Source organism: Quercus lobata, chromosome 6 (assembly GCF_001633185.2).
Source record: "Quercus lobata isolate SW786 chromosome 6, ValleyOak3.0 Primary Assembly, whole genome shotgun sequence".
NCBI lineage: Eukaryota > Viridiplantae > Streptophyta > Magnoliopsida > Fagales > Fagaceae > Quercus > Quercus lobata.
The window spans coordinates 50,461,843-50,533,931 of NC_044909.1; the positions used below are offsets into that span (position 1 = coordinate 50,461,843).

Consider the following 72,089-nt stretch of genomic DNA (forward strand, 5'->3'; position numbering starts at 1 on the left):
CTTGGTGTTGGCAAGGTATATATGATGCTGTCTCATGTATTAAATTATCGGTATGATCCTGTCTTATTGTCAATAATTAGAGTGGACATGAAGCTTATCTCTTATCTTAATTTTATGACTTATGATGCTTGAGCAATACTACTTTGTCTTCATGAAAGTTAAAGCACATAGAGATGCTCTTTGGACATCTTACATATCCCTTAATCTGATTTATCTTCATTTGTCAGGTTACATTATCTGCATTCTATTCTCATATCTGTTCATGCTGCAGATTTATGTCTGTACATCATAAAAATCTAAATAGATATACATTTGGGGCTGTAGCCACTGAAAACTCTTGTTCTTATAGGCTGTTCTGATTTTGCCATATTTAATTAACAGATAAAATTATTCTTGTGCTCAAGACGATGTATATTTGTGTACTTTGGTATCCAAGAAACGTGTAGCATAAGGGCCTTTGTAGTTCATGGCATGTCACAGAAGCATTATGAGATTAACAAACTGCACATTGTTTTGCAAAGCACTTGAAATATTGTCCCTTCCCTTCAGGCATCTGGTAAAATTGGAAAAACACTTGAAATATTTCTATTCACCTCATTAATTTTGAGAGAGAGAAAGAGAGAGGTATTTTTCCTGGGACACATACATTGAGTACAATCTGTTTTACGAATTGAGTACATGGCCAAAACACAACCATTGGCCTATCAGCTAAGCTCAGTTGACATCTACACTGCATTCGTTACAATTTTATGTATTATAGTAGTTCCCATTTCTTCCTTTGAGAATAAAAGACCCACAATGGAGGTTGCAGATAATTCAAACCTTCTTTATCAAGGTTAATTCAAATTTATCTTATACTTAATTTTTCGTCCAGGTCACCAAGGGCTTGGACCAGGGAATTTTAGGTGGTGAAGGAGTACCTCCAATGCGAGTAGGTATGTCATTTGAACAATTTAAATAGACTTAAAGAGTTTTTTTTCTGTATGTTGTTTCTCATTTGCCCAAAATAATTGTCATTGTGCCTAACCTATAAAATAAATAATAAATAAAAAGTTGTCATTGTGCCTTACACAGGAGGAAAGCGTAAGCTTCAGATTCCCCCTGAATTGGCATATGGGCCAGAACCAGCAGGATGCTTTTCAGGTAAAGATCCATATAATGGAATTCCATGTCTTACCCTTACAATGATTAACAGTCTTGAAACTTGACATGTTCTATAATCATAAAATGCCTACAATTTGCTGAATAAATGAGGCTAAGAAACAAACAAAACGGAAAAAGATATGGTTGCTCTCTCTCCTGGTGAGTGAGGTTCCACCCCCCCCCCCCCCCTCTCCCTCCCCCAAGGCTGAGAGGGTGTATCAGAGAAAATTCCCTGATTTAGCCAGTTGCTAAAATTTTCTCTGGGCCTATCTATTGCTATTGTCCTTTGAAAAAAAATACCAATATTAAGGATCAGACTTGATAAGTTCCTTGCTAAGTGTGGTCATTTGTGAGGTTGACAAAATGCCAATAATGGATTAGATTTGATATTTCAAAAGCTTGTTGGTTGCATAAGTACTGTTGATTGTATCATGATTAGGATATGCTTTTGTTGGTATGGAGAGCAGGTCATACTGACACCCATCTTATTGTTTTTTTAGGTGACTGCAATATACCAGCCAATGCAACTCTTCTGTATGATCTTAATTTCGTTGATATCTACACTGGAAATAGAACTGAAGGAAGCCCAAAGCAATAACATATAGATGGGAAGCCCATGAAGATCAAGTGAGTTTCTTGTATCCCAGGAATTGAAATTTGTCATTGTAAGATAGAAGTTTAGATGGTAATCCAAGCATTCAGGACCCTGTTTGGACTTTATTTTCTGCACACTTTGCCTGTGAATCAGAGATCATAGACCTGCAATAAATTAGCCTTGCATTGGGATCTGCACTGTCAAAATGGTAGAGGGAATTGGGCAGCTGTCACTTATCTCCCTGAAACCCTAATAAATCATACTTCCCCGCTCTTATTGATTTGTTCAGTTAATGGCTTACCCAGTTTGAGTACTAAGCATCTAATAAAAGATCAGGGATGTGAAAGGTTGATCTGTGATGGAAGCTGGTTGGTGATGTATTAATCTCTATCAAACAAAGCATAGAAATCTTACTAAAATTCTAGAAACATCATGGGAGGTCAAACATAATTATAAAACAGAAAAATACATGAAAATCATGTGTCTAAGTGTCAAAAAGGCAGATTTTCACTCCAAATTTTCTGCCTTATGATGGCACTAAGTATGCCTTACTTAGTCTTAGCCAACAACCCAACACACTCGTAAAGGAATCAACCAATATTTTGGGTGAATATAATCATACACAACACAATTACCTATACAGGAGAACTCTCCCAACCTTTATTACTTTACTGCAAAGTACAAAGTACACAAAAGCTTCCTTTACACAAAATACTCACTTGGGATACCTTAGTCAAAACCTGCCACCAATGCTTACAAAACTCACACAAATATTCGAGTACACTTTATTATCTTACAGCACACTCAGTTTTTCCCATTACAAATGTTTTTAACACCCCAACAGCTTTAAGGAACACAAGCTGGAAATACTGTCAATCGAATTCTCCAAGTAATTGCCCTGAACTTGTTGCTCCAATCTGGGAGCTGCCTTTGGGACACAAGTGCTTGTTGTCCTGGAGCCTTTCCACCATGCTAGCACACCAAAAAGGCTGTACCATGATGTTACCACTTGTTTTACACGTGTACATGTTTCAGTCCATTACAAGCCATGCATGCACACTCCTGGCAGCCCAAGCACATGCCCATAAAATCAACCTTGCTCATTGCAAATCAAGTGGAGGGCTTGGCCTGTGCCAATGCCATTATGCCACCTCCCAAATCTGGCCTCACAGCACATTGCCACCCATATGCAATCCAGTCATACTTTGCCAAGCATGCCACAACCCAATTTCATTTCCCACATAAGCTGCATGTCACACTCTCAGGTGGCCCAACTTTACCTTGCACACAAGCAGCCCACCCACTGGTCATCATCTTGCCCATGGCCAAGCCCACTCAAGGCTACCATGGCTCACCACTGCACATGCTACTCATAGCGTACACATAGCTTGCAACCTGTCAGACCATGACCAAGGGCCCATCACATTAACAAGGCCACTAACATGCTGCCAACATAGCCCACTCATGTAGTTATGCACCATAACTAGGCAGAACAGCCCGCTGCTGCCTCAAAGCTTCTTGCTCAGCCCATGGCATGCCTCTTTCATGCCCATGGGTTCTTGTGGTGCATGGATGCAAGGTGTCACCACATGTAGCCACTCCATCTCAAGTTTCAAGGGTCTAACACCAAGTATGGTGCCAAGGAATATGTGCTTTGGTCTTAAGGCCAAACTGGAGTGACTCCTATAAGGAATATGGTGCACATGATGTAAACACATGCTGTAGGATGCAATGATACAATGTTCCCAACTGAGTGATCTCTAAGGTCATAATGTCCTGCTTAGGACTTCGTAGCCATCCATAATGCTAAGCCTCTTACTGCAGCATCGTGTAGGTATATGTTCACTGATTGGATAACTCTGGTTATATATTTGTTTTGGCTAAGTGGTAAATCACTGTGAATACCAACACACGATGCCCCCAAAATCTTAAGGACAAGATACTATTACACAATAAAAAATTATTAGTTAAATTTTATAGATTGCTTTACATTACTTGCTGACAGTGGCACTGAGATGCTTTCTCTCCTCTGAATTTACCTGAAATAGGCTTGGTTCACAAACTTCAGGGTGCTGAAGTGCATCTTCATTTTTTAGTATGGACCAAAATTGGGTGGAAGAATCCATGGCCGACAGTAGTCACCTCTCTCAAAGGACAAGTGCCTATACCTGCCTAACCCAGCTGCTTGCCAACTGTGTTCTTCCTGAAGACTACTACCTATCATTTCTGGCGGTAATTTATCATCCTGATTGATCTGAATAGGGTGTTTGTCTTTTGCACATGGCTTCTATGTGACCTCATATATAAGTTGGGTTAAAATGAATAAATAAAAGTATATATTACTATGAGTTTTTTTTCTTCAAATCCCACCCTCCCCCTCCCCCCAAACCCCACACACCCCCCCCCCTTCCAAAAAAAGAAAAGAAAAGATTGTTGTTTACAAAAAATTGATTTTTGTAGCTACTTTGACAAGTCTCTCTGTCTTGGCTTTGAATAGTCCCAATTTCATTGCTCTTTATTAATTGAATCCTACATGCTAACTGTAACTGCCGGATATATTGTGCACTTTCTTGATCATCTACTATTGCAAATGCTCTTCTAACAAATCAATCATTTAAAAAAAAATATTGTACTAAATGATGTGGAAACTCTATTATCAAGACACACATAGCATACTATCCAACGCCCCTTTCATCTTCTGGTGTGTGGTTTGGTTTTTCTAAAATTTGTTAGCATATATGGCATTGGTTTCTCTACTAACCTCAAAATCCACTTTAATTGCCAATAAACCAGCATATTATTGTATAATATAGATATTATCCAAATCAAATGGCTGATTAGCAAGCACTCTTGGGATGTCTTCTCATTTCTTTCAGCTTCCCTTCTGAAATTTGCATGTAATTGTTCCTTCCTTTTCATTCAATTACACAGGGGGGAAACAAGTGTTTTGTAGGTTATTGTAGGATCTACTTTACATATTTATGCACACCATTACTTAATATAATAAATATATTTAAAAGCATCTCTTTAATAAAGCTTGTCTTAATATATCAATGGATTTTTGTGTTTACTATCCCACCAAGTTAAGTTTATTTAAACAAGATTATGGATTAAAGAAGTTATGAATCAGAAATTGGCTTCAAAGTAGGAATGCACTAGATGGAGAGTGCTCCTTTCATTTTCTATATTAGGTGAATTTTATTTTTCATAGTTAGATACAGCGGAGATAGAGTGGATGTGCTTTTTGAGACTCCAGATGTTGCACGTGAATCTTTCTGTTCATGGGACTGATGTGTGCCTTTACGCTTCCTTCAGAGAAAGGTGAGGTAAAGAAAAAAGTTTAGAAGGAAAAAAAAAATGATTCTTTCCTCACGTTTGGCTGAGTGGGTAGAAAAGATATGCTTTTCTTAGCAATCACTTTTCTTTACCTTAGCTCTTTCAAGAAGCCAGATGTATTTGAAATAATTTGAACTCTGTATCATCTCTTTTGAATGGTATACCAAGACATTTTTCCAAATCTAGGGGTAGACCCACTTTCCAAGTTCGATTAGTGTTATAGCTGGAATTTCTTTTTTAAATCTAAAGCTTTGTTTACGAGAAATTTAGATGACCTTTTTAATTTTTTTGCTTACAATAAGTGGGGTAGGCCGGATGGGAGATTTGAACTCAAGTTCTCATTTATGGGAAAATTAGGAAATGTCACTGAATTACAAGACTCTTAACAAAATGCTATTCTTAAGATTACCCATCTGTTGTTCTTTTATAGGAATTTGAAATACATGATGTTGTTCTTTTATAGGTTTATTTGCAACTAAAAAGCTCTTTTTACTAATGAGTGGTATTTATTTCACACACACTATTGTACACAAAGTACACATGCACGATTTTGCACTGAACTCATGACTTGAAGTCACAACTTGATTTCAAATCACAATTTAAGTGCAAAATTGTGTGTATATTTTGTGTGCAATAACGTGTGTGCACTATTTGTTACCCTTTTACTACAGTTGTTTGTACGTTTTGATTTCCAACTTGTGACTTCAAGTCATGAGTTCAATGCAAAATTTTGTGTATATTTTGTGTGCACTATTTGTTACCCTTTTACTAACATTGTTTGTACGCTTTTTGCATTCTACCCAATGGTTGTGTTTATTTCGTGTTTATTTCACACGTAATATTACACACAAAGTACATGCACGATTTTGCACTGAACTCTTTGGAAATCGTGACTTCCAAGTCACGGGTTCAGTGCAAAATCGTGTGTTTGTATGCAATAGCGCGGGTACACTAGTTATTATTACCCTTTTACTAATATTGTTTCGTAACCTTTCTGCAATCTACCCAATACGATTTGAACTTTAGTGACTTTCAGAATCTTTACTAATCCTCAGTTTTGTCATATTGTAGATGTAATTTATATCTTAAACGTCATCAAAGACCTTTGTGGATGGAACGTTGCCGGGGCAAAACTTTTGACATGTGAGTTAGGTCCGATTTAATGTAGCATGTAACATCTTGTGGGTCATATACAATAACCAGTAAACTAAATGTTGTCATGTAGCCATATCAACCCCACCACAACATATCATATAGCAGCCAGGTTGTACTTAGTTTTTAGGTGAATTACAGCTATATGGACAAAGCCAAAGTCATCCCAGGCAGAAAAAAGAGAAACCATAACATCATGCATAAAAACAAGTGAAGCTCTAATAATAGGTTGCTCATAACAACCCACACTATATAGCCTATATTCAATAAATACCAATAACCACATTACATTTCAAGGCCCACAAAAACCACTCTGTGATTGCAAAACTACAGAATAGTACTGATGGGATCATGGACCCCCACAGAAGAAAACATGGATTAGCTCACAAGTCACAAATTTTCTCATCACTTATTACGTAAAAAGAAAATCCCAAAACAAAAATTAAATAGTTAAACCCCTAAATTGGAACTTTACAATGATTTCTACTTCAGACTAATAAGAGGATAAGTGGACGAGATAGATTGTCCGGTATTATTTCTTCAGCTACATAATAGAGCAGGCATTGGGGTTGTCATCACTGAACATGGTGGTGTAAGGGTCCTCATATCTTGTCACAGTGCCACTGGTGACAGTGTTCTCTACCCTCCTGACAAAACCAGGAGGTGCCTTCTTGTCATAAGCTTGAGCAGTGTAAGGCTGAGCCACTAGGTTGTAAGGAACATAGGGCCAAATCTCTGACCTTTTCCCTGTTGACTTGGCTTTCTTCAGCACCTTGCTTGCTTCAACAAACCCAGTTACAGTCACTTTCTGTTGTTTCCTGTTTATGTCCACTGATTTAACTCCTGGAAAGCATAACAAATTATGTCAGAGTTAGCAGTGTGTCATCATTTGTAACACCAAACAAAAAAGAGATTATGGGACAAATGAAACTTACCACTTAATGAAGAGAGGGCCTTCTTGACCTTAAGCTCACAGCCATCACAGTCCATCCTGACCTTTAGCTCCACAGTTTGCAATTGCTTCTTCTTCTTGTGTTTATGGCCACTGCTCATCAAATCAGAAAAATACTCTAAAGTGCCTCCAACTCCCATTTTGTATTTTAGAATCCCTTTGAAGTAAACCCTTTTGGAAAAGATGAAATCAAGAGCTTCAACACAGGGTCTATGAGCTTTATAGAATAAAAAACAAAACCCAAAGAGTTATAGAGAAGCAGTATGTAAAGGAAAAAATCAGGTAGATGACAGAGGAGAGGGCAACAGAACACAGACAGGTTTGTGGGGAATGTGAAAGTGAATTTATAACAAGAATATTTGAAGTAAGCTCCCTAAGAAGCTGCAAGGAAATAACCCACAAATAATGGATTCCTTCTTGCCTTATAACAAAGTAAAAGGCTTTAAGGCTGCTCTCTTAACTTCTTTACTTCGATTGATATATTTCTTTAGGCAAGGCTTCTTCCTCTTATATAGGAGAAAGTATATGATGTTTCAGTATTCAAACAGAGAAAATGTGGTGGACCCAGGACAGCAGTAAACATAAACTTTAAAAAAAACCCTGATATTTTCTGTTGGCAAATTGTGTCAGGAAACATATTATGGGTGCCTAATGCAGAAGCCTTATGCTTAAGGTGCAAGGAAAAAAAACACCTTGAGAAGGAAACTTTGCAAAATGCTGCTATATTACCCTATATATGCAATTATGTCCCTCCAATTTTAAGTTATACGACTTCAACCCAATGCATCTGTACCCACACTTCCTTTTAATTTGTTTAAAAGCCTCCAAACTAACCTATGCTTAGGCCTTAGTTCATTCATGATACAAAGTTTATCAAACTTCTTCTTTTTTTCTTTTAAGAATGAAGCTTATCAAACATAGATTATAATATTATATCACATGCATGTGCTCTTTCATCTAACTGTGGATATGGTATGGAAATAATTATAGGCTTTGTAGATTGTAGTGAATGAAACATTGTCGACGTTAATTAAAACCTTGGTGTTGGATGAGTGAGTACATTCTTAAGATCCTTCATAGGTGAAGCGAAAAATATTTTTTTTAGACCTTTATGTGAATTATAAAGCAGAATTATTATTAATTTATCAATTTATCTCAATTAGGCAATCCATACATAGTTACATACAATTATTATTTGCCACAATTTAGCATATGCCAAATTTAAAGCAAGAAATATAAAAGGAATACAAGATTTGGCAATTAAATGGAAAACTAATGAAGAACTTTTTCAAAGAAAAAATCACTCCAATAATACAGATAGTCTCTCATAGAAAATCCACTATAAAGAAATAGTTAGGACTTACAAAACCTTTGTAGCCTAGATTCTCTATGCAACCTCTACAAATGACGAGCTTACCTAAATTAAAGGTTTTTGATTTTGCACAATCAAACACTCTTTGTGATTACAAGATGAGTGGACAACAAATATTGAGTTTCCTATTAAGCACAAGGTTTTTTCTAAATAGCATAGGTTGTAGCTTTTCTCTATTGAAAAATTGTGCAAAGTGGGATTTATATAACTGATGTCACAAAACCTACATTAAAATAAACTCAACGAACAATTTTCATTATCTCGCTCAAGAAAACTTCACAAATTTTTAATAATTTACTCAAGTGAATTTCTTTCTCACTTGAGCACACCCTACATCTTTGCTTGAGTGAGCTTCGAGTGAGGGACTTTGATCAACACTTTGTATAGCAGCCTCAAACATAAACTATTACTAAATTTTCCAGTGACTAAACTACATCAATTAACTTGAAATTCACTACAAGCAAATGTCATTGAATGGGCCAACACTAAAAACCTAACATCGAGAACTCAAAATTTGGTTTAAAAAAAAATGAAACTACATACTTTTTTTTCTCATGATTATCATGCTTAATAAGAGATCATGCAAGATGACAATTTTCCTCCATCTATGCAATATAACTCGATTCAGAATTGGATATAAGGCTAGGACCTTTTAAATTAATATACATAATGGATAGAAAAAAATGCTTTGCAATGATTTAAAGGTATGAAATGTCAAGGGGGTCCAAATTCCCAATGAATGATGAGTTAGTGAAGTTAGACATACATGTAAAAAATCCACAGAATGAGAGGTCTAAATATAAAAATGACAAAACATGGCATTATACACTAAAAAGTGAAAATTTGGGGATATTTTTGCAAAAGCCCCTCCGGCGCCAAGAAACAAAAACTAACAATTAAGGAAAAGCTATCGAAAGTGATGTTTAATTGTTTATGGAAAGAGATCCACAGAAAGTAATGAGGTATGGCCCACTACTAATGTGAACAGTACCACTACGTCGCGAACAGAATCAAAAGCTTGGGATCTGGTGACGCTTGGCAAAATCGAACGGTGGAGAAGGTAATAGCAGCCCGAGTGATTAGGAGCTGCTTAGCTGTGTTGGGATTGGTTGGGTTTGATTGGTCAGCAGCACTCGGCAGGACGCAGGAGCGTCAAAATTTCAAAAACTACTCCCCTCTCTAAACCACGTCCAATTCAACCATCACTATGTTTTTTTTTTTTTTTTTTTTTAAACCATACTTTTGCCTCTAGCATAAGTTTATTTAGATTTTTGTTGATTAATTTTTTCTTTTGAATTTTTGTTTATTGCTTTTTATTGAAAGTGTATTAAAGTAAATTTATGCTTTGAAAAAATGAAAAATAAAAAATGAGTTCTTAAAAAGTTGTAGACAGATTGACACATATATGTACCGAACTTCACAATTTATTGAAGTGATCAATGAGTGATAAGTAAAAAATGTTCATCACTTACAATTGATCACTTCAACATGTTTTATGAAATTGAGTGTATCCCTAAATTTATTCTAAATATATAAAGTAGCACCTGATGTACAAGCTTATACTTTTACACTGTGATTGGTAAGTTATTTTTCCCTACTTTTTGTAAAAAGAGGTTGATTCTTGGAAGATAAGATATAAGTTAAAAGAATATTAAATATTACATTACGAATCTAAGGACAAAATTGAGGCATAATTCTTTTAGTGTGTACGTTCGATTCTCAGATTGGATTCAACCACATAGTTTGTATTGACCACTGACCAATACGATAAAAAGAGTGTTATCTCAAATAAAAATTAAATTTAACCATGTAATTTATTAATCAATGCAATCACATTGTTGATAATTGGAAAACTTAAGATATAAGACCCAATAAAATGTGCATAAATTTTACCTTGAACTTAATATGCCTCCATATTTCATTATGAGAAATGTTATTTTCACAACATTTTCACAACAAATTCTAAGTGGTGGATTGTTATTAGTTGCTATGAGTCGGCAAAAAAATAATTTAAGTTATAGATTCAAATTAGAACCAGTTACAACTTACTACCTATAATTTGTTGTGAAAATGTTGTAGACGAATCACTCCTCTTTCATTATTGGCCCTATATTTCCATTTTGATTAATTCCAACTCTAAAGATGTCCCACTGATAAATTGTCTAGCTTGACATTAATATTTACATGATTTAAAAATTTGATACCCATGTTTTATTAGAGTTCAAATCAAGGATGACAGTGTGAAGAGCCTTCTAACTCAACGGGTACTTCTTTGTATTTTCCACAAAAATATTCAAGGTTTAAATCATCCATTCCACAATTATCAAATTTATAAAAATAAAAAAAAAAAAATTTAAGGTTGATAGTTTTTGATACTTTGCACCTTCTTATTTGAAAGACATTGCAATTAAATAAGATTCTCTTAAATATTTGGTGTTTCTTGAAGGAAAAAAAAAACACACAAACAAACAAACAATATGGGGACCGAGGGAGATGGAGACAATGCAATTAAATAAGCTCTTTCTTAGATTTCTTTTTAGTGAATTTTCTTTTAATTCAAAGTTTCAAACTATTGAATGTCACCACAAAATATATAAAAGAAAAATTAGGGTGACAAATGTCTTGTCTTGTGTGAACCAACCTATCCAATGTTAATTTTCTTTGCTCTGAAGATGTGAGAGGACGAGGACGGGTTTTCTCCACCCCCCCATCCCATCCTGTCCCACTCGAAATATAGATATAAATATATATACTAATTATAATTTATGTTTTTATACATATTTTATTATCATCTCTAAAACACTCATCTCTCTCATTCTCTCTTAGTACACCTTGATTGTCCTTTCCCTTTCTGTTTTTATCTCTATCTAATCAAATTTGGAGTAATCTCATTAGGATTAGCAAAATACTTTCAATCTCTCAAACTTGACCAACCATGCTTCACCCCAGGCATAAGGCACCTATGGTCGGACCCCACACTGTCCCTTTGCCATCTTAAGGAAAAATGATTGTTCAACTCTTTGTGGTCTACTTATTGTATTTTTATATTTCCATTACACATAATACTTAATACCCGAGGGGCTAGGAGTGATGAGTGAGGCCACGGTAGGATCGAATTGTATATATGCAGAGACTGGCAGCAGCCAGCAAGCCAAGCCAGCAATGCAGCATTGGTCTGGGACATGGCATGATCATGAGTCTGTGGGCCGCATCCGAGTTTATTAACCCTAACTAGCTAGCTTTCATGAACAAAACCAGCAAAGGACACAGCTGGAAAAAACAATAATATGCTGTGCTGATTGCTAAAATAATACTAATATTAAAAACTATGTTTCTTTTTTTCAAATTTTAAAGCTCCCCCAACTCCATCTTAGCTTTGAAATGTTGCCTACTTTCTTTCTTTCTTTCTCCTTTTTAATAGAAAAGAAAGGAATAGAGAAAGAGAAAGAAAAGAAGAAGAAGAAGAAGAAGATATGAACATTCCAAAAGAGAAAAAAATAAAATAAATAAATAAATAATGAGTATTATCGGTCCAAGGTATGCACTGTCTCCCAACAACCTGAACCAGATATCGGTGGATGTGCCATTGGTGTGTAAACAAAGGATAGCCATCCTCTCCTTTTTTTTTTTTTTTTTCTAGTTTCATTTTTTAAACGAAGAGAAAGCATCTTTGCCTGCTCCACAAGGAGGTTATTTCCTACCCAATTCCCCAAAGTTTGACCCCTAAACCTTCGGCGATTAAAGAACATTTGACACAATAAAATAGAAGGAACAAAAAGATAAAGGAAATGTGAAACTTCGACCTAACTACTTTTTTATTTTTTTAATAGAATGTTCCCGTAGCATTGATTATTAAGACTTATAATTATTTGGTTTGGTGAAACAAACAGCATAGGATTAAAGTTTACCATTTGCACAAAATAAAGATAGAGGAGTAGGGGGCTAGTATACTTTTTTGCTAAATGTATGTAATTTCGTACTTGATGACAGTGAGAAAGAACCCTTGTATTATTGGAATGGGTGATGGCTAAATGATTGCCAGAAGAAGCTTTATTACTGTATAGAGTAGGAGAAATATGTAGTTACTACCCTTCTTTGTTGCTCATAATCAAGGAGGATCCAAAATTTGTTTTAAATTAAGGAACCAAACAAAGTACTAGAAAGATAACTAAAGAAACCTTATTATTGGTGGGAGAGACTTCCCTCCCAATTAAATCTTTTAATTCTCGTTAATTTTAATAAATACGAATATGTGATATTTAAAAGTTCAATAATTCTTCAAAAAGAATACAAAAATTAAATAAATATCACATATCTCACATTTGGCTAAAAAAATTGAGAGATCAACTGAGGGATTAAATTGCAAGGCAGCAAAGGGATCTTTCCCTGCTATTCACGTTTATCAAAATGTCTGTATGTCCCACTATGATGTTCACAATAAATAAAAGTACTCATATAAGCAAAATCCATACATACTACCACTATGGTGCATCAAGAAATTCAATAATGAAAGACGTGATCACCATTTACTAAATATTTTTATCAAAGTACTGAAAATTTACATGAATGACTCATTGATTCAACTATTCTAACCTTTAATTTATTTTTACTATAGATCGGTTAACGATCCACATGTCAATAAATGATAACGGTTTGAATATTTTAAAACTCGACATGATTGGATTGGTTGATATAAACTGTTGGGGATTTTACCAAATTAAGGAGTAACAATGAGAGAACAAATGAACACATCAAGTATATAGAAATTAGTGATTGACTTGGAGGTACAGTTGAATGTTATCCTTAGACAATATTTGTCTCCATACGCAAGTTGCTAATTTCTACAAACTTGTTCCCAGGATACAACCAAGTTTATTGAGTTCTACAAATAGCAATTTTGGAGAATACCCACAAGATTTCTTGTGTTTCTTTGTAACTTACTATTTTGGGAAAATAGTCATATATTCAAGTGAACATTAACCTCTATTTATACCCATAGGGTTATAACCCTTCAAAAGATACGTATGGAGAGTTACGATGCCTCAAAAAACCATTTACAAGATTTAAAACATTTCCCAACGTTCAGAATGTTATTCACAATTCTGCAAAAAACAATTTTCACGAGGCTCGATCGATCGAGAGGAATAGAGCATCAATCAAAGGCTGTTTTCGATCGATCGAACAGATAGTGAGCATCAATTGAGTCATGCAGAAACTTCATATCAATTTTCTTGACCAATTCGATCAATCGAACAACCTGAAACTTGAATTTTCACAAAGAAAACCAGATCTCGAAATACAATATTTTCATTTTACAAATGAATACTCTCCAACCTTATATCATTATTACAACCTATCCTTGTATATTCCTTTATATACAACATAAACCTTAGCTACTAGACTAGCCTGTGATCATTCCTAATTATATCAACCCACCAAAATTGGAAATAGTTACATTTGCATGGTAAAGTGGTTAATTACTTCGAATTAAGGAAGTAGAAATAACACTCAATTGTAAAAACGTTGTACCATCAAAAGCCGTGGTTCGTTAATGGTCACTAGGTTTACTCCATGTGTTTGGTGGGTACTAGATTTTGAGTTTTGACTCCCCTAATGAAAAGTGTCTATGGATTATTAATAAAACATTAGCTAATGCTCATTGATATCCTGATGGGATTGGGTTAGCTATGACTCTATACATCCAACAAGTATGATACTACTATGGTCACGTTTAGGAAAGGAAACACCTTTAATTATTCTCTCTTAATAGTTTTAAAAAAATAAAACCAAATTAAAAAATAAATAAATAAAACTTGCTAAGATTATGCCATAATCTAATCATGCTTTATCATTTTGTACACTTTATTCCTCATTTCTACCAAATCTTCCATAATTAGGATGGCACTTGTATCCTTTGTTTACACACCGTACGTAATGCTAAAAGGTTTTCTATATGCTTTGATCACGTTAAAATTCATGCACACGTACGTGGTCCCGTTCGTGTTGTACTTATCCTTCTCAGCCATAGATAAGTAAAAAATTACTACTTTAAATGTTTTGGAACTTTATAAAATAAAATAAAATAATTGGAGTTCTTTATAGTGGGCAAGTAGGAAGGGTTTTGGACTGTACCATAATTCCATAAGATGAAGACAATGGAGACGAGAGAATCAGAGAAGGTAAGCAATTATTGAGTTCAAAAAAACAGAGCATGATTGTCTTTTGGCCTCTGGTCACTGGCCACCACCAACTCTGCATTTAGAAAAAAGTTGTACCTTCTAATAATAATAATAATAATCATCATCAAAGGAGATCTAAGGCTCCAAGGTCCAAAAGCACAAGAAGACATAAATTATGCCTTTTTCCTTTTAATCTTTCCGTCCTTTGGAGTTTGGACATGAGGTCGCATATAATTTAAATGAAAGATCATGTCCCCCTTTTCTTTGTCCCTCAAATATGACTTTGGGACAAGTAGTTTCTGATGAGTAAAAAGGCCCTGTCTATATATTGCTTTTGCTCAAAAAGCTTGAAGGGGCTAGAAGATCTTTAGTAAAGTTTGCTTCAGGTCGGTAATTTACTAATTTTTTTTTAAAGTTTTTTTTCCCCTCTTATAAAAAACAGCTTTAAACTACTAAATTAGAGAATTTTCTTCTCAAATTTTTTTTTTTTTTTTTTTTTGAGAATTTCACTTTTAAGCATTGTTTCAACTTGTAATGAAATAATCAACTAACAAAATGCCTATGCCTAATAATTTTTTTTCATTACTGAATACTTTTTTCCTTGCAACTAGATGAAGAGGGAAAAAATTTGATTTAGACTCTTAGCATTTTTGGGTTTTCTTTGTGTTATATATATATATCTATTTTTTTGGGGCCAAAATACATTATTCGTGCATAAAGTTTATTTACTAAGCGCTTTAGGCTTAGAGTTTGAAAAAAGCGAACTTTATTAGTGTTTGGAGCGATTAATATTATTAGTCCTTAGAATTTGAAAAATGGACTAATAGCATTCATTTAAAACTCTAAGAATAAAAAGCACACATTTTTTAGGTGAACATTATTGGTCTTTGGAGTTTGAAAAACGAATTAATTGCATTCACTTAAAACTTTAAAAATAAAAAACACACATTTATTAAATCCCAGAGATCAATAGCACGCACTTAAAACATTATGGAGCTAAAGCGCTAGGAACCTAAACTGTAATACGGCCTTTAGTAGGCTACTCTATTATATATTATTGTTTTTTTTTAAGAAAGTTTCAACCTATAGCGTCCGCTTTTAATGATACCTCTTTATCATCAGACCAAGTTATAGGGAATTAACCCAAAATTCCCAACTTGTGAGAAACAAAAATAGAGAAAACACATGCCAAAGAAAATCAGCTTCTCCATCATAGTGTCTAGCCCCAAAAAAATCTCCATCATAATTATTAAAATGAAAAAAAGAAAATAAAAAATTTAAAGAGAAAAAAAGAGCAAACTTTAATTGATTTGGTCTAATGGTGTACCCAATATAAGGTATATTACACACATACAATGGTTGACTTATAAGGGCCACTGATTATGCTTGAATCAAGGATAAATGCTATGCCTTATTTTAGGGCATGATAATGGGTCATGACTAATAAGATATGCATAGCGAGCATATACATTAATTTATATAAAATCTGTGCATATACTAACATTTTTCCTCAAACTCAAGGGGAAGTCTTAAGTTTGGGACTTTAATCTCTTGAAGGAAATCATGATCACAAGTGACAGAATTGGATGTAGAATGGACCAAGCACAATGTAGAATGAATTGTGCTAAATGTTGGTGATGGTAGTAGATAACGACAATGGATGAATATTAGAAGATGGCAACAAGGGCCTAAAAAAATTACTGTACCAGTTACAAAGATTGGTTGCTATGATCAAAGGACGACTACATTGGTGGCCATAGGATGATCTCATGATGATGCATGTGAGCAATGATTTGGTGGATTTTGCATAGATTGAACCAAAAAAGAATGAGTTATGCATCAATTAGTGTGACTTATTAGGAGCCTCAAATGGGAAAACGGACCCCTAAAAGTCTAAAACTGGAATCTATGCAAATAATGGAAGACATTGAGACAGTGATTGATGATGACTGGTCCAAATGATGGTTGAAAATTGCTAGCTCGAAGGAAGGTCATTAGTGATTGAGCCAAGTGATTGTTTGCCATGGATTGCATAAACCCTATCCATATTAAAATAATATACAAGATTTAGAGGAGGAGAAACCAGAAATAAGGGTTTATGTAGTTTGGCCTAATTACTTGTTACATTTGATTATTCTAAATGATGTATTACAAGAAATTAATATTTGATGTTTACCTATGGTTGGCCTATAAGTGTTGATTTTAGTTTTTTTTTTTTTTTTAAATATAAATATATATATATATATATATATGTTGACCTATAGGGCACACTGATTATGCATGGATGAAGAATAATTGATATGTCTTGATTCATGACATAATAAGGGAGGTCATGAGTAAGATAAGTACACTATAATACATAAAGCTCATACACATCAAGTCATATAAATATGTGCAAATAACAAAGTTAAAAATAAGTTGAATTAAATTAAAAAGAAGTGTAGTAGGCACTAGACATGGCTGATGTTTTAGTGAATAGAGATAGAGAATGAGAATGTGATGCATGAATAATTTAGGAGTTTGCATATGACTTTTCTTTTAATAAGTAAACAAAACATAATAGGACAAGGTAAAGCTCTTGCTTCTAAGGGTTGCTCCAGTAGGCCCAGTTTGTTACTTTAATCTTGGACAGCCGTGTTTGCTCGTCTTGGGACTTTTGACAGCAAATCAAGAGGACAAATAAGTGAGTCCCACTTTCAAGTTTCAACAATGGATTTGAATTTCATAGTTTGCAAGATGCAAGGGATTGTTGATGCCTTCAATGAGATCTTTAGAAAAGAATTAACATTTACTTGACTAAAGGTGTTTAGACATTTGCGCAGCTAGAAGAGTAGCCCCTGAATAATGTTACAATTATAAGACTCATTATCTGACTCAGTAAAAGTGATGAAGATGATTAATATAAGCATCTTTCTTCATTCGAACTGTTAATGTATATTGTATTATGGGCTTTAGGCCCAATTACCTTTCTTGTATAGCACACTTGTACTACACTTTACTTGTACCGCACACTTACGCCTCCTATATAAGGCTCTGATGTATATTCTCTTATTATGAAATACAATACACTCTTCCAGTATTTCCATCAATGACTACTATGATCAGCTTCGCTTCATTTGGGACCAAATTGACCTTTCTGATCCAACTTGGGCATGTTCAAAGGATGCTCAACAATATGCTTCCATCAGAGATGAATTTCGCCTCTATGAATTCCTGATGTCCCTTCACAAGGACTTTGAGCCCATTCGAGGCCAGCTACTAAATCGCAGTCCTGCTCCCTCTCTTGATACTGCTGTGAATGAGTTGGTTAGAGAAGAAGCTCGTCTTGCAACCCTTCAAGCTCAGAATAAGCTCAATGTTTTAGCTATTACACCTTCTGCTCCACCCTTAGAGCAACCTCAACAATCAGGTGATTCCTCTGGCTCTAGCAATCGTCGCAAGCAGACCTACAAAAAGTTCTGCAACTATTGCAAGCGTCCTGGCCACACCATTGAGACTTGTTATCGTCGCAGCAAATCTACTGCTGCTGTTGCTAATACTGAGCCTACTCCGCCGATGGCTTCCATTTCAGCTGAGTCCCAGTCTTCTGGATCCACTATCAACCTCTCTCCCACTGAACTACAGGAGATCATAGCTCAAGCTGTTCGTATGGCTGGTAATGCATCTCTTTCCACTGCTCTCTCAGTTCTGCCCGGTAAGTCTCAAACTTGGCTCTTTGACTCTGCCTGTTGCAATCACATGACACCTCACTCCTCCTTATTCTCCAAACTTGACCCTGCACCACACCCTCTAAATATTCATATAGCTGATGGTTCCACCATGCATGGGAATAGTCTAGGTTTTGTTTCGACCTCCAACCTTTCTGTTCCTGGAGTCTTCCATGTACCTGACCTATCCTATAATTTGTGCTCTGTGGGACAATTAGCTGAACTAGGTTATCGCCTTATTTTTGACTATTCTGGGTGTATTGTGCAGGATCCGAGGACGGGACAAGAGCTTGGGACCGGCCCTAGAGTTGGGCGTATGTTTCCCGTGGACAATCTTCATCTTCCACCTGTTGCTCCTGTTTCTGTTGCTGCTGCAGCTGCTGCAGTTTCTTCCTTACCATCTCTTGCACTTTGGCATTCTCGTCTTGGTCATGCTTCATCTTCTCGGGTACAACAGTTAGCTTCTAGGGGTCTGTTGGGTTCTGTGTCCAAAGACAATTTTGATTGTACTTCATGTCAGTTAGGAAAACAACCAGCTTTGTCTTTTAATAACAGTGAATCCATTGCTAATAGTATTTTTGAGTTAATTCATTCTGATGTTTGGGGACCTTCTCCTGTTGCTAGTATTGGTGGATCTCGATATTTTGTTGTCTTTATTGATGATTATTCTCGTTATAGTTGGATATTTCCTATGAAATCTCGTTCTGAAATTTTACCAATATACAGCAACTTTGCCAAAATGGTTGAAACCCAATTCTCCAAACGTATCAAAACTTTTCGTTCTGATAATGCTCTTGAATATACTCAATATGCGTTTCAAGCTTTGTTACATTCCTATGGCACTGTGCATCATCTAACTTGTCCAGGTACCTCTCAGCAAAATGGTCGAGCCGAAAGAAAACTTCGTCATATTCTTGACACTGTTCGTGCCCTTCTTCTTTCTGCCAAAGTTCCTGCTCCATTTTGGGGTGAAGCTGCTCTTAATGCTGTTCATGCGATTAATCGCATTCCAAGTGCTGTCATCCATAATCAGACTCCGTATGAGCGTCTCTTTGGGTCACCTCCTGAGTATCATCACCTTCGATCCTTTGGATCTGCTTGTTTCGTTCTTCTTCAGCCTCATGAACACAACAAACTTGAGCCTCGATCTAGACTTTGTTGTTTCCTTGGTTATGGGGAAACTCAAAAAGGGTATAGGTGTTATGATCCTGTCTCTCATCGTCTTCGTGTTTCTCGTAATGTTATCTTTTGGGAACATCGATTGTTTGTTGAACTCTCTCACTTTCGTTCTTCCCTAACTACCTCCTCTGTTTTAGAAATTTTTCCAGATGAGTCTCTTGTTCCTTCTACAAATACTTTAGACCCTTCTCCAGATATTTTTGATACTCCTCCTAGACAGGTTGAAGATGAACAGGTTGATGACGAGCTACCCCACCTAGAGCCTGGGTCCCCTGCCCCTGCTCCGCCTGAAGATCCTCCACAAGACATTCCACATCGCCACTCAACCCGGGTAAGATCCATTCCTACACATTTACTTGACTATCATTGTTACACTGCCCTTGCTACACTTCACGAGCCTCAAACCTATCGTGAGGCCTCCACTGACCCTTTATGGCAGATTGCAATGAAAGAGGAACTTGATGCATTAACCAAAAATCATACCTGGGATCTGGTCACTCTCCCTCCTGGACAGTCTGTGGTTGGTTGTAAGTGGATCTATAAGATCAAGACTCGCTCTGATGGGTCCATTGAGCGCTACAAGGCTCGTCTTGTTGCAAAAGGTTTTACACAGGAGTATGGGATTGATTATGAAGAGACCTTTGCTCCAGTTGCTCGTATCTCATCTGTTCGTGCCCTCTTAGCTGTTGCTGCTGCTAGTAAATGGGACCTTTTTCAGATGGATGTTAAAAATGCTTTCCTTAATGGGGATTTGAGTGAAGCAGTCTATATGCAACCTCCTCCTGGTCTCTCTGTTGACTCAAACAAGGTTTGTCATCTTCGACGTGCACTTTATGGTCTTAAACAAGCTCCACGAGCTTGGTTTGCCAAGTTTAGCTCCACTATCTTTCGCTTGGGTTACACTGCTAGTCCGTATGATTCTGCCTTATTTCTTCGTCGTACTGATAAAGGCACCATTTTGCTTCTTCTATATGTGGATGATATGATCATAACTGGTGATGACCTCAGTGGCATTCAAGAACTCAAGGATTTTCTCAGTCAGCAATTTGAGATGAAAGATCTTGGACATCTCAGTTATTTCTTGGGTCTTGAAATTACTCATTCCACAGATGGTCTTTATATTACTCAAGCCAAGTATGCTTCTGACCTTTTATCTCGAGCTGGACTTACTGACAGCAAGACTGTTGACACTCCGGTTGAACTTAATGCGCATTTGACACCCTCGGGGGGGAAACCATTGTCTAATCCTTCTCTTTACAGACGATTGGTTGGCAGCCTAGTTTATCTCACAGTTACTCGTCCAGACATCTCCTATGCTGTTCATCAGGTGAGCCAGTATCTGTCTGCTCCACGATCTACTCACTATGCTGCTGTTCTGCGCATTCTTCGATACCTGAAGGGCACTCTCTTCCATGGCCTTTTCTACTCAGCTCAGTCTCCTCTTGTACTTCGTGCATTTTCTGATGCTGATTGGGCAGGGGATCCCACTGATCGCAGGTCCACTACAGGTTATTGCTTTCTCCTTGGTTCTTCTTTAATTTCTTGGCGAAGTAAGAAACAAACCTTTGTGGCCCGCTCCAGTACTGAAGCAGAATATCGTGCCCTTGCTGATACCACATCTGAGCTCCTTTGGCTACGATGGCTTCTTAAGGATTTAGGTGTGTCCACATCCTCTGCTACTCCCCTTTATTGTGACAACCAGAGTGCCATTCATATTGCTCATAATGATGTCTTTCATGAACGGACTAAACACATCGAGATTGATTGTCATTTTATCCGTTATCATCTTGTCCATGGTGCTCTCAAGCTCTTCTCCGTCTCCTCCAAAGATCAACTTGCAGATATCTTCACCAAGTCACTTCCTAAGGGACGCACTCGTGATTTGGCTGACAACCTCAAGCTGGTCTCACATCCACCTTGAGTTTGAGGGGGGCTGTTAATGTATATTGTATTATGGGCTTTAGGCCCAATTACCTTTCTTGTATAGCACACTTGTACTACACTTTACTTGTACCGCACACTTACGCCTCCTATATAAGGCTCTGATGTATATTCTCTTATTATGAAATACAATACACTCTTCCAGTATTTCTAACACGAACAAATTAAAAATAAGTGTCATTGTTCATTTTTTTTTCCATGAAGGAGAACATGGATTCGAATCCTCTTCCCCATTTCCACTAAAAGTTTGGGGGGACAAGACCCAACTTAAACACTTGCAAAACACATTTTTCTTAACAGAGAATATATGCAATTAAGGGAGGCGTGAATGGCTTCTTCAACTATTTGAAGAACAAAGATGCTGGCAATGCAAGTGATTCCCGCACTGACTTTCAGTTGAGCAAGAAGAAGAAGTTGTCATTGATAGGAAAAGCACACTAGATTAGGCCGAAATGTAGTGGTAATCACCATTCATAGGTTGGTAGGAGAGCCTTGCAAAGAAACTTCGTGACAATAACATCTTCTATTTTGTGTATTAATTAATTGAGCTTACATAACATGCTCCACACTGCTTACAAAGATTAATTATGGGCTTGGCCTATAACGAACATAAAGAAAGAAAGAAAAAGGAAAAAAGCTAAGTCTAAAAAAGCTACTGAAGTTTAGGTCCTTCAGGAAAATCTGCAGGACAAATATATTATGAAAAATTCTTAATTTACAATGTACTAGCAATGTAAACTTATATTGTAGACATATAAAATGTTTGCAATGTTGTACACGTGTAAGTGTGATGCATAATTACATTGCTAATACAAAGTAAGCCTATAAAGGTCCTAATTACATTATTTCATAACAATGTTTTGATGTCCCTTGGAGAATATCCTATAACAATTTTTTGCCTTGCTAGTATTTTAGCGGTGCTATCCAGTCTTCTCATAAAGAACCTAGATTCAAAGCTAAGGCTATTGTATCATACAATTATCACATCTCTGTTTTTAAGACTTTGTAACTTTTTTTTAACTTTATATTTTTTTGACCCTATTAACTTTTACATGTCGGTGTGGTAATCGCATAGTCCAATATCTTACTCTTCCCCTCTACTTGAAACCAAAAAGAAAAAACCAACCGTTTTACTTAAATTTTCTTTTCTTTCTTAGTGACTATACAAAATCACAGACACTACAGAAGAAAATCGACCTCTGGAAAAATTCAGGTTCCACCACCGTTACATTTCCATGCAACCATGTCGACTTGATTAACCAAAGAGGAGAAAAAGAAAACAAAGGTCCATATGAGCAAATAATGAGAAATATTGACTCTGGTATTCTTTCTTTCTTTTATTTTTTTTTAACCAGAAGAAATGGATTTCTCAATTCCAAAAGCACGTGGCAAACTGCCTTGGCTAAAAGCATAAAAAATATAAATAAATAAATAAAAGTAGTACCATTTTTAATTTGATTTTGAAGTTATCAAAAATTGGTGGCAACTGGCAACCTGGGTCTAGAAGACTACAACTCTGGGCATGGCCGCATATGTAGCAAAGGAGTGAGGGATTTTTTTTTTTTTTTTTTTCTCAAACAAAGTTTTGGCTGGGTCAATTCAAACAAAATACATGGAAATAGAGACAGCAAAAATAGAAAAAGAGAGGAAAGAAAGAAAAAAAAAATACACCGGTGCTCCACCATCCCCGAGGAATACATAGAATAATAGAACAAGCAGCTCATCAAAATATTAGCAATTATATATTGAGTTGGTGGTCAAAATATCATCATGACAAATAACATAGATATTACTCAGTTATCGCATAACGTAGAATCGATAAGTTTGAGGACCCATTTTTTTTTGTTCAGCCAAATATATATATATATATATATATATATCATCCCTAATTTATAAAACTATTACACAAGTTGGTCACTTGGCAGTTCGACAACATCAAAGAATTATTACTATACTCGTAAAATTGCACCTTTTTTGATAGAATTCATAAAATTGCACTTGGATGATAGGAGTACAAGATTAAAACAACGTAAGGTTTTTTTATCTTTTAGTAGACCACAATTTCAACTTTCAACAGATTCCAGGAACCCAGTTGTCATTCGGATTCTTTTACTTTAAATAACAAGACCTTGAAAACCTAATATGTTGAGGTCAGAGACAGTGATGGAAAAACAAAAACTCAAAAACAACAGTATTAGATAAGAATGCCATTTGATATCAATCTCTTTAGATTTTTCCCAAAAGAGCCAGCCAAACCAATATCATATTCAATGCATTATCGACAATAGCAGGACTGCAGGAGCAACCAACCTCAATTAATTATTCTGGTTTTTTTCCTAAGATTTGCCGACATAGACATAATTTTCTTTTTCATCTTCACAAGCAGTTCTTTACTGAAAGAAAATACTTCAACCAATACGTCAAGAACCCCACGCAAGATTCCAAATTGCTTATAATGCATCATGGATGAGCGGATAAAACCAAAGGATATATATTAATAAAACCTAAAAAATACAATACATGTTCCTACAAGGCCCAACTAACCCAATGACCCAAAAGATAAAAACTGATGGCATTGGATGACAGCTACATATTTATATATTTGGGAAGAAAGAAAAAAAATTAAAAAGTAGAGGATGAAGAAGAGGAACACAGGATTTACATGTAAGACTACCTAAATCATTGAAGATCTATTAGAAGATGCCAGTATTTGCTTTAAAGGCTGAAATAATATTTAACAGTAGAAGCAGCTCCGGCAGCAATCTTAATAAACAGAACCTGGATGAGATGAGCTGAGTTGAGGCAGCTGATGGTTTGGCGGGAGCTCTTCCAGCAACAGCAGGAGAAACTGCACGCCCGCCAGGGGTGCTCTGCTGCTCAGTTGTCGGCAATGGATTAGATGGTGCACCGTCTGGAGGGGAAGTTAGGGACATTGTCTTACTATCACCAAGATCTTGACCTACATCAACAGAGAAGAAACAATACAGTAGAGTCATGGTTTCATTTCCTACTTGAATAGCATTTCAGCATGATGAATCAACTTTAACCACTTTGGCATATCTCCAAAAGCTATCGTGCAAATAAATATTTATGACAAGGCAAACAAATTGCTGTTGGCATCCCAATTCCAAGTGGAATGACCTGTTTCAAACATTGCATAAGGGCAAGCCACAATGCACTTGTGAATATCAGAATAGGTCTTTGATATAGATTAAAAGAGAGGGAAACTCACAATTTGAGCGGGACCATGCCAACTTTAAATTTTCCCTATCAAACACCATCCGGTATCCGGTCATATAGTTCTCTGCATTAGATTTAAAATAAAATTTAAAAAAAAAAAATTTTAAATCTTTTTAATGAAAAGAAGAGGAGGATTTTTATAGAGGAGTGGAGGTTTGTTATAGAATAGATTAAAGTACACATTTTGCAACCAAAAAATGTTGCATACTCACGTCCAATTGTTCCAATATCTTCACCAGTTGGCTGTATGGCTAAACAAAAACCATCAACTCCCTGCACCACAAAGGCACAATTTTAGATCCTGTACCACCAATCCCTACTGATATGATTCCTACCTTATAAGCTTCTACTGCATGAAGATATAATGATCAATTTAAATATATTCATCATGTAGTCCAACATGCTCCCTAAAAGTCAGTGCACATATAAATCATAGTCTTAATTCAAGCCAACAATGCAGTATGATTCATTACATTAATTACTAAGAATTGAACAAATGCAGCTCAAAAAAATAGTGTTAGTCATTGTAAGTATTTCCCCCAATTAATGACATTATTTTTAACTTGCCACCCAATTTAATAACTACACCATGATTTAAGTATTAGATTTACAGATAATATTACTAGGCAACTTTTAGTATGATTATCCACAAGTCAATTTAACAAGTACATCATGAATAATATAAGCCAAGACCGTTGTGCTCAGCTGCACTGTCCAGTCTCCTCCATGGGGAGAAGCTGAGTTTGAATCCCCCTCCCCACACTTGTTGTACGCCAAAAAAAAAAAAAAACCACATGATATAACTTTGTAGTTATACACCTATGATATAATTATTCTTCTTCAAAATACAAATAAATCATAAAACAGTTATGGGGTTCACCTTGAGTTAAGGACATAGCCCTCAAGACAGGTGCTCAGCACAGCTTAGTATTAAATTTGTTTCTCCAGATCGCTTGAAATTGTGGCATGGTTACGCTAGTAAGATAATATAAATGTCAATCTTTGCCCCAAGATTGGAATGAAAATATTTCATACTGAAGAGCACAAGAGCTTCAATATCATCTCCTAATCTATCCTTGTTAAGTTTCTTAGGTTATGAACAATTTACTTCTAAAGCTATTCAAAGAAGTCATACTTTTGATTTTTTTTTTTTTTTTTTTTTCCCTTATGCTAAGTTTAAATGCAATTCTGAAAATTACCTAAATATTAAAACCAAAGATTGCTACAGTCAAAGTTCTAACAACTTCCAGTCCAATCACTTTAGCCCTATAACTCAGTTATTCCTTAAAATGGAAATCCGGGTTGGGGAGAAGTGAAACATCATACCCAGTTGAAAATCTTCAGAAGTTAATTTGTACCCACCTGATTGCCATTGATTATAAAAACAGGATTATGGACCACAAAGCTATTGTTCAATGGGAACATGAGTGTCACAGAGGGAACCTTGGGCAATTCTTGCGAACTGTTTCATGAAAAACCACCTGAATGTCAGCACAACACATACATGCCTGCATACACACAAACATACAAGGAAGAGAGAGGAGGGTAGCTCTCAAACTCTTCATGTCATGCAAGTTCACCTGGATTTATAGCAATACTTCCAAGGATATCCTTCAAAGCTAGACCTTGTAGCATTGACATGTCTGTCAAACTATTATAAAGAAAGTCACATTAGGCATTAACAATGAAATAGGAATAAACATTAAATTGTTGAAATGCAAAAGAAATTACCTCCTTTACAATTTTTTCATATACTTCATCTGGAAGAAATGTAAATGATGCCCCACTATCAATCAATGCTCTGAAGCTCGTCAGCTTAAGACAAGAGTTTCCAATACAACAAGCATCCACCCCAACAATATAGGTTTTACTGAATCAAAACATGCATTGTTCGTAATTATCACAATGAAGAATTCAGAATGAGTATAAAGACTTAAGAAGACAGATTGACTGAGATAGGAAACAAATGTAAACTGTTTAGAAGTATATAAAAGGGTATGTACTATGTTCCATCTAAAGGCAGGAATGGAGTAGACTGTTGGGTGGCCAGTCCCAGGTCCCCAAAAAAAATTCTCCCCGAACCATCCTCATTAAAGCACATTGAGAAAGAGTTCCGAACCAATCCTGCTTTAGCAAGAACACTTGGAACTGAAATCTCTCCAAGTCCCAGACCCAAAAGACCATCAGGAGCCACACCATCCAAATAACCACCACTTTGTTTCATACCACATCTGCATTCAGAAATATACATAACAGGTATAACTCTTAATTAGGCCATCCCTGAAAACTCTTGGTAATGTTCAACAGATAAAAAGGTTAAAATTTAAGTGGCAGGGAATGATAATGAAGCACACCCTATAATGACTGGAGCCTGAACAGAAGTGTTTGATGTGTTATCACTGCCAGATGCAAGATTTAACATGTCCTCAACTAGCAATCCAGAACTTGATGTGCTTTCCGTGTAGTATTTTATATTGTAAGGGCATTGCTGCTTAGGACTTTTGCAGTTTGGACCTGATTCACATAACTGATGGCTGCAAGATAAATGCTTGCTGGTGCTTGAATCAGATGGATTGTACTCATTCAGATCTATATCCTGCATAATAGATGCCCCATATACGAGGGAGCACCTGCCAATCAATCATCGGAAATAAGTGCTAAACCTGTTACCAAGTCTTAGCAAAGCCTGCAAAACTTCGCTGAAACATATATACCCATACATCTTCATTTGTCTACATGTTTTCTTAACTTCATAATCTTTTGGTGTCCATACTTCTCTACTTAAAATGTATTCCTTTTTTTTTTTTTGGACACAAGAATGTATCTTCCTTATAATGCATTCTTCATTTCTCATTTTCTGAAGCTAAAATGAGAATCCACAAAAACGGGGATTCTCACTCTCCTATTTCATTAAAGTTACTAGACCCCACATGCAAATTTCCTAATGTAATTAGCTTGTAGAACTTGGTTAATTTTCTTTAAGAAATTGGGGGAGTTGTTACTAAGTATATTGCTTTTATTAGATATTTTATTTTGTACAAAATTATCTAATTATTAATAAATTAATGTAATTAGCTTTTTTTTTTTTTTTTTGATAGGTAATAATACTTTTATTCAAAAATACTGAGCATCATGTTCACGATGGTGAACATTCTGATCAGGAAAAAATACAGCAGTTTCAAAAACTTAATCTAATAGAGTGTAAGAAATCAGAAATAGAAATACAACTCGTAAAACCCCAAACACGAAGAAAAAAAAAAATGTAATTAGCTTGTTATTAAGGAAGTAAACTTTGGATAGGATAGAATGAACCAAAAAAAAAAAATACATGCGACCAATCCTAACTTATCTTGTTGAGGATCCATAGCACCCCAAAAAATTTGGACTAAGGTTTTGTTGTTGTAGTAATTAGCTTGTTATTGGAAATTGTAGAAATTTGTTTGTGCAAGTATATTGCTTTTTACAGATATTTGGAATAGGCTATGCATGACAAATTAAATATTATTTTTTTAAAAAAATGGGAACCCATCACCAGTTATTGGCAAAAAATGCATTATGCAAAAATTCATAACCAAATGCAATTACATTCAAAATAATTACTTTTCAGTATAAGTTTCAGCATAATACAAAATGCAATTTAAAATAAATAATAATAATAGTAATAATAATGCATTCTGCCATAATACAATTTTCAAAATGCATTCTATGATAACGCATTATGCTGAAATACGTTTTGCCAGTAGAGTTACTAAATGTTACCTAAGAAGATGGTATTTCAAAAGGCATAGATTATTCAAGAATGATGCAAAAGTATAATCACATACATTAGGAATAGATGAGGGGCTTATCCATGAAGTAAAAATGTTTACCTTGAATTTGAAATTGGCTTACTAAAAGGGGGAAAATGTGTCCAGGTGACAGTTATAGCATGAAGAGAATCATTATTATCACCATGTGTAGTCATGTATGGTCTCTTAACAGAATATCAATTGGCCAAATGTAACATAAGGATTTAATTTTTAAAAGGCCATACAGATAGTAAACTGCCTAAGGAATTTAGCAAGCCATGTCAAGTAACTATCTTGAGAACTAAGAAATGATTCGTGAACAACATTTGAGGTCTCAAGAAATAATATACATCAACACATGGATAATGTCATAGGATGAACAAATTATACATGAATAAATAACCGTCCCAAAATACAATCTTAAGAAATAAGGAATGGTCGAGAACTAAGGAGTGATCCATGATTGACAAGTGAGGTCTCAATATAGAAAAGAGTGACACAAAATCAAAGGCAACTAAAAATAACTAATCCCAAAATCATGGGTGACAAAGACTAAAAGAGACATATTTCTCCTAAAGTATCAATAATTGGCAGGATTGAAGCGTATATAAGGAGAGCTTTAGAGAAGAAGCATCACCAACACTTATAGACTTGCAATTGTCATTTCCTTTAGTGTTTAGTTGCAGATCCTTGCTCTTGAGAGAGTTAGAAGCTTCATGCCCAGAATCTTTTGTATAACTTCTCAATTAATGCAAGAGAGACAGATTTCTACTTTAATTGATTTATTTGCATTCATTTCATATTTTCTCTGTACATTTCAGTTGCATTTAACTCATCCAAATTTATCAAAGTCCACTTAATTGAGATGATACCAACCCACTTGAGCTGATATTCCTTCTCAAGATAGAAAAATCAGTAATGAGTTCTTAAGTTCGAAAACAATACCAAGGAACAAACTAGAGCTTATGCCCTTTTAACTGACAAAAACAGAATGAACGTTTTGACATTGACAGTTAAAATATATATATTTTTTTTTTTTTGATAAGTAATAAGTTTATTGATGTCAAAAAAGGGGAACACCCTAGTACACAGGGAGTGTTCAAACAATTAAGAACAAAAATTACAAGAATCTAAGAAATCAAGAAAAGATAAAAATGATTGGTTCCGCAAAGCAGCCAACCAACATGTAATTCCCTTTTCTATGAATTCTCAACATGTAGAATCAACGCAATTCAAATTATTTTTAAACAGGTTGATGATCGGGAAAAAAAAAAAAACAGTATTAAACATTAATTTAGCAAGAATCTTTAATTTTCTTTGTTACACTGATAGGAGGGGGTGGGGAATTTGGGTAAGAATCCTTAATTTTTAAGTGTTAGATAGAAGATTTAATTGTGTTATAATGATTAAATTAACCATTTCTTAACAGCTTAAAAACAGGTTGATGATAAAAACAAATGAAACAATCAGTTTGAAACATGAGTGTAACAAGAATCATTAGTGAAACATAAGACACATAATTCCCGATTTTCTATCAGCTTAAACTTTTGTTGGGATAAGCGGTAGTTTCTAACTATACCAAGTGATCTGAAATCTGAATTTGAACTTTGTGCACCTCCAAGCGTTTCCAACCGAGACATCTAAGGTTCAAATCCCCTCTCTCCCATTAAAACTATTGAATTATCAAAATTTTCAATACTGTTTCACTTCATCGAAATTTCCTCCAATTCAAATATTTTCCCCATACATTTCAATCCTAACGTATATATATTAAATGATGTAAAAAACACAAAGAGATCCAATATTATTGATCAAAGTAAAGCGTACCAGAGAACTATAGTAAGCGCTAGTTAAGGGAGCACACTGAATGCAATCGCATGGAACCCAAAGCAAATCACTCCCTGTATCCAATGCTACCAGAAACGACACATTTGGAGTTCCAATGTCAATCCATGCGTAATGTAACCTAAAAAAACACACAAAGAAATCAGAGAAATCATATATATTTTGAAACTAAGTAACGTATAGAAAGGGAAAGGTATACAAAAGCGAACCATCCGAAGTCGTTTCCGAACGACACCGTATTGCTGCCTTGAGAAGGGAAGAGGAGTTGGTAGTGAGCACCGAGCTTCATCTTCTGTCTATGGAAGTCGTTGCTTAACAGGACTCGGTAATAGTCTTTGCTCTTCTTCCTCCACGGCGACACTCCGGCACTGCCGTTCGTCTCCGACGGCGAAAACTTGAGCGCCTTCGCTGCTTCGTCTGAGAAGCGGTGAATTAGCCTCAACGACAGCGTCGTCGAAGCCAGAGCAATATACTCGTTCTCGACTGCGAGCCACGCCGCCGTCAAGAAATAAATTAGAAGCCAAGCCGACTTAGCCGCCATAGCCACTCGAGCTCACAGAAAAAAGTGAAGGTTTTGAGGTTGAGGTTGAGATCTAGGGTTTGGGATTCTCTGAGGAAATAGCTAGGGAGAATTGGAATGAAGACGAGAGAAGAGGGAGGGAGGTGCGCAATGCGCACTATGTAGTCTATGTTGTTCTTCAGAAATGTGAGCCAGAACTGAACGAGGGAGTGAGAGAGAGAGAGAGAGTGATGAAATGGTAATGGCATAGTGTAAGTAAACTCTAGTGTCACCTGAATATTAAAGTGTAATTTTAAAAATTTTACGTAATTAATTTATGAGAAATGTTATCTTACTACATTTTTCCCTTTGCGTCACGTTATTACCGACTATTATTGAAGTAAGTATTTCTTGAGATGGACTAATTTTTTTTTTTATATAGAGTTTTAATTTACTGCGTTCGTTTTTAATGATAACTCTTTATTATCAGACCAAGATATCAATCAGTTTTTAATATGAGTAAAAATTAAACCTTAGATCTCTTATTCAACTGTCAGATACTTTACTAATTAAGCTAACTAAAACTCACTGAGATGAATTCATTAGACCTATGTCTTACTACGATATGGGTCTCATGTATGTTAGTAAGATATGATCTCATGAGCACGTCTCATATAAGATTTTTTCCTATTATCGATGAGTAAAAAAGTAATTTTAATGTTTTTTTTTAATAATCAAGTAATTTTAGTATTGATCTCAAATTTAAAGTAATTTTAGCATTGTTCAAATTTAAAGTAATTTTAGTGTTGAACTCAAATTTGAACAACCAACAAGAAGTTATATTTTATCTTTATGTTAGAATCTCTTTACTTCTTTCTTGTGTGTATTTATTTCTCAAAAAAATATATATTTTCTTTAAAAAAAGTATTTGATATCAAATGATTCTATATTAGTAGTATCAAAAACTAATAAGTGTGAGACATGTCAATAAAAAATAACTAATCTATTAACAATTGAAAGACATGTTAGTAGGTAATTATTTTTACACATATATCACTCATTTATTGAATTTTGATACCAATAACATAATATCATTCAATACAAAAAAGATTTTTTTTAATTTAATAATTTATGAGTTAGTAGAAACAAAGAGTATGATTGCGCTGCGAAGACGCGCCACGTAGGTGGTCCCCAAAGCCCTTTACGTGTCAGCTAATTTAACGTGGTATGATTGGGGTGGACATTTTGTCTCGACTTGGGCCCATACTTTTTTTTTTTTTTTTACATGGATTTTAAAACTTCATTTTTATAAATTATAAGTAATAGACTAATAGATAATAGTCGTTTTGTCAATTTTCTACAACCAAAAGAAATCAAAATATTCATATTGGCTTAAAATTAACATTTTTTACTAATATTTTAGTTTATTACTTTATTTAAATATATATATAATTTTTTTTTTTTTTTGAGAAAAAACTTCGCTGAATATTATTAAGGTATGCTAGTAAGATCAGCCTGAACAACAGGTAATAGATCTGGTGGCACATTTTTCATCCAGATTTGCATATGATTGAGGGTTTTTGACTTCCTCGCTAGAGAGTGAGCTAACTTATTACCCATGCGACGTACAAGAGAAGTTTTAAAAGCTGGAAGGAAATTACTGAGATATACAATGTCTTGCACTAAATGTCCATAGGATGAAAAGTTTCTGCCTTCTTCTAGCAAAGCCTTGTGTAGTGTTTCAGAGTCCCCTTCAAGTATGATGTGATCAAAGCCCAGCTCCACAGCAAGTTCAAGAGCTCTCCGTGCTGCAAGGACTTCGACCTCTATGACTGACATTGGCAATGGAATTTTTTGGGACAAAGATGCCATAACTCTGCCGTCTTTGTTTTGTATGACAACACCCAATCCTGCACTGTTATCGTCGGCAAAGGTGGCACCATCGAAGTTAATCTTGTACCAGTTATCATGGGGCGGAGTCCATGTTGCTGCCTGTGTTCTCCCCTGTTTTGTGGACGTCATGGGGCTGGAATGGGACTCAAGTTGTCGCTCCCTAGAGTGTTCCAGCACCTTGTCCAGTGGGAGTGTTGGTTTTCCGAGTCGGAGATTATTTCTCCGGTTCCACAGGTTCCATATCATCAAGGAGAAGAGCGCCAGATCTGATGTACCTGCAAAAACCAAACCAATAAAGTCAGTGAAACATGTGCTCTGTTTGAGAGTGCCTTGATTCCATTCCGGTATGGAATTTCCAAGGGATTGCAAATCTGGACAACGGTAGAGAGCATGGATAATATCTTCATCTTCTTGTTTGCATATCTCACACTGTGCATCAGATGTGATCTTGCGCCGAAACAGATTTGCTTTAGTGGGTAGGGAGTTTTTGCAAGCTTTCCATAACAGAGTCTTCACTTTGTTTGGAACTTCAAGAGTCCAGATTTTATTCCACAGTGGTTTCAGAGCTTGAGTTGATGATTGACCCGGTTGTTGCACTCTAGAGGCTTCCTGTAAAAACCGGTATCCTGACTTGACCGTGTATCTTCCGTCCGGTGTGAATGGCCATATAAGGACATCATCTTGAATGGTGCGGCATAGGGGAATGGTTTTTATAATTGATGCTTCAAACTCATAAAAAACTCTATCAACCAAATCAGCCTTCCATATTTTTTGCCCTTGGTCAATAAAATCTCCAACCTTAGCACCTTCCCACCCAACCACTACAGGCGTGATGATTCTAGGAGTATATTTAGTAGGCAGCCAATTCTCCCCCCAAACATTGACAGATAGGCCTGACCCTATTCTCCATGCTGCACCTTTCTTGATAACATCTCTCCCCTTCAAAATACTCTTCCAAGCATATGAGGCGTTTGCCGGATTTTTTGCTTCCATGATTGTAGAATTTGGAAAAAACTTCGCCTTGAAGACCCGGTAGAATAAAGAATCCGTGTCATGAAGTAGACGCCAAGTTTGTTTGGCTAGGAAGGCATCATTAAACAAAGCAAGGTCTTTGAAGCCCATACCCCCTTGGTTTTTGGGTTTACACAAATCTTGCCATTTAACCCAATGAATTTTCCTATTATCACCCTTTTGGCCCCAAAAAAATCTGCATATCATTGATTCAATCTCATGGCACAAGGAAAGTGGTAGTTTGAAGCATGTCATTGTGTAAGTGGGTAGAGCTTGGGCCACAGATTTGATTAGAATCTCCCGTCCCGCTTGAGATAAGAGCTTAGCTTCCCAACCAGCTAGTCTTTTCCAAACTTGTTGCTTGATATGGGTGAAACTCTCCTTCTTTTTTCGACCCACAAGTGATGGAAGGCCAAGATATTTTTCATATTGTTGAATGACCGAAACTCCAAGCATAGATTTGATTGAAGCTTGCATCTCTTCGGATGTGGATTTGCTAAAGAAGAGAGTAGTCTTGGTGCGATAATTTGTTGCCCCGAAGCATTCTCATATTTAGCCAAGATATCAAGTAAGCATTGGCATTCACTTTCCTTAGCCCTGCAAAAAATCACACTATCGTCTGCAAAAAGTAGGTGGGTTAGCTTAGGACCATTTTGACAAATAGATACTCCTTTTATGTCTCCATTAAGGGCTGCCTTATTGATTAGGCCATGTAGGCCTTCAGTGCACATGAGAAAGAGGTGGGGGGACAGGGGATCCCCTTGTCTGAGACCTCTTGTAGGAGAAATATTGCCATGGGGTTCCCCATTAATCAAAATAGAGTAGGATGCATTAGTAATACAGAGCATCATAAGGTGTACCCATCTACTATGAAAACCCATCTTCACCAAAACCTGCTCCATGTAAGACCATTCCACTCTATCATAGGCCTTGCTCATATCAAGTTTCAAAGACATAAAACCTGTTTTACCTTTATTATGATTTCTCATATGATGCAAGGTTTCAAAAGCCACTAAAATATTGTCAGAAATCAGGCGATCAAACAAAAAAGCACTCTGATGTTCAGAAATAAGCTGAGGCATAATCTTTTTCAATCTATTTGCCAAAACTTTAGCAAAAATACGATAAAGCACATTACTCAAGCTTATAGGCCTAAATTGAGACACATATTCCGGATCTTTAACTTTAGGAATTAAAGTTATATAGGAATGACCAAGAGATTGTGGCAAAGTACCTGTGTTCAGATAATGTAAAATGGAGTGGGAAACATCCGAACCAACCAGGGACCAATAACTTTGATAGAACAAAGGAGGCATGCCGTCGGGGCCAGGAGCTTTCAAAGGTGCCATTTCTTTCACTGCAACTTCAACTTCGTGAATGGTGAATGCCCTTGTGAGTGTGTCGTTCATAGACTCAGTGACTACTTGAGGAATAACTTCAACCACATCCTCCAAGTTTTCCGGATTAACTGTTGTAAAGAGATCCCTATAGAACCCGAGAATGGTGTCATTTACTTGGCTCTGGCTTGTGCACCACCTACCCGTGGAGTCATACAATTTAGTAATGTAATTACATCGGCGCCGCTGAGAAGCTTTGCTGTGGAAGAACTTAGTGTTGCGGTCACCATCTTTCAACCACAAGATCCTGGACCTTTGTCTCCACATTTGTGCCTCTTTATCAAGAAGTAAGTTTATTTCCGATTCCAGTACTCTCAATCTTCTAGAATCACCAGTTCGGACCGAAACTCTCTCTGCCTGCTGTAATTCTTTTCTTTTTTTCTCTAACTCCCGTCGTACATTACCAAAGTGTCTTTTGCTCCAACATAATAATTCATGGCCACATTTGTCTATTTTTTTCAGCACTCTAATATCGCACGGTTCCAAGCTATTCTCAGTCCATACTGCCTCAATGGTCTCTCCGCACCCCTTGTCAGTCATCCACATTTGTTCGAAGCGAAAAGGTTTCTGAAAGTTTGTTGACATACCTTCAGGATTGATCCATATTGGCTTGTGGTCTGAAACTATTGTGTCTAAGTGGTGGACTTTTGTTCCAGGAAACATACTAAACCATTCAGTTGTAGCCAAAGCCCTATCTAACCGTTCCCAAACAGTGTAGTCAGCAAAGTGTTTATGCCAAGTAAAAGGGAAGCCCACAAAGCCAAGGTCTATAAAAGCGCATTCATCCACCACATCTCGGAAGAGTTGCATCTGTCTGTGCGACCTTGGTCTACCACCACTTTTTTCAGATTGGCGAGTAATTTCGTTGAAATCTCCGGCACACAACCATGGTGAAGTTCTCCTGTTTTTTAATTGCCGTAGCTTGGCCCAAGATTCAGGTTGTTTTTGTGTAGCCGGTTCTCCGTAAAAACCCGTAAATCTCCATTCATTAACCTGGTTTTTGTTGATTGTGCTATCAATATGATTTGGAGAAAAAGTCTCAATATCCAGGGGAAAATCTTCCTTCCAGAATAAGGCCAGCCCCCCTGCCTTATCTCTCCTTGGTGATTCAAACATGTTTTTAAACTGAATTTTATTCTGAACTCTCTCTAGCCTTGCTCTATCGGTCCATGTTTCGGCTATGAACACAACCGAGGGATCTTTTGCCCGCACCATATCCGCAAGCTGATCTTCTGTACGTAGGTTCCCAAGCCCACGACAGTTCCAAACGAGTAGACTCATTGCTTCTGGCAGGGCTGGGAACCAGCCTCCGCCAATATCACGATGCTTTCATTATCAATTTGAGAAACCAGATATTTCTTGCTTGGTAACTCAGACTGATGTGCTTGGTGAGGAGCTGCACGTTTCTGCCCCACTGGTTCAGTCTTAATGTGAGTTTCATGTGTTTCCAATCTTGGGATGCGTTTCCAAGTAGCCACGGGAGGGGTGATTTTAGGTGCTCTGTTTTCGGGTGATGGAGCAGAGGTGTTTATGGATATAGTGGAGGATGGTGGGGTCGGATTATGTGTGTTAGTGTTAATTTTTGAGGTGTGGATGATTGGTGGGGCCGTGTTGGGTGTAAGAAGGGATGATGGAGTGTCATATGGTGCTCTGTTTTCGGGTAGAGGAGCAGAGGTGTTTATGGAGGTATTGGGTGATGATGGGGTCGGGTTGTTTGTAATAGAATTGTTGTTGGAGGTGGAAGTGATTGTTGGAGCCATGTTGGGTGTAGGAAGAGATGATGGAGTGTCCTTTGATGCTCTGTTTTTGGAGAAAGAAGCAGACGCGGTTTGGCGGGTAAGGTGGGGTAGGGACGTTTGGTTTGGCAACTGCTGAGATGTAGGAAGTTGGTTATGAATTGTGGAGGGAGAGGAGTTGCACGTGATTATGGGATGGGTGTTAGTATGGGTTACGTCCATTATGGGAGAGGTGTGATTAATTTTGGGAGTTTTTGGAGTATTGCATGGTGGTGGGGTCGGGTTGACATTGATAAGGTTGGGAGTATTTATGGGTAGTGGGATCGGGTTGGGAGTATGTAGGGATGGTGTGATCGGGTTGAGATTATGTTGGGTTTTGGCTGGGACATTTGATTTTTGAATGGATTGTGGCGTAACAGGGGGGTTGTGAAGGGATATTTTTGTTTGAGGAGGGAAATAAGTTTGGGGAGTATTTTCAGTATCCATAGGTTGCTCATGCACGTTATTCCCAGGTAAGTCAAACCTCCGCAATTCTCGGTCAATTTCCTCTATTTGTTTCTCTAATGTCTCCAAATTAGCTTGTGGTTGCGCCAAATCCGGACCTGATTGATTATGGCCAGCTCGACCATTCTGTGTAAGGAAAGAATTTTCTGAAGTTTCATTTATTACTTCCACCGTTTCAGTATTTTCTTGATTAGGCTGAGACGCTCCCTGTGTACGTTTCAAAAATTCATCTGTTGCCGACAGCCGCCGTGAAAAGCCACCAGGTTCTCCTCTTACTGGTATGTCCTTGTTTTTGACATAGAAGCCCGGCACTGTGATCACTGCCTTGCGCGAGCTTACAAAGGGAGGAGCCCGTATCCAAGGACCATACTGCTTATCTGTTTCTTCAAGTGTACCCTCACTGTCTAACCACAACTCACAATCACGGTCATTATGCGTTAGGCACCCACACCAATAACACAGATTGGGCAGCCGCTCACATTTGAAAGAAACCCATAATTCTTTATCATCCTCGAGGCAGATAACCCTTCCCCGACTTAAAGGTTGAGATATATCAATAAGGATCTGCACTCTCATGAAACCACCCCCATCTTCAATGGGCACTTTTGGGTGGCATATGACTTTCCCTATGGTGTCACAAAGTCCTGCCGCCACTGTCGGGTTCATATATCCCAAAGGAATACCATGTACCTGCACCCAAAAATGCGTGAGATTAAATGATAGTTCTTCCACAATTGAGTCCTTACCATATCGTTGTAGGACCACAAGATGCTTGTCAAAACTCCACGGCTCGTTGGCCATAATCGTATCCACCTCTTCCTCATTGTCAAAAGTGAATAAGATAACATGGTTGCCAAGATTTTTAACCCTGAAGCCGTTTTTGGATCACCATAACGGCTTGAAGGTTGCTGTAATTGCATCAGTGTTTAAGGCTCGTTTCGTCAAAAATTTTGCAACAATAGTATATTCAGCAGAAGCCAAATTTGAATGTAACCGGAACTTAGGTCCTTCTCTGTGCGAAAGAGAGAGCCCATTCCACTGTACAGCGAGATCCTCCATGGTGCAAGGGATGAATAGTGTTTCCCTATCCCCGAAGAAGAAAACCCACAACAAAAACCTTAGTGTAACGTTGTTACCCTAAGGGACAAAACAGCACCTTCAAAGAGGGACGGCGGTTCTACAACCTAGGAGAGGTTAGAGCAGCCAACCTTCACTAGCGACAGAGAAACAAAGTGAATATTATCGCTTTGGATTTCAAAAATTTCATTCGTTTTTTTTAAAAGGAGAAATGAAATAGGATTTTTTTTTTTTAACAAATAAAAAAGCTTTCAACAAAAAATTAATTGAACCTATATTTATTGTCCATTTAGGAATAGCTTATTTAGCTAAAAGCCTAAAACTGAAAAAAAATTTGTTAAAAATACTGTAAATAAAGTTAAAAGGTAACTAAAATAGTATAGTAAGACCTATAAATAGTACCAAAAAGTGTAATGGGATTCATAAATAGTAGTAAAAATAAACTGAATAATAGCTGTAAGGTCACGTTTTTCTAGCCAAGCCCAAGATGCATGGGACCTTAGACCAATGAGCCTGATACAATGAATTTGTAGAGAGTGGGCCAAAGAGTTAGGCTTTAGTGTATGGACAACGGTCATCACGGTGTTCTTCAAGGACCGAGTTTTCCAGGGGGGATTTACTCCTCGGCATGGTCCGGGGAGCTTTTTCTGGTGCCTCTGGTGAGATAAGGGGTATCCGCCCCGCCTTTCTGTTTCTCTTTACTCCCTTTTTATAGTAATTTCCCTCCTCCTAAATGGGGTTCCTAGAGTAAGTACTTGTCCCATCAGCCCTTCCCTCTATTTGTTGGAAGTGGTTGTAAGGACAAAGAAGTATGATCATGTCAGGCACAAGGCACTGAATGCAATAATGGCAGCCTTTCCCTTAGACGCTTCCGTTTTCTCCGTTGTCCTTTTCTGTTTTAGTGCTTTTCCTGCCCAGTGGAACGATGTGGAGTGTCACTACCAATGGCAGGTTGCCTCTTTTATCCTCGACTATATCCATGCTGAGGAGGATTCTCCCCATGGCCGAGGAGGGGTTTTTCCTTGGGCTGGGCCTCTAACCCAATGTAGACATCGACATGGACCTATTAGTCTTTTGCCCCCCACAATAGTCCCTCAAAATCTTATTGTCTGGCTCCTCGGACGGAGAGGAGGGTTTTGGTGACATCAGGCCTCTGTCACGGCTTGCCAATTCTTGCCCTCAATTAATGCCAAAGTCTCTTCGTTTGTTTGAGGTGCATTCCTAGCTGTGAGACATTCTTTTAGTCTATCCAAGCCGCGTTCCTGTCGTTTCAGTACACGAGGCGCGCTTTAATTAGGGCCCTTTCACGAGATTGATCTCGTTTGTAATTCCTTCTTGGAGATTTAGGGCGAATTGATTGCCTCCAGATTTGTCCCCTATATAAGACGCGCGGTGGGAGATCGTCCCCTTTTATTTGCAAACCCTTGAGTTTTTCAGGTTTCTAACTCCCCAAATGTTCCCAAAGTCCCTACTATGAGAGTGACTGGGATTTAGGGAGTGAAATGGTCATGGTTAGGGTGAGGGTGAAGGAACAAAACCCTCTTTAGAAGCCTTGGATATCTCTGAGATTCAGAATGGCCCGGTCAAGGCAAGGGAGGCAAAGGTTGAAGATATTTCTCCCCCTCGACTGGACAAGAAAGAAGTCTCTCTTCCTTTAACCAAAATCCGAAGCAAATGTAGGTCACATCAGATTTTTGGTGCGACAGCACTGGGATTTTCATCCGGCGCCATGTGCCACGAATGTAAGGGTTTGGGCCTCCCATTTCCGGTACCATCCATACTTGCTCGGTTGCTGCTAGAGCGATACTTGCTCGATTGCTGCTAAAGCAAGTATGGAGATTTTGGCGTCTCTGCTTCTTCTCCTCTTCCACCGCCGATACCATCCAGACTTGCTTGATTGCTGCTAGAGCAAGGTCGTGGATCAAGTGTCTCCGCTTCTTCTTCTCTTCTACCGTTGGTGCCATCCGTACTTGCGCTATTGCTATTGGAGCTAGGTTTAGGATTCACCCTTCCCATGTTACCCCCCCCCCCCATTTTTTTTATAGTTAGCCTCTGATATAGGCTTGTTTAAACTCTTTTATGTACATTGTACTATTTCCTTATCTAATAAAAGATGATTTTATCTCATTTTGCGTATCCTTTCTTTTCTACAATAATTATTTTGTGAATAAATGTGCTGGTGTTTTTTCTTCCTAACGGTACTTAGAACCGATGCCATTGCCAATAAAGAGTTATCACTTTGAATTTATCAAAACTGATGGGCACAACAATGCTGACTTTGAGTAGGTTAACTATATAAGATTAACCGGGATAACAGCCGCATGCTCCATACTGCGAACGAGGTGGATGCCCGAGGACGTGTAACCTAAAATAAACTGTCCGAGGGGGTCGCTGGGTTCTAGGGTTCTTTTCCACGTCTCCGACGATATTCACAGCTTTAACTCGCTCTAGGCGTCTGGTCCGAGGACCGGGGCATGACTATACCTAGTCTAAACACTTAGAAATGTACCATTGTGTGTTAGTTTCCATAAAGCCGGAGGTCCAAGGACCACGCAGGACCTCCATTCCGTCCAGGACTTAAGCCTTTCTTAATGTAGTTAGCTTCCCGTAGGTTTTAGTCCAAGGACCACGCAAGATCTTGGTTCTATCTAGCACTTAGGCTTTTGGAGCGACTAGTTTCCCCATAGTTTTGAGTCCGAGGACCATGCAAGACCTTGGTTCTGTCTAACACTTAAGCTTTTAGAGTGACTAATTTCCTCATAGGTTTGAGTCCGAGGACCATGCAAGACCTTGGTTCTGTCTAGCACTTATGCTCTTGGAGTGACTAGTTTCCCCATAAGTTTGAGTCCGAGGACCATGCAAGACCTTGGTTCTGTCTAGCACTTAAGCTTTTGGAGTGACTAGTTTCCCCATAGGTTTGAGTCCGAGGACCATGCAAAACCTTGGTTCTATCTAGCACTTAGGCTCTTGGAGTGGCTAGTTTCCCCATAGGTTTGATTCCGAGGACCATGCAAGACCTTGGTTTTGTCTAGCACTTAGGCTTTTGGAGTGACTAGTTTCCCCATAGATTTGAGTTCGAGGACCATGCAAGACATTGGTTCTGTCTAGCACTTATGCTCTTGGAGTGACTAGTTTCCCCATAAGTTTGAGTCCGAGGACCATGCAAGACTCTGATTCTGTCTAGCACTTAGACTTTTGGTTAGGCCATCAACTTCTTTCTCCGGAGGGGATTCAGCGAACTGGACTACTAGGCCCGCGAGAATTAGCCCATTGTCAAGTGCCCGGGGCACATTTGACATCAGAAGCCCCTAGGACCACGTTTCGCTTAGCAACCCTTCCCACGTAATCAACGCTTCGAAGTGTGGGCCTGAGTGGAAGCTGAGTTACGACAACGATGGTGTATTTTAGGAAATAATGGGGAGGCTTTCATGTAGCTTGTACCACCGCCACAACGGTCTTCCTGATGGACTCTTACTGGCAGGAGCTTGATCCCACCGTGATCAGCCATTGCACTTGCTAACGCACAAGCTCTTCCCACAGACGGCGCCAATTGTAGGGTCACGTTTTTCTGACCAAGCCCAAGATACATGGGACCTTGACCAGTGAGCCCGGTACAATGAATTTGTAGAGAATGAGCCAAAGAGCTAAGTTTTAGTGTATGGACAACGGTCATCACGGTGTTCTTCAAGGACCGAGTTTTCCAGGGGGGATTTGCTCCTTGGCACAGTCTAGGGAGCTTTTTCTAGTGCCTCTGGTGAGATAAGGGGTCTCCGCCCCGTCTTTCTGTTTCTCTTTTACTCCCTTTTTATAGTAATTTCCTTCCTCCTGAATGGGGTCCCTAGGGTAGGTACTTGTCCTATCAGCCATTCCCTCCATTTGTTGGGAGTGGTTGTAAGGACAGAGAAGTATGGCCATGTCAGGCACAAGGCACTGAATGCAATAATGGCAGCCTTTCCCTTAGACGCTTCCGTTTTCTCCGTTGTCCTTTTCTACTTTAGTGCTTTTCCTGCCCTGTGGAACGATGTGGAGTGTCATTACCAGTGGCAGGTTGCCTCTTTTATCCTCGGCTATATCCATGTTGAGGAGGATTCTCCCCATGGCCGAGGAGGGGTTTTTCCTTGGGCTGGGCCCCTGGCCCAGTGTAGACATCGACATGGGCCTATTAGTCTTTTGCCCCCCACAATAGCAAATATAAGCTAAATAGTAAAAAAAAACTAGCTTTTTAAGCCAATGCCAAATGCAATGCAATTTCTTGTGCTTTGTTGATTGCTTATTTGCTAAAGATATTATAGTGAAAAATAGGGAGAAATTTTATGCAGCCCATCAAAATAAGTTCAAAAGAGCTCTCCAAAATAAATAAATAAATAAAAAGTTCAAAAGGCCAAAATAATTGGTTTTTTATGCTTGCCAATCATAAGAAGCAAGAGCTTATTTTTATATGTGTTTGTTTGAAAACATTTTATCTATCTTTTTGCTAAAAATACAGTAAATAAAGGTAAAAATTAAATAAAATAAGTAACTCACGTAGGACCTGCAAATAATATGAAAAATAAGCAATAATATAGCTTATAATCAATATCCAAACACACACTACAATTCGTCTAGTATTTAGTCAAAAAATCCGATTCTAACACTATCCAACTTTTTTTTCTACACAAACAATGGAATCAAAAGTGATAGGATGAGCTCCTCCTCCTAGAGTCCTAATGTGCTATGTCATATGATGCCAAAAATCGTCAGTGAGCCGCACAGTCCTCACATGCTTTAGATAAAACCTGCAAAACTGAAACAAAGAAGACTTTGCAAAGAGTACCAGTATGGTACCGGCCAAATACCCTCCGAAAGTTAAATTATAGAGAATTTCTACAACTCTAAAGTGCCAGAGTTGGGAGAATTACGCGTACTTTGATTTGTGAGGGTTTTGGGGTTTTATTGTAGCGTGGAGTTGACATTTGTTTCTTGGCAAAGAAGATTTTTCCTTGTAGGGAAGATCCTCGTTAATACACGCATTTTGCAGGATCCTTTCCTTGTAGATTCCTTTGCTTAGGGTTAGTCGTGTGATGCAAGGTATTTCCTTGCACAGATATTCATGGAGACCAAGACAAACCACGCTGGACCCGTCGATTTCTTGCTTCGTCTGAAACTTCCTGTCAGCTTCATTGAGACAACCATCGGGTATCATGGGACCATCATCTTTTTGTGGTGTCGTTGCTTTTGGTCCCGACCGCTTATGGGAAGCCGACGAGCTCAGAGGAGCCGTCGGCTTCCTTATGTGTCATACTTTGAATCTATTCAACGTGAACACCCTTATCATCATAGAAGATAGACAACATCACCCAACAAGGATGAACTAAAAGGTTGGACAATTGATATCAGATTTTCTTATCAAGTAATTATTAAAGGCTCTCGGAGCGTAGTGATGACGTCAATGTGTTCTAGGAGTACCTAATAATTATCCATCTTTATCATTTAAGCATAGTTCTTGAAACATGATAGCTAAATTTACAAGGTAACAACCATAAGCTCTAACTCTAAACCACCTTGAAGTATGCATCCTAAAATCTCGTGAATGCACAATAAGTACATGCTCAAACCTTAACCATGTAATGATAAAAAAGACAAAGGAAATCAAGCAAGTCAATATAAGCTACCAACTCTAAAACCAAGCAATAAAGGGGGGGAAAACTCATAAATTACTTCTTTACCACAAAAACAAATATGATAAAATTCTGTTTAGTTGGAGTGAAAACTAGAGGGAGAGAAAATGGTGAGAATGTGTATTTGGTTAAACAGAGTGATTTTGGGGGAGAGAATTGTTTTCTCCCCATGCTTACTTTTCATGAAGAGAGTGTTTTGGTGTTTTTCACCCTAAATTACCTGTACGTCCCTCTCCCTCTTTCATGATGGTTCCCCACCCCCCCCCCCCTTTTTTTCTTTTTCAAGGTTAAACATTTAGATTTGTTTTTTAACTCTTTTTTTCAAAATTATTAATATTTTTTTTATGTAATATGGACATAAGGGTAAATTTATACAAACATGATTTTCTATCCTCTTTTGTTTTATTGTTTTTTTTTTTTCCTTAACTAAACAAAAGAGATTTTTACTCCTCAACTTTTCCATGTCTCAACCAAACACACATGAGGGAAAACTAAAATATTTTATATCTACATCACAACCATATTCTATCCACTCACTTTTCCATCCTCCAATCAAACGGACCCTAAGTGTTGATTTAAGTATCGAAGAAGATAAGGCTGATACCATACCCGTAGATTATCTAATCTTCCATTTCTGCAAGCTGTCTTGGACATGAGTTGGACACGAGAGCATCACTACTCAATAAAATTTTTTAAATCCTTTTATGATATATAATTATTTAAAAAAATTAAAGATTTAACTTATAAAAATAGGAGCTTGGCCCTCCCAAATGTGAGTTAGTCCACTGGTTCTCTTTAAAAATAAAGAGAAAATTATATTTAAAACAGTATAATTTAGGAGTTATAACAAATTAATGAAAAAGACTTAAAGTAATGGCATACTAAATACTAATTGTGTGTCAAACGCATTGTAACTCAATTATTTAACACATTCTTCTAGTATTTTCAAATAATATGTTATCCATATTCGAATCTATCTCCTTCAATTATCGATTTTCTTTTCTTTTTTCTTTTTTCGGTGGGGGGACTAAATAAGAGAGCTAATATCGTTTGGCTTTTACAAATATTGTATACATTTTGATTAATTTTTATTGAAAATTTATTTACGAAAGTGTTTTTTATTTTTATTTTTATATAAGATATAAATTCTACTATAATTTAATCTAAATATTTATGTGTGTAAAACTCCTTCTTGAAGACTTAAACTCCGGCCTTTACTTCTATACCCCACAAGCATTTACACTTATGAAGTGACCATCACACAAATTAACAAAACAAGATTTGTATTTTTTTTAAAGAGTCCGGTTAATGTGTGCCATAAGTAATCCATTTTTAGAATTATTTTCTCGAGAATTGAAAAAGTTGTCAATATTTTTTCAATTCCTGAGAAAATTTTTTCAAAAAATGAAAATTATTGTGTACCTTTAGGGCATACATTATTAAAATTTTGTTTAAATGAGACTTAAAAAAATATTTTTTTAAAAAAAGAAATTAAATAAAAAAAACCTAATCCGAAGAGAAAGAAGCAGGTGAAATTGGGTGGACGTATGTAATAGAAGCAGTAGTTTGATGATTTGATTTGACGCATGGAAAAGGAATTATTGCCTGCAAAAGTAGAAGGACCCATGTGAGCAAAGCTTGAGACAGTGACTGCTTGTCGCGAGACGAGACAGCCACTGGTCCGTGTCTTAAGCGTAGGAGAGATTAGCCTCTTATTTTCTGCCAAGCTAGTGGGGCGGAAAGCAACCTATCACCGCCCTCTATACCCTTTATCCCAACTCCATCCACAAACCCCTGAAAAAAACAAAAATTAATAATAATGGTTTAATCCATTCTGGTGGTAAATGCTCATTTAGGGCTCCACAAATGATTGCTACTTTTTACTTTTTATTGAATCCCATAAATGATTGCACTTCTCGATCACATCTTTATTCTTTTGTATTAAGTAGTTTGTGTGACGCATCTTCTTTCATGACAAGAAAGGTTGAATAGTTAATTTTTTTTTTTTTAACCTTATCCGTTCTTTTTTGTAGGATTTTATTTTGATGACCTTATTTATACAGAAAGAATGATTTTTTTTTTCCCAATTTCAAAATTTTTTTTTTTTTAAATTTTATTAACTGAAATCATTTGTTTGATTTTACTATGTATTTATGTTCCTTTTTTAAAGAGTAGTACCATTATTGACAAAAATGGAAAAATGTTGGTATGAAAAATGTTAAAACCACATAATTTTACATAATTTTAATCACAATTTGTCCAGTGATGAGTTGAGGTCAAAATTGTTCAGAATTATGTAGTTCTAGTATTGCTCAAAATCAAAAGTTATAGTTATGCACATGGAATACATTAAAGGCCTCATTGTATTTTATTTTTTCTGATGCTGGACAAAATCCACAGGAAATCAAAAGATAGCCCTCACATTAATCGAAGTGTAATAGCAGAAGTGATAAATTTTGAACATACAATTCAAAAAAAATCACCCACATCAATTCATGTGAATAATTCAATCTATTTTTTAATAGTTGTTTACTCATATATATATATATATATATATATATATGAGAGAGAGAGAACATTGATAAAGAAAAAATATTTTAATAAAATATAGTCTAAGAAAAATAATTATGATGTAGATGTTTTATTAGATAAAATAGAAAATAGAAGATTTTTATGTTAAAATAACTATGAATTTTTGCATGAACTTATGCAAATGCTTAAAGTTAGCATTGCTCACTAGGAATCGTTACCCAATTCTCACAATAGGTTGAACTTTAGTTCCAAATCTTCCCTTCCCACCCAATTATTGTAAGGGGAAAGAAAAACACATCGATGAAGCACACTACCCTGGAATCCTCAATTAAAGTGATAGATAGAAAGGTGTAAAACATTTTAAATCTAGCATTCATACGCTGTTTGACTCCCTCGCAATAGGATAATAGTGATTATAACTTTGGGCTTCGAATTGTTAGTCTAAAAATTTAAGTCTACTATGGATCCCCAACAACTAAGGAAGATTAATAAAAATATTTATCAACCATGAATCAAGAATACACACATACAACATTTTCGTGGTTGGAAAAGTTCTTTCCCTTAATCTGCAATCACTCATATCTTTCCAGGAAAAGATAGGCTTTCGACATCAATGAAGTAAAAAGATGTTTACAAGACATTTCAAAATATGATATGTTTACAAGACATACAACATTACAACATGTCTCCGCTATTTATTTTACAATCAAATGATAAAATTAAGGAATACAATCAATAAGATGTACAGATCCAAAACCAGAACCAACCTCTTATTACCCTCTGAGTTGACAACAACAACAACAAAAAAAAAAAAAAAACCTCAATACAGAAAGTATGAGGAAAGCTTAATCCTTCTGCCTGTAATGTCCATCCCAGGAAATGTAAGATAAGGTTTACAAAAGAATACATTGACAAATGACTATTCTTTAAGACTGTTGATGAAAATCAAAATCTCAGGGAAACTATATACACGACATGATAAATAACCCAAAAAAAAAAACCCTCTGAACATATTTTTCCTAAAAATTCAACTTGCAGCAGATTACTAATTACTTCAGTAATGGGTCTTACTTGTTAGACCATTGGAATTCTATTTCTAAATTCCGTGCTGGCCCACTTTTGCTTTCTGGCAACAGAGTGTATTCACCAGCAACTGCTCCCAGCATCACGACCCGATCGATCTGGATCGTTACTTTTCCAAATGAACTCTGTCATTGGATAAGAAAAGACTGGATTAAGATACAATTAAAGGAAAATTGGAAGTAATATGAGTGAATAAAGTTTGCATATATATATATATATATTCTGGTATTCACTTTTCATCTTATTTTACCTTCCCCATTTTGCTCTTGTTCTTGCAAGAAATATGCAGCTTCTGGCCTTTTGGAGGGCTCTCAAAGGACCATGAAAAGCTCTCATCCCACTCTGGATTTGGGCCAGTTGAAACCACCTGATAAATTCACAGTTATGAGAATTTGCAAGCAGTAATTTGATAAGAGCAGCCAAATATACCAGAAGTTGAGACAACAAAAAAATTAACCTGTGACCAAATTGTAAAGTTGACAATTAAAATGGATCTCATTAAATACATCTTTGCTCAGTGCAATGTTGTGAGCAATGCCACACAGAACTGTTCTATGCAGCCTAAAGATTAAGGATCAGTGCAAAGTAGAATGAAGAACAATCACACAAAGGAAACATAGAGCAATTATCTTGTTTGTCCTGTCCATGCAAAACTTCAACTACCTTCTATACCCACATTTGGAATCTCAAAATTTGAAACCCCAAAGACCAGAGATAAATTTTTTTATACATTATATTATATAAAGCACAGTAGCAAAACCAATGAAGATAATTAGCCTTCCTTTGATAGAACGGGTCAAAAGTGCACTTTTCTGAAATTTTTGTACGTAGTACCTGTTTGCATACCGCGTTTGCTGCGTTTCTGCGTTTTCTGCTTCTTCCTTTTTTTTTTCTTTTTTTTTTTTTTTCACGCGTTTTGCCCCTCACAAGTGGCTACTGTTCATGTACGGTACATAAACAGTAACCGCAATACTTGACCAGTTTTCCATGAACAGTGCATCCGTGCACTGTTCATGGACCCACAAATTTCATTTTTTATCAATTTTTTCATTAAAAACGGGTCCCACGATACTATTCACACATTTAAAAATTATTTTGCTACAGTGTTTTCAGTTTTCAGTTTCAACAAAATAAGTTCTATCCAAACACACCCATAATTTAGCCAAGAAATTAAGTGACTTATGCAATCAAGCCTGGAGTCTCACATTCAATTTCTTGTAATTTTGTATTTGTACCATTAAGTGACTTATGTAATCAAGAGAAGGCACCCAAGGAAAAAGTTGTTGACCAAAATATCATTGTATGAAAGTATATAAAAGTATGTTACCTTGGTTTGCCTAGGTGGAGTGTTGCCAAGTGTAAGCTTACAAAAAACACTTGGATTTCCCACTGATTGCTTCATATTGTTGCCACGTTTGATTATCACCACTAATGTCCCTGGCAAACACTGCAACAGAAATTCTGCCTTCTCCTGAAACCGAGGTGGGCCAGACTGGATAAGGTATTGCAGTAAGGGGATTGCATCTGCAGCAGCTATTGATTGAGCTCTAGAAACTTCAGCTGGGCATGCTGACCAAGCTTGCCTAAGAAGAAAAAGTGCATCCAGGGCAGCTTCTTGAGTTGCCTCTGAGCCTGTCTTGAGGGATGTAACCAGATGGGGAATGCTAAGTGTTGCAGGCTCAGTGGCTCTCAAACGAGGGAAGTTGCTGAAGAGAGAATTTAGAGCTTTCAGATACTCCTCATTCACAGTTCCAGTGGCCCATAAATCTTTTTCAATAGCAGCTGCAAGGTCAAAGTAATCATTTCAGACCAAACACCCAAAAAGTAGAAAAAGAAAAGGGAAAGAAAGATAGAATATTTGCCTCCATGACAAAGACACCCAAGTCACAGCTGACACCAATAACTTAATAATTCAATCTTAAAAAGAAATAGCACATTTTATCTGAAGTTAGTCATTGGTCCATATCAGCCTACTTTCACTGTATGCCTTATTTGTGAGTCATCAGTCCTTTCAAGATTTTTCAGCCAACTTTAAAAAATTGTATATAGAAAAAACTAATATTCATTTTGCTCAGATTTTTTTTTTTTTTTTTTTTTTTTTTGTGTTGGGGTGGGGGGGGGGGGGGAGATTGTGTTAACACTAATAGCCTACCATTCACATTTCTTTCTTCAAATGCTAGTCAGCTTGAAAGTGATCATTAGAAGTTATTTTATTTTATTTTTGCATATTCTACTCAGAAAATGCTCTTGTTCAAGTGCAACTCAACTTGACATCTACCATTAGAAAAGTAACATACTATTATTTTGCATTTTCTGCAAGAACATAATAAACTGTAATCACTTCTGTCATAATTTTTGGACATAAATGCTCTTCATAACAATTAAATACTCAGCAAATTCTGCAATGAGAATAAAGAGAACTCACCAGTTATAGCTCTGACTGTTTCACTGGAAGCATACTCTTGAATAGTATTATTTGAGAAGAGAAGTTTAACAAACATTGCAGCCTGAACAGATGTATCTGGATCGCTTGAACCAATAAGATCCAGTACAACCTGTACACCACCAGCCTCAGCAACTGCTCTTCTGTTTGACCGACTGTACATCACAAGGTTTTGCAATGCACATATAGCTACAACTTTCATTTCTTCTGTAGGTTGTTCTTCAAGCACATTTACAAGGGCACGGCAAGCTGAAACAGCATCAGTACTTCGAGCAAGACTCTCATTCTGGAATAGATCACCAAGGGCCAAAGTTGCCAGTAACCTTGCTTGCTGAGCTTGGGTTTGTGGATCCAAGAGGTACTGGGACAATGGTAAGATGGCAGATTTAGTAGCTTTTGTTTCTCTGATCTTCACATTGTTCAACAATACTTCCAACAGTCTAGCAGCAATTTCTTCACACTGATGGCATCTTAGAAGTTCCAAAAGAGCCTCTATGGCACCACTTTCAGCCATTGCTTCAGCTGTGGTTGCATCATCACTTTCCAACACCAGAAGGGCATTCAATGCACCAATTACTGTGCCCTCTGACCCAGAACGAAGCAACCTTACCAACACAGCAACAGGCACTTCCAAATAAAATTCAGAACTAAATTGCAGAATACTTGATAAAACAGAAGCAGCAGATTCCCACAAAGCATGAGGAAGTGAAGGATCAGCTTGCAATATCACTTTAGAAATTTCAGCGACACCACCCTCTTTTGCAATCTCATTTGGCCATGTAAGTGCCAGACTTACAAGAGCCTTTACAGCTCTCTGCTGCAATATGTGTATACCAGAACCAAGAACTCGTATGAGGGGACCAATTACTTGCTGTGTCACTGAATCCTTCTGAAGATGTTCCTCCAAGAGTAGATGGGATAGAAGCTCAGCTGCCAACTGTTGCACTGCTGAAGCCGGAGAATCAAGTAAAGGGATAAGTGGTTCAATTGCTCGGTGAGAGGTCAGCCTATAGTCAGCACGACATTGTGGATGCTCTAAAATATTGACAAGAACCTGTAGTGCACTGTGCTGCCCATCAGGCCCAAATTCTGGCCTTGTCAGCAACAGGAAAAGGGGCTCAACCACTTTTGCAGCAGATGGTCCTTTTGCAATGCTAGCATTATTAGTCAATATTCGGAGCAGCTCAGCAAAGGCAGCAGACAGAAAATCTGGTGCTTCATGAAGGATATCAAGTATGCTCTCAATTACTCCAGCTTTTACCATTTCCATCTTACAAGCAGGCCTGTCTTTCCCTAACTTCACAAGAGCTCTAGAAATAGCCTCATGAAGCATGTAATTCTTACCAAAGAGAAGGCCAACAAGAGGAATAACTGCACCATGTGCAGCAACTAGTTCTGCCAGTTGCTCATCATCAACAAGTTTATCCAATGCACGGACAACTGAATTCTGAGCAGGACTGAACTCAGTTACAAGGAGAGAAACCAGAGGCTCAACACAGCGTGCTGCAGCCATGGTAGACCTGATTCTTGTATTTCCAAAAAGAACACCACACAATTCAGCAGCATCCCCTTTTAGTTCCATTGAGCAATTGGACGAAAGGATCCTGCAAAGGACATCCACTGCATTCATTTCAACATCTGCAACAGCAAGGGCTCTTGATGGGTTTTCACTCAATAATCTAACCAATGCGGCAATAGCAGCATGCTGCTCCCTCTCGAAACCAGTATTGAGAATCTCCACCAAGGGTTGAACAGCTTGTCGGGCAGTTTCTGCATTCCTAATATGGTCAGCAGAAAATAGGCTCTCCAAAGCTTTCGCAGCACTGTACCTTGCACCTCTTCCACCTAAACGTAAAACCGCTACAAGTTGACTAACAGCACCAAATGCAGCTTCATGTCTCCGTATTTCAGCACTGCTGAATAGGATCCCTAACAGATCAGTAGCAGCCTCCTCAGTTGCATCTTGTGGCCCAAGCGAAAGATACTTGGTCAGAGCTTCCAAAGCTCCTGATTCTACCATGACAATCTTATTTGGGGCACAGTCTTTTGCCAGCTGAGTCAGGATCCCAAGTGCTAGAAATGGTGCTCCAGGACGATCTGGAATTGGTTTAAGCAAATCAACAAGGGCAGGTATTGCTTTCCGGGAAGTAGCACCAACTCTTATGTCATCAACTCTGAACAATCTCTCAAGAGCAACTTGTTCCGGATATCGCACCAAATCAAACTCCTCTGACATTTCCAGAAGATCAGATATGTCAGCATCTGCACAGCCAAGTAAGGAAATAAGCCCACCTGCTGCCCCAGAATTTGCAACAGACAGGAGAGTCCCTCTGCTACCATTACACACTAAACTGGCCATTGCTTGAGCAGCAAAATATCTGTTTGCCGACTCTTCTGACTTCAACAAATTTGCAAGTACTGGTATACATTTCATGGTTGCATGTGCTCGTATGATATCTCGATCTAGAAATAAAATTGCTAGAAGTAGAGCACAAACCCAGATGCTGCTATCTTCCTTAAAATCATTCTGCATAGATTATCATGGAGCAAACCAAGGCCAAATAAGAGGTTAAAAAAATGACCATTAGATCTCACTATAGCAAGCATGAGTAAACAGATGGATAGAGAATAATGTCATACTACTAACGACCTTATATGCAATTTTCAGATTTCACCAATTAGATGCGTCATTTTTTCTCCTTTTTCTTATAGAAGAACAAGAAAGTTAATTACCTGAGTATACTGAAAGAAACAATCTGAGATTCTATCAGTGATGACATCAATTGCTCCAGCCTCCATAATCACACTTTTACTCTTTCCATCATGGCAGGCAAGAACAGAAAGTAGCCATATAGCTAAGTTCTCACCAGATATGATTGCTGTTCCTGTACCGGATTCACCATTCCTGCCTTCTTCTTTAGTACACCTATAAATGCTAATGGATTCCTTGTCATCGTCACCCTGATTTCCCAAAGAAGTCTCTCCAGAACGAAGCATTGCAACAAGAGACTGAATAAGATGGGAACAGAGGTGTGATTCATTAAGATCCTCCACCACTCTTTGGTGATTAACTGTTGCAGCACAGATAAGAAGTGCAGCTCCTCCAATTTGGACCTTTGGGTTTGTAGAACTGATCACCCTTCTAGCAGTTGATGATATACATCGAGAGGCACAGGCAACTGCTTCTCCTAAAACAATGGACTGATCTCGGCAAAGCCGCGACAATATTTCAATAGCTTTATCCTGCAACAATGGTGTTGCATCAGCAATAGATAAAACTATTGGGGTAATGCTTTTTGGGAATTCAGCTAAAACTGCCCATGCAGGTTTTATATGCCCGCTAGCTCCCTCTGACCTGGACAGTATAGCAAGTGCATCTAGTGCCTCTGATGTGACAACTGATTCTCCTATAGCAGATTCCAGAAAGGAAACTATTGCAAGAACCGTTCCAGCACGATTCACACAGTCAGTTAAGGCATGATCAATTCGGCGAGAATGGAGCAGACGAGCAATTGCTGCAGCTGCATGTGCCTTTCCAGAAACTGTTCCTTCATGCAAAACCCTAGTAGCAGGCAAAATAATTTCTTCAGGAACAGCATTCTCTGATATCTCAATATCCAAAATTAGATTTGCCAGAGCACATGTTGCTTGCTCAGCAACTTCCAAAACTGTAGAGTTAGCAAGCACAACTAAGGGAGACAGTGCATCTCTAGCAACAGCTGCAACATCCCGGTTCTCTTTGATTGAAAGAAATATTGCAGCAAGACAATGTGAGGACTCTACCAGGATGTTTTCAGATTCAACATTAAGCAGTTTCATGGCCGACCAAAGAGTTTTAACAGCTATGCTACTTTCACGCAGGTCTTTCCTAGTTTCAAAAATTCCAGCTAGAGCCGATGCAGACTTAGCCTGAGTCTCTTCCTTAGTTGAGCCCAAGATTTTTATCATTGTCTCAATTGCATCATTAGCAGCACTACCTTCGCGCAATATATCATTGAGGGGGACCACAGAAAGCATGCTTCTTAAGGCATCCAAAACATAAAATTTAGATTCAGGTAGATCACTAGTTAATAATGCAGTGAGCTGGCTGATAGTTGCAGTATCAGATTTGTGGATTAAATGATTCAAAGTCTTTGCAGCAATTTCCTTCCCATTGGGGCTTCCATTCTTCAGTAGCCATAACAATGCCGGAACAGCATCAGCACTTTCAACACAAGCACGTATATCTTCACTATGATTGCATAGGTTTCTAAGGATTGCTGCTGAATCTTCCTTGGCTTTTGCTGACCCAGTCTCTAGAATTTGGACAAGTGGAGGTATGCCACCAGCAGCAGTGATAGCCCATTTACTTTCATCATTTTCGTTAGATAGAAGGCAAAGTAATGCAACTGCACATTCTTGCTGTTGTTCTGATGATAGCCCAAGAAGAGATATCAACAGCTGGACTCCCTCACGGCCTTTAAGTGCACGCCACAGACTGCCTTCATTGTTGCAAAGTGTGAGAAGGGCTTTCATAAGCTCATCCTGCACTTCATTGGTTGCCATTGTGATCAAACCAACAAGCAACCGTTTTGCATCAGAATTTGCTAGTTTAATTGAGAGTATGGCATTCCCATACAAACTGGCTAGGGCTTCTATCGTACGCTCCTGCACAAGAAAAGGTAAGTTGGGTTTGAACTGCTTAAGCAGAGTCTGTTCAATAACCAGAGGATCTGATGCTCTCGTAGATTCTGCTTTACTATCATATATCATCAGAGCCGAAGCTAAAGCCCCTAATGTGTCCGCAGTTTGGGCAGGTGAAGTGCATGATTCAAGGCTTTGACCAAGGCTTGAGATGACATATGACAAACCACCAGAGATGTTTGCTAAAGCACACATAGCATGCTCCTGCAACGCTTGGGCATACTCCCCCTGCATGAATTCTTTGGAAGGAGCAATGGTAGCATTTATAAGAGCAGGAATACCATTGGAATTAGCTACCTCCCGCCTTGCTTCTTTGCATTGGGCTGAAAGAGCTTTAATAGCACCTGCAGCTTCTGCTCTAACAGGAGCTTCATTACCAGGTCCTAATAGCTTGAGGAGATGTTTTGTAGCCTCTGCGGCCAACACTTTAGTACAAACAGATGCATCCTCCATCATCATACATGCAAGAAGAAAGCACACATTTGCTTGGGTGCTTGACTTTCCTGTTGTCAGCAACTTCACAAGTATATCCACTCCTCCAGCTTGAACTGTTGCAGTCCAGAATCCTTCAGTGCTGCTAGAAAGGTTCTTTAATGCTCCAGTCAATAAGCTATCAACTACATTTCCAGTCTTGAGCCCATTTGATAGCTGCTCCCAGAGCACTGGAACAACTCCTTCTGTTGAAAAAATTTTCGATCCAACATGATCCCTAGCACCACCTTGAGAAACAGCATAAATAGTCTTTGCAGATGCAACTTGACCCTCTGCTGAGCTGGACTTGAGTAGGCCAAGCAATGGCGGAATGCATCCTCCAAGCAAGACTTTTACCCGTAGCTCATTCTCCTTACATAGAGAGCCTAAAACAGTTGCAGCCTGTATCTTCACTCCGAGTGAACCTGATCGGAGAAGAGAAACAAGTACTGGAACAGCCTGAGAGTGAGATCCAACGGCACTGAAAGCATTTTCACGTGTATCGATAAGTTCCAGCAACTGTCTCAAGGAATACTCTTTCTCCTGTATAGATGAGGAACTTTGACGCAGCTGCTCAATGCATTGGGCAACACTTGCTAACGTCCCATCTGGATCCTCCATGCTACTACTACGGTCTCTGCAAGTGATTAAGAATGCAAGATACTTCAGCTAGAATCATCATTTGACTGAATGGTAAAAGTTACCACTCTTAGAAATGATCTAAAAATTGGGAATGTATTAAAAAGCTCAATAATCTACAGCGTTTCTAAGGGATTTTTTTTTTTTTTTTTTTTGGGGGGGGGGGGGGAGGGAGGGGAAGAAAAGGTAAATGATTGCACAATTAAGGAATGTCATGAGTTGTCAGAACTATGAGGTTGATCAAGGGGCCAAAAAACAAAAAGCTAAATCTATAAGCTTAATCATCGAGGGAGAAACAGCCCGGATCATAAGCAAATGCCAAATGCCCTAAATTGAGCAGTAAGGCAACGATCTGGAGCTGAATGTAATTTGGAAGAGAAATAATTTGTTTACAGCTTCCAGAAGAACAAATTAAGTTGTTTTACATATATAATAATAACAATAACAATGGAGTCACTTACTAAAGTGAAATCAAGCAATGAAATAACAGAGAAGTTCACATTGTCTAAGAAAAAATAAAGTATCTCCTAGTCCAGAAATAATTGACACATACTACTCAACTCAATAATTTTTATGCTAGTCTGCTTCTTTGAAGTGATTAAGCACTTAAATCAAGGTTAATGCCATTGAAATGGCTCTCCAATAGTATTAACTTGATAAAGTTGGAACCAGAAATCATAAGCTTGCACTAGTACTACTAGCAGCTCAGCTATAAAGTGGCTAAATGCCTAAATGTTATAGACTGCAGAATAAAAAATTTTAATAAAAAAACACAATTTTTGCAGAAAAATCCGAACTAACCTCAAACCGATTTTTACAACAGAATGTGGGGTTGGAGGCTCTGAATCTTGAACTTTTGCATCCCCATTTCTTTCCTGCAATCATGACAATTAAAGCAAAGAACAATAAGTATGACATATCTATACACCATTCAATTGATGGTAACAGCAGAAAACCACTCAAAATTTAAATGAAAACGATACAAAATTGTAATGGAAATTTTAAGAATCCATTGGAAAATAGAGTTTCAACCGAAATAGATCAAACCACAGCATACTCCCAAAATAGAATAAGTTCCAAGTTCATAATAGAAACAAATGCGGGTTTTTTGTCATGCCAATAAAAGATTTCATTAAGTAAACAAATCCCATTAATGGTAACACAGAGAAAACAAAATCCTCCATTCTAAAAAACCATCTGCCAATTCTGTCCCCTAATCTTTCAAATCTTTCATATAATTACCAAAAATGCATTTCAGATACCCGAAACGCCAACCACGCAGGTTATATAGGCCAACTACACCGATCAAAACTTTAATCAAGAAATAATAAATAATGCAGCTAATGAGATCCACCACGTCTCTCACTTTTAAGTCAACAAAGGGTCACATTCAAACATTCAATTCATGTGTACTAATTCCTCACTCAATTTCACACAATTGGCACTGCTTGATTCATAAACAATCGAATGAAGCACACGAAAAAGAGAGGAGATTCGAACAAGTACCATGTCATTAGCAGCGAGGCCGCTGCCATTGCTGGCAGCGTACCTCCAAGCCAGTGTCGTCGCCAGCTTCTTCTTCTACGGTTCAATCCAAAGGAAAAGCAAATCAAATCAAAACTCAGAACCCTCCAGATCTATGAAGACCCAGTCAATGCATCAAAAAATCAGCTTCCTGATCACACACCAAAAAAAAAACAAAAAAAAACAAAAAACAAATGTGAAATTCTAACACTTAACACTATCAAATCAAATACCAGATCATATTATAGAAAAAGCTAATAGTACCAAAATGTGAAAAACACTGTAAAATTGGGTGGTGAAGCTGAATTGTGCTGAGTAGAATATAGATCCAATCAGTGTAGATCGAGTGTGGTGAAGAGAATCGAAGAGTGAAGACTTTTAGTGATTTTTGAGTCAATGAAGAATCAAAAAATGAGAACGAAAAAAATGGGAGAGAGAGAGAGAGTGACTGAGTGAGTTTATTTTTGGTTATTGGAAATTTTTTTGGAGAGCCTAACAGATTGGACCTCGGATTTCGAGGAATTTACGATCTTCACCACCAATGCATACAAAAAATCTAGAGAGAGAGAGGGGCAGACCTTGTTGAGAGTTGAGAGTTCAGAGAGTGAGAAATGTGGAAGCTGTTTGATGATGCATCTGCGGGTTTCGTAGAAGAGAAGAGACGAGATTTTGATAAATTTGAGCTTTTTTTTTTTTTAATTATCTTTTCTCTCTTTTGGTTTGGTTATGTAAACGAGCTTTTACGTAGATACTGAGTTTGAGAGAGAGAGAGAGAGACAGGTGATTACAGACACACTCACACACAGGCCAGGTCAGGACCACCGACAAATTTGAAGAGCTGAGAGTTGCGCCGCTAAGCTTGGTGGGTTTGGCTTAGCTTTGCCTTTGGCTTTACTCTCTCGCCGTAAATCTAACTCTCTTTCTAATCATTTTTTTTTTTTTTAAATATGAGGTTCTGTAAGTCGTAAAAGTAGCAACGGTAAAGTTGAGTTCGCCAACCTCCATTTTCTTCATTATATATATATATATATATTTTTTTTTTTTTTGAAAATAGGTTAAGTTATATAACTGAATTTTTTTTTTTTGGAAAAATAAAATTTCAAAGAGTTATACCCACCTTAACAAGGCAAATAAACCCAAAAAGAAAAAAAGACTTAATCAATAAATCAAAGAAAAATGTGCTCTTATGCCATGGTTATATATATCTTCTTATTACATGTATATGGGATTACACATGTAGAATATTACATGTACTTGATAAAATTTCCAACCCATGTATAAACAATGGTTAATTTTTCAAAATTTATGGGTTAAGGGACAATCTCATGTAGATATAATTCTATAATGAATTAAATGGGTATGATCATTTTCAAAAAAAAATTGTTTCTTTTTTATTAATATTGATTAAAATTGATAGAAAATTAATTTTGGTTTCAATGTTGTCCCCTAGGCTAAAATCCTAACAACATTATTCACATACTTGAACAGGTTAAGCTTTGATCCAATGCATAGATACACTGGACTTAAGTTGTATTTCACTTAAAGATACAAACTCTTCATAAATGAGTGAATTCAAGTTAGCTCAATTGTTAAAATCTATTATAGTTGAATAAGAGATTTGATATTCGATTCCCGCCTACACCAAAAATAAGAGATTTGAGGGAAACACAATTAAAATGGCTTGGTCAAAGCAATAAAATATGTTATAGCCAAATTATTGATTGAGTCAACATTATAAATATAAGTTAATGGAATTGTTAGTGTGCTATATATAATAAATAAATAATTAGAAGTATATGCATGGATATATTTAAAAAATAATAATTGTTAATGAATACCCTAAAGGCAATGTGTGGTGCATTAAATGCTTTATTAAATGCCCTAAAGTCAAATTGTACACATATATCCAAAAAAATACACATAACCACATTAAATTTATGTGTGTAAGTCAATAAATCATTAACAAGTGTATAGTTTTCCTTATAAAATGTGCATTATAACTCATAATTGAGTATTTATTAATATTTAATTTGTGCCTTTAAGACATTTGTTAACAAGAACCATAACTTTAAAATATAGCAATAATTAGATTCATATTAAAAATCCAACATATTGAATATTATTAATGGTCTTTTTTTTTTTTTTGGTCAAATCTTTCAAAAAAAAAAAAAAAAACCTGGTAAGAATGTTATTCAGTAAAGTATGCAAATTGTTCTAGTGAATTTTTTTTTTTGGGAATAAATAAATAAATATTTAGTTACTTCTTAACTTAATTGTTGTTTTAGTGATAAAAGAAATTAACTTTGTGTTTACACTTTTTTAAATAAGATATGAATAACTAATTTTTTAGAAAATAGTAAATATTTTCATTGAACTTTTGACCGGTTAATTTCTTCAAATCTGCTTGACCCTTTTTATTTATTTATAAAATTCATATTTATTTGTAAGGACACAATTCTCTGGTGGCCCAATAAGGATGTTGGGCTCGCGCATGAAAGATCCCTCACAATATGATTTGTAGAGAGTGGGTTTGAAAAGCTAGCCGCTGGTCACGGGGCGATGTCCGATCCTGGTTTTAGAGGAATTCAGGTAGAAAAAAGGAGTTGGGCCTGAACATTTAAGCCCTAAGACGTCGCACCCTATGGGATGGGACTCCTCGGAGTTGATCCGAGGACCATTGGGGCCTAACCCCGGTTATCCAACGACGGACTTTCTTCAGTGAAGTCCGATGTTGTTGAGATGTTCTCCCCCATGTGATCCTCCTTTTTCGGAGGTGGGGATGGGATCCCCCTTAGATTTACTTACTTTCTTCTTTTATACTCGTCCGCATTCGTTATCCTTCGTCCACGTGTAGGGTCAGTCTTTACAAACACTGACATTTGTCCCATCAGTCCAATCCCGGAATTGTTGGGGATGGTTTGATAAAACTGCAGAGTGCGACTCTGTCAGGCGCTGGGTCTTATCTGGAGGGGTAGTAAGGATAACCTCCCCAAGGTATCTTGGATTTCCTTACGAATTCGTCCCTATACCAGTTTCACCCCTTTGTTCTGGTGGGACAATGGATCTGCCGAGGACTACACTGTCCTCGGCTGCCTCCCAAAATTCTTTTGTGCTCTGCGTTGTAGAGCTTGGGCCACAGCTCTCCTCGGATTGAGCCTTCGGACTCTCTAAGGGCAAATGGGCCTAGTCCACGAATTGTTGGGCCCCACATTATTATTTTTATTATAATTATTATTATAAGAATAAATGGACTAAGTTATTTATTTAACTTAAAATGCAAGGCTCCAATAAAAACTAGCACATACATTCAATTTCAATGCTACTTGAAAAGAGTTTATTAGTTTATATGTGTGTGTATAATTCAATAGTTGGAAGGGGGGGGGGGGGGGGGGTTTGTACCTTGGAGGTTTTTGTTGAAATCACCAAAAATTATCAGTTGAGTTATAAAGCTATTAACACACAAAAAATCATGTTATTTTATAGAGAAAAAATAAGTTCATTTTTTTTTTAGTGTGGAACCTGTAACATTTATTGTTAAAGGCTCTCCCTTATTTATATTGGAAAAACCGTAACATATTACTTCATTCAAAATTTTTTCTTTCTTGATAATTTAATTGTCACAAGACTCGCAACAAGTGGGGGATGAGAATTTGAATCATGGTTCTCCTTATAAAAGAGACCAAGTAATACCATTGAGTTATATGGCTCTTAGCTACTTCCTTCCTACAATATGAAACTTGCAATTTTTATTCATTTGCTTTTACAACGTGGGACTTGCATATTCTTTAAATATTCATAACACCATCATGGTCCAACATCCGATTAAACCTTGGTCTGACTTTAAAATATTAGAACTCTTAATTTTTTTGGTTCTTTGAACAATCTATTTTTCAGATCATTGATTTCTCATTTTTCTTTTCAAGAAGAGTACAAATATTAAACATTGTAAAAAAAGTAAAAGGTAAAAGAATATTTTTTTTTTAAAAGGGTGGAAGACCTTATAATCGCATACTGTTTCTCCTTCTTCTTCTTCTTTTCAAGAAAGGTTTATTTAAAAAAAATTTAATTGAAAAAAAAAAAAAACACACACACACAAATCCCAAATGTACTATGAATCAGACTTAAAGATATTTAATAAATAATTAAGAGAAAAGAAAAGAAAAATTATAAGATCATGGGATTAAAAAGTTGCTTGACTAAATTTGGTAACTAATGAAAAAAGTCACGTGAGTAACTAATTCACGTGAGTACTTTAAAATTTAAAAGCCATATATGATAAGACGAGCTATAAAGTATAAACCTTATATATTCCTGTTTACCCAAAAAAAAAAAAAAAAAACCTTATATATTCCTTTATTTCTCTCAACAACAAAAAGAAAACTTATATACCTTTGTCATGAAGAAAAGATAATAATAACAATCATAATTAATAATACTTTTTTTTTCCTGACCATAAATAACTATAAAAGCAGATTGGTAACAGGCCAGAAGGCCATTGACGAAAAATAATAATAATAATTGAAAGAAGTCTAGTTGATAATGTTATTTTTTTAGGATCCGTTTATTTTGCTGAAATTGAAATTTTTTTGCTAAAAATCCTGTAGATAAATGTAAAAATTAGATGAAATAGTAAAATAGTACTTATGAATAGTATTAAAAAGTGTAGTGAGGCTATAAATAGTAACAAAAATAAATTAAATAATAAAATAAACTAGATTTTTAATTTGAAACCAAACACACACTTATGCCTTTTAGTATATATGAAAACAATATTAGTTTTTTTTTTAATAAATGATTTTCTACCACCCATGAAGTTTTCAATTTGTTTAAAAAATAAGAGAAGTATTTCCCCCTTGAATTATTTTAATTTAATTTTTTTTTAAAGGAAATTCTCCTTGAAGACTTTATTAGGAACATGTGTCATGCAAGCAATGAAAAAGTAGAGATTTTAACATTTTTGTACTTTCGGTGTCACTGTCAAAGTGTTTTGGAACCGAAGGAGCACGGTATTGAAGGCTTCGAATGTTAGAAAAAGAGGTGAGCCAAGCCTACTAACCTAGAATCTGCCCATGTGTATCTCTCTCGCTCTCTTAGTTGGCTGAGAGTATATATATGTAATTTTTTATTCATGAAAGTCTAACAGTGCTCTAGAGTCTAGACAGTGAGATACACCTAATAAGGATAAATTCCATAATTCATTAATTTGTTTTCTTCAGAAAATACTAGAATTATTGCTTTTGGCAAATGCTCTAAGAGTGGTTGTTAAGTTAAAATTAATACTAATTTTATTATAGAAAATTAAATTAAATTATTGATGTGATAATAAATATGACCTACGTTACAACTTACATAAATGATATAAGAAACAAATTTTAGATATTTTAATTATTTTGTGTTTAAAAGCTCATACATCATTTTCATTTTCTAATATTTATGTAATAAAATTTAAAGAAGTGCTAAGTTCACAATAAATTCTAATTGGCAGGTTGTTACAAGTTTTTAATTTGAATCTACCTCTAAATATATATATATATTTTTTTATCTACTAGTAACACCAAATAATAACCTGCCATATAAAATTTGTTGTGAAAATATTGTAAATATAGCATTTCTCTAAAATTTATAATAACAATAGCTTCACACTTTTTTTTTTCTTTTTTGAACTGTAGGAAATTAAATGCTTAACAATTCTTGTTGCTATTTAAATCAGTATTTTTGACATAATGACCAAACTGTCTCAGTAATTCTACATAATAGAATAATTAACGAACAAGATGAATAGAATAGACAACAAAACCTGTTTAAATCCAAAGATAGAGAGCTCTGGAAGGTTATTTCCAAAGCCAATCTATGAAAACATCTTTTTAATTTTAGTAAGAATACTTATCCTATTGTCTCCAAATGTTTGCTCTGGTACCTGAGAGAATGATTAGGACACAACACCAAATTACCAGCACTAAAATGATGTGAAAATGGAAATCAGAGAGACCTTATATTATATAGTTTTATTAATTGGGTCTCTCTCTCCCTCTGTGTGTGTTCGAGGCAGGGTCCATGTTCCTTCATTAAAAATAAAGTAATTATAATAATAAGTAATAATAACACATGAAAGTTGATCTCTCAACACATATGATTGAGACTGTATTTTTTTAAAAATATTTTTTGGCTGAGTGTATGATTGAAAATGTAAACTCATACCAGATTAGATAATTGATAAAGACTGTGATGACATAGTGTTTCTTGTCAATTGATAAACAATAAGCAATCAGTGGGTTTTAGTTCTAGAGGGTATGTTTCTTCATGTGCAAGTTTAGAACATATAATGGAGTTAGTTTGGAGATTCAAAACTGTCTCAATGGCCTATTGTATATTAACCATATATAATATAATTATAAAAGTTTAGGGATGGCATATCCATCTTATCTTACCAATTGAAGATTTCAACAGCTCATTCATAGGTCATATATATTTTAAGCATAATATCAACAACAATAACAAAAAAAAGATTTCAACTGTACATTCATAGGTCATATATATATTTTATAGTGTCTACTTTTTATACTTTAAAAAAAAAAAACCTAATTTTTTAATTGAATGTAATTTAACAATAAGATAAATTAAGACTCGGAGATAAATTAAGAAATTTAAAATTTCTTCTTTCATTAACCAGTCCCACACACACACTGACATAAAAAAAATGTTAAAAAAAAAAAAAACTGAAAATGACATTCAAATTTCATTAAACTTTGATATGACAGAAAATTTATATCTAAACTATAATTATTTGTAGTTAAATTTTTTTTTTTTTGGTGAAAGTTAAAATTCTATATATATATATATATATTATATATTGAAAAAAAGCATGCGTGTGTGAAGAGGTTTAGTAACATCTAAAATGATTATAGTCTGTAAAGTTGGACATTCTCAATGGCCAATTCAACAACGGTTAGCTACATGGTCTCCATCTACTGACAGTCGTGAATATGAATTGCTTTTGCTGGCCCATATACACAAAAGGGACCAGATTTGGTTTGCTGGATTTGTCCGCCGTATGATATATCTATCTATGTCAAAACAAAAACAAACTTCTAACTTAGCCTTTAGGTGGGGAAAATATCATTTTGGACCCATTTGTATAAGAAATTGTACAACATTTTTACAACAAATTTTAAATGATAGGTTGATATTAGCTGTTACTGGTAGACGAAAAAGTATTCTTAGAGATCGTTTGGGATGGGCTGAAATTTTCAGCTTATTTGCAATTTTAGCTTATTTTTTGCTATTATTCATGGGTCTTACTGCACTTTTGATACTATTTATGGATCCCATTATACTATTTATTTTTTTCAACTTTTTTTTTCTACGCTTTTAGTAAAAAGGTTTTAGCTTTAATTAAATAAACTGTTCTTAAATGAATCCTTAGTGGTAAGTTCAAATTAGAACCAATAACAACTTACTACTTATAATTTATTATTAAAATGTTGTGAAAATATTAAATACGTACTTCTTTGTTTATGCTATCCAAGCATGTTTGATCTTTCTTAAAAGTTGGACGTTTCCCCAATTAGCTCAACCCCTCTCTCAAATAAAGAGGAAACGTCAACAAATTCTTTGACATAGATCCAACGCCACCTTTTTCCACATATGGTTAATTTGATGTACAGAAACCCACAATTTTCAATATGTAGTGTCACTTTGAGATCAAAGTTCGTAGATACTGTTACCAGAATTATTAAATTGTGATCCAATAACCATGAACTTCAAGTCTCATTCTCCTTATCAAATAAGTCAACCCTGAATTCATTGCCAATTCCAGTTAGACACAGATGAAGATTTGCCTATATATGTATATATATTTTATTCCTTTGGGTTCCAAATTAGAGGCCCAGTGGACCCAAAAAAAAGCATAGTATTTGAAGTTACTGGTGGTTCGGTGGATTTGTCTGGGTTGCTGAAATGTTTGGTTGAGAGAAATAAATTGAATTTTGAGATGACTTGTTTTCTACCTTTAAATCTATTAAAATGGGAGGAATTTCAACAGGAGGGGAGCCAAACCCGGGAGAAATTATACGATTCTTATAGTAGATAAGACTACATTACTTATACACTATTCTACTAAAAAACTCACATGTTTAAAATTGCTAAATCATTTTATGATTAAAAAACCAAAAAAAAAACAAAAACTAACTTTCTTGTTAAATTGACTCAATAATTTTAACCAGGCGAGAGACTTTTTATAGAATGGTGACAAAAACATTCTTGTCAACATGTGAAAAAAACAAACTGATTAGCCTAATCTTCCCAATCTTCAAGACAAAATATAAAGCCCAATACAAAACAAATTAGTCAGTCCAATCTTCTCAATCTCCAATTCAAGTCTGTCCAATCTTCCCTCCCAATTACCAAGAAAGGTGAATCATGCTCGCTCGACCAACCTCTTGAGCATGTCTGTGTGTAATGCCGATAACTCCCCATGTAGAACCAGGGGCGGCCTAACATAATTTGGGACCTAAGGCGAAAAATTTATGTGAGGCCTTTAATATGTAAATATTAATTAAACAAAATTATTTAATACTAATCAAATTAAGATTAATTGAATACATAAATAATACCAACTAGATTAATGTTAATTTCATATAGAGAATTGAATATCATAGTTGAATTATAAATATTAATAAAAAGAAATAAAAGTATATTGCGATTGAAAAAGATACTTTATTTTGGATATAAGACGATGTATAGTTAAATAAAGTTGTAATCTAATTTTTAATTTTATATTTTGATTTTAAGAGAGAGAGAGAGAGATTGATATTATTTTGTGTATGGTTTTGTAGGATATTAGTTTACAAAAATCAAAGTCTCAAACTATTAGGGGAGATTAATCTATAATTGATGATTTAACACATTTGCAACATCTTTTTGAAATATTTTAGGGTTTCAATTGAGTTAAGATTCTATTGGCCTTGTACTTTGAGAGTCTTAATAGAAATGAAAAAGAAAAATGCGCTAATTAAAAGTATTATAAAATGTTCAAAATATAATGTGATATTGTCTATCATTGATAAACTTCATCAATTTAACTAATGAATGTTTATATCACGTTTTTTGTGATTAATAACATGGCAATTAGTAAGCCAATAATAAAATTTGTACATCACTAATAAATAAAAATGTACAACTTTTAGATAATATATATAATTTTATAAAAATTTGGACTTTTAACTATGAAAAGTGGGGCCTTTTTTTCCAAGGAAAATTTTGTTTTTTGGTGGGGCCTTAGGCCTAGGCCTTGAGCCGGCCCAATGTAGAACCTCCTGAAAGTGCAGCAATCGAACTCTCTAATTAACCAATACAGTTATTCATCTTGTTCATTATGTTATCAATCTTTATCAACAATTGGAAGTTGTGTTTTAACAACAATCAGTCAATCTAACTGAACTCCGAAGTCCAACAATCAAACTCTCAAATTGACCAATATGGTCATTCATCTTGTTCATTCTGTCATTCTTGCTACTAGCTAATATGCATCTCGTGAGTCTTTTAGCTTGAGAGATACTAGTGATACAATTTTTTTTTTCATAACTTGTTAAGGTGTTAAGTTGTGATTGAAATATTACTTTCCAATGGATCCACTAATGACCACTTTTATTATACACCAATTATAACATGTCATGTTACTTTTTGTGCCACATCACTTTCAAATGGATCCACTATTTATTCTATCTTAGCTAGGTCAGATAGATGGACTTCATTTCACTCCTACAATGCTGGTAAAACTTGTTGCGCATAGCTTATTACACATTGTCATACACTCCCTTAAAATCATGTTTTCACATTTTAAAAACACAATTTCAGTTAAAATTGTAAAATAGTATTTAGCCTGCATGATACTGCGTATGATGATCGTCTGTTTACCACAGCTCTTGACCTAAGTCCATCAATGAAATTGAGCAGCCCTGATGGTGTCACCTTTTTCATTGTGATGAGGAAAAAATGACAAAAACAAAGAAAACATAAAAGATAAATGTAAAAGGCTAGTATATGAAATGTCCAAAGCTATTCACAGTGTACATGAGTAGAATATAGTCAACATACCAATAGCATATCAAACAATTTACCAAATAAAACTACATCAAATTAACCAAGTAATTGTAGTGTATCTAAATATGCATGTATTTTAGACTCCAGTAAAGTTACCGAACTTTCAGCCTTGCTACGATAAGATCCCTTCGATTTCTTTCCTTTTGTTTTGGTGAAATAAGGAAGTATTCGTTTATTTATTTATTTTTATAATCAAATTTAATAATTGTGGAAAAATACTAGTAGGCTTCAAACCAAGTCCGATGTAAGATCCAAGTACAGTGCAAATTGACTAGCTTGAAGAGTGGCTTAGTTATACTCTTTGATATATACAAATAAGATCAAACGCACAAAATCAGCCAGGTAGGGATCGAACTATGAGAGAAATTATCCTAGGAGTGGAATAAAAATTTAGTACATCTTATTATTGTCATATTGTGTAAGTAATGCTATCTGCTCATAACTTGTGTAAACAAATTAATATGTGTGTGTATAATATATATGTATACACACTTCCCCCTAATTCGAAATCCTGTCCCCATCCCTGCACACATTTGTCACTATCTATAATTTATTGTGAATATTGTAGGATCCATTGTCTACCATAGTAAGAACTTGTTAATATATTGTAAATATTTTTTGTTAAGGTATATAGACTCATTTAGCGTGCACCCCAATGACTCGACATCACATCCTTCGGTGTCAAATGCCAACCACGATCTGCCAAGTGCAAAGTAGCGAAACTGAGGTTTTTTGTGATTGAGTTTCTTACTCCATCTTTAAATATTTCAGTACAGTTTCTATCTTATACACAAGAAAATAAATAAAAATTGAAGAATCATGTAGAATGTGTACAACTACCAGTATAGGTCCATTTAGAACCAATTTAACCAATTTCTTTTTCTTTTCTTCTTTTGGATAAATGGCAAAGTTTGTTTTTAGGTAATGAAAACAAATTTATTCAGAGGCAGTAGATCATGATCTGACAGAGTCAGTAAATGGAAATTGCAATTAGATACAAAACTGCAGTGAAGTAAAAGTTGCTCAAGCCTCAAGGGTAGAGGTCATCTTGTTCTTCCTGTAGTCTGAAAAAACCAGACCATTTTTGTAAACTTTTAACTACAAAATCAATGAATCAGTTGATATTCAAAACTCACGATTTACTTAAGGCTAATGGCCGTAGCATAAGATTGAAGCAGGGTTAAAGCTTGCTCCGTAATAGCCCTGTTCCTTACTTGCCTCAGCCAATCACCAACTATTTCTGCAGATTGGGTTCCTCTAACACCTTCTTCAAGAACAGCTGCTGCTTCGGCAAGTTTTCCTTCTGCTAAATAGCCCTCAACTCTATTGATGACAGATTCAATCCCATCACCTGACTGATCAGCTTCCTTAACCTAAACAAAAAGCCAAAAGCCAAAGTCAAATAACTTTAAAATGAGTGAGTTATGTGTGTATTTAAGGGTATAGTAGGTCTCTTATCTGCATACCTTTAACCAGGATGCAATATGTGCTAAAGAATGTGCAAGGATGCCACCACCACCTGGTGGGATCAGGCTGAAGTGCCGTAATGTCCCTTTCAAGGCATCAAACTGCAAGAATCATAAGATCATAAAGAAATTACAAAAGGATATTGGTACAAATATTTTGACTTAAACTTTTTTATGATCGTGAGAACAGTAGGAACAATAGCCGGGTTGAGCAGCTATGCTTTACACAGATCAACATGAATCACTTTTACTAAAAACTTTTAATGTGTTATGCATCTATGCATACACAGATCAACATGAATCACTTATACCAAAAACATTTTAAGTATTCAACAACATCCATCGCTATCCATTAGTTACATTAAATGGTTCCCAAGAATTCAAACATTTGCAACAAGATCAATTAAATGATATCTATTTACAAGAATCTAAGAAAATTGATCAAACAGCTAATCACCTCATCCTATATGCCGCATGTTTTAGCTAAGGAAGTAGTAAACAGAAAATCTGAACCAATGGAGCATTAACTAAATCATAATCTCCAAAAACTGCACATGAGAGTGGATAACTAACAAGAAATTTGGCATACAATTTAGCAGCAGGCTTGCAGCCAATGAAGAAGAAAACCCTTCTCCAATTTCCACCTTAAATTCTAACAAACACTGTTCACATCAGATGTGTGTGTGTGAGAGAGAGAGAGAGAGAGGAGGTGTTGAGTTAAGATTGACCTAGAAAAAAGGGGGGGGGGGGTGGAGTGGAAAGTAACAAGGTTTTTGAGAGTATTTTTTTTGTGGGGGGGAGGGGGGGGGGGGGGAAGAAATGGAAAACTAATTAGCAGACATAGAATATGACATAAACAGATGCAATAGCCTCATAATCAAAGACCCTCCTATCAAATGAAGAAATGAATAAAGAACATCATCACTGGTTAGCTGGACATATATATATATATATTTTTTTTTTTAAAGCAGGCCCAACCTCACAGCTTTCATCTTTTGGGGACAAAAGATGTTATGCATTTCAAGCCTGACTTGATGAAATCATTTAAAATTTCTTAGACTAGACATTAGCATATAACAATGCAAAAATCAATAAAAATAAATTTAAAATAAATTAGACAGCCACACATTACTAACCAAATAACAGTGCTATCCAAAAAATTTGTAATCAGCTTATTGCACTATATTAGAAGGACTGCAACTTATGCTCTTTAGCAATAATTAATAGAGTTATTGAAGCAAGTCCCAGTGAGGTTACAAAAAGATAACAATCAAAAGCATTAAGAAGTATTTGTGCTTAATAATAGGAGAATTTTTTTTTTTTTTTTGATAAGTAGTTAATAATAGGAGAAATAACATCCACTACCATTTATGTTAATGATAGGACAAACAAATAAATTACCTTGTGATTTAATTGCAATAGTGTATCTGTGCCATTTTTCCGTGTTTCTTCGGGAAGGGATGATAGGACCAAATCTAAAATTGGGTCTTTATCACCGCCATCAAGGTAAGAGCGCAAAGCATCTATTTCTGTCTGAATTGGCAGTCCTTTAGAAAGTGCATCTTCTAGTGCCACTGCTCCCTGCAAGACCCAGATACAAATAATTGCTAAGATGTTAATATGGTCCATCGTTCCTCATTGCTTAATGTGGTGTCTTTGGAGGGAGAGAAATAGTAGATGTTTTGAAGATATTGAGAGATCTATTCCGGACCTCAAGCTATTCTTTTTTAGAACTTTATTGGATTGGTTGTTTGCTTTGCAAAAACAATCATTCCCTTCTCTTATTGATTTCCTAGATTCATGCAATTTTTGTATTTGATTTGTTAACCCCTTGTACACTCCTTGTGTACTAGGGTGTCTCTTTTTTGATATCAATAAAACTTTTTACTTATCAAAAAAATAAAATATAAATGATTTAATATAATGAGAAATTACTCCTCCTTAATCTTTGGTTTGCTTTATGCTCTTTCTGCATAAAGTAGTTTTTTGAATATATATTTTTTTTACTTATAAAAAGAAAGAAATTACTCTTCCTTAAAAGAATAACAAAAAGGACAGTTTGAGGAAAAACAAAAAATTATGAAGATGAAAAAAAAAAAAAACAAAAAAACAAAAGAAAAGAAAAGCAGGATAACATGGAGATGAAAATTTTACCAAGGCAAGCTTATGAGCAAAGTGACTCTGACGAGCTTCTTCCGATCGTGCATAAAATGCCATGCACAAGGCATTTATCTAGAAAAGAGAGAACTAAATTAGTGTCCATTATTTAACAATTCAAGGAGTCAAATGGGTAAAAACATATTAATTCCTGCGATGCAATCTACAATATCATGAGAATGATTTGATTCTATGAAAACATCTTATTTTTAGGGTTTTTTTTTTTTTTTTGGATAAATCAATAATTGGAAGTTGGGGGATTTGAACTTTGGATGTCTTCGTTGGAAACATCAGGAGGAGCTAGTTGAGCTACAAGGCTCTTGGCTACAAATATTTAATACAAACTAAATATGTTTCGGCAAGTTTGAGTTTAGCAAAGAAGCTACAAAAAATTAACCACTATCATCTCCTTCTAGGCTTCAATTATGTTTCTGGCTTCAATGAAAGCTTTGGAGCTTCAAGACTCTTAGAAGTTAGAATTAAGGCATACATGCTTACCAAAAAGAAAAAATCAAAGCATACAACCTGATAAATAGAACTTATCAGACTTATATCTCAAATGCCTTGATCATTACAAAGAGCAACAAGCGAGTGGCCCATGGAAAACATTATCTACAAGGCCAGTATGACTTTCTCTAATGTTTCTTTTGGTGGTTTTTCGACTTTTACGGAATTGTTCCTAAGGTCTTTCTGGGGTTACTTTAGATGTGCAAATCCCTCTTTCTAAACCAGTACTATAGATATATTTTGATAAGTATAATTTTTTTTTTTTTTTGGATAAGCAGTA

General features: G+C 36.2%; 5 protein-coding genes across 7 annotated transcripts in view; 1 reads left to right on the forward strand and 4 right to left on the reverse strand.

Annotated features, from left to right (window-relative positions):
* Positions 1 to 4,086, forward strand: part of LOC115993636 (photosynthetic NDH subunit of lumenal location 4, chloroplastic) — a 6,917-nt gene extending 2,831 nt beyond the window's left edge. The window contains exons 2-6 of one of the 2 annotated variants that reach the window (XM_031117582.1): positions 1 to 15; positions 875 to 935; positions 1,075 to 1,143; positions 1,644 to 1,770; positions 3,787 to 4,086. The exon at positions 1 to 15 is cut by the window's left edge and continues 78 nt beyond it. In XM_031117582.1, the coding sequence (XP_030973442.1) occupies positions 1 to 15; positions 875 to 935; positions 1,075 to 1,143; positions 1,644 to 1,741 (243 nt within the window). In that variant the 3' untranslated portion in view covers positions 1,742 to 1,770; positions 3,787 to 4,086. The remainder of the gene's footprint in view (positions 16 to 874; positions 936 to 1,074; positions 1,144 to 1,643; positions 1,771 to 3,786) is intronic. The other variant, XM_031117583.1, reaches the window with a different exon arrangement.
* Positions 4,087 to 6,437: 2,351 nt separating this feature from the next.
* Positions 6,438 to 7,779, reverse strand: LOC115993769 (heavy metal-associated isoprenylated plant protein 23). Its single transcript, XM_031117742.1, has 2 exons — positions 7,162 to 7,779; positions 6,438 to 7,069 (listed from the first exon to the last, which is right to left on the reverse strand). Exons 1-2 carry the CDS (start codon positions 7,316 to 7,318, stop codon positions 6,771 to 6,773), a joined length of 456 nt encoding a protein of 151 aa, XP_030973602.1. The 5' UTR covers positions 7,319 to 7,779; the 3' UTR covers positions 6,438 to 6,770.
* Positions 7,780 to 24,021: 16,242 nt separating this feature from the next.
* LOC115994426 (aspartic proteinase-like protein 1) lies at positions 24,022 to 31,208 on the reverse strand. Its single transcript, XM_031118574.1, has 10 exons — positions 30,639 to 31,208; positions 30,412 to 30,550; positions 27,151 to 27,392; positions 26,800 to 27,027; positions 26,528 to 26,666; positions 26,377 to 26,447; positions 26,159 to 26,258; positions 25,009 to 25,069; positions 24,789 to 24,860; positions 24,022 to 24,515 (listed from the first exon to the last, which is right to left on the reverse strand). Exons 1-10 carry the CDS (start codon positions 30,968 to 30,970, stop codon positions 24,250 to 24,252), a joined length of 1,650 nt encoding a protein of 549 aa, XP_030974434.1. The 5' UTR covers positions 30,971 to 31,208; the 3' UTR covers positions 24,022 to 24,249.
* A 16,137-nt stretch (positions 31,209 to 47,345) lies between these two features.
* LOC115994957 (protein CELLULOSE SYNTHASE INTERACTIVE 1) lies at positions 47,346 to 58,352 on the reverse strand. 2 transcript variants are annotated; one of them, XM_031119313.1, is made up of 8 exons: positions 58,157 to 58,352; positions 57,561 to 57,729; positions 56,856 to 56,929; positions 52,995 to 56,052; positions 50,244 to 52,788; positions 49,146 to 49,600; positions 48,069 to 48,185; positions 47,346 to 47,943 (listed from the first exon to the last, which is right to left on the reverse strand). In XM_031119313.1, the coding sequence occupies exons 2-8, from the start codon at positions 57,561 to 57,563 to the stop codon at positions 47,803 to 47,805; spliced, it is 6,393 nt and encodes a 2,130-aa protein (XP_030975173.1). In that variant the 5' UTR covers positions 57,564 to 57,729; positions 58,157 to 58,352; the 3' UTR covers positions 47,346 to 47,802. The 2 variants fall into 2 exon arrangements, with proteins under 2 accessions (XP_030975173.1, XP_030975174.1); XM_031119314.1 differs by having other exon boundaries at positions 57,843 to 58,352.
* Positions 58,353 to 68,522: 10,170 nt separating this feature from the next.
* Positions 68,523 to 72,089, reverse strand: part of LOC115993645 (MICOS complex subunit MIC60) — an 11,341-nt gene continuing 7,774 nt past the window's right edge. The window contains exons 9-12 of the mRNA XM_031117593.1: positions 71,300 to 71,377; positions 70,547 to 70,726; positions 69,146 to 69,247; positions 68,523 to 69,052 (exon numbers count right to left, since the gene is read on the reverse strand). Of these exons, the coding sequence (XP_030973453.1) occupies positions 68,819 to 69,052; positions 69,146 to 69,247; positions 70,547 to 70,726; positions 71,300 to 71,377 (594 nt within the window). The 3' untranslated portion in view covers positions 68,523 to 68,818. The remainder of the gene's footprint in view (positions 69,053 to 69,145; positions 69,248 to 70,546; positions 70,727 to 71,299; positions 71,378 to 72,089) is intronic.

What these genes read in the sequence shown, in the direction of transcription:
- LOC115993769 (XM_031117742.1), bottom strand. Translation starts at nt 7,318, where the DNA reads ATGGGAGTTGGAGGCACTTTAGAGTATTTTTCTGATTTGATGAGCAGT. An exon ending in GGCCCTCTCTTCATTAAGTG is followed by an intron (nt 7,070 to 7,161) that starts GTAAGTTTCATT and finishes TATGCTTTCCAG; the next exon opens with GAGTTAAATCAGTGGACATA.
- LOC115994426 (XM_031118574.1), bottom strand. Translation starts at nt 30,970, where the DNA reads ATGGCGGCTAAGTCGGCTTGGCTTCTAATTTATTTCTTGACGGCGGCG. An exon ending in CTGCCTTTAGATGGAACATA is followed by an intron (nt 26,667 to 26,799) that starts GTACATACCCTT and finishes GTTTTGATTCAG; the next exon opens with TAAAACCTATATTGTTGGGG. An exon ending in AGATATTGGAACAATTGGAC is followed by an intron (nt 24,861 to 25,008) that starts GTGAGTATGCAA and finishes AATCTAATGCAG; the next exon opens with AGAACTATATGACCGGATAC.
- LOC115994957 (XM_031119313.1), bottom strand. An exon ending in GTTGTAAAAATCGGTTTGAG is followed by an intron (nt 56,053 to 56,855) that starts GTTAGTTCGGAT and finishes AATCACTTGCAG; the next exon opens with AGACCGTAGTAGTAGCATGG. An exon ending in CTCCACCTAGGCAAACCAAG is followed by an intron (nt 48,186 to 49,145) that starts GTAACATACTTT and finishes TGAATTTATCAG; the next exon opens with GTGGTTTCAACTGGCCCAAA.